This window comes from Hemicordylus capensis, chromosome 5, assembly GCF_027244095.1.
Source record: "Hemicordylus capensis ecotype Gifberg chromosome 5, rHemCap1.1.pri, whole genome shotgun sequence".
NCBI lineage: Eukaryota > Metazoa > Chordata > Lepidosauria > Squamata > Cordylidae > Hemicordylus > Hemicordylus capensis.
Genome location: NC_069661.1, coordinates 232950996 through 233023084, shown reverse-complemented (window position 1 = coordinate 233023084; position 72089 = coordinate 232950996). Strand labels below are relative to the sequence as shown.

At 44.9% G+C, this 72089-nt stretch overlaps 1 long non-coding RNA gene across 2 annotated transcripts; it reads right to left on the bottom strand.

Moving 5' to 3' along the window:
- Nucleotides 1-31268: 31268 nt before the first annotated feature.
- On the bottom strand, nucleotides 31269-43389 carry LOC128325819 (uncharacterized). 2 transcript variants are annotated; one of them, XR_008307653.1, is made up of 4 exons: nucleotides 43251-43389; nucleotides 36337-36480; nucleotides 34382-34427; nucleotides 31269-31553 (listed from the first exon to the last, which is right to left on the bottom strand). It is a non-coding gene; the product is annotated as an uncharacterized LOC128325819 (long non-coding RNA). The 2 variants fall into 2 exon arrangements; XR_008307652.1 differs by lacking the exon at nucleotides 31269-31553 and having other exon boundaries at nucleotides 32897-34427.
- Between the last annotated feature and the right edge of the window lie 28700 nt (nucleotides 43390-72089).

Here is a 72089-nt window from a genome sequence, read left to right as displayed (position 1 = left end):
TAATTCCTTACCTCACTGAAACCTGCTGTTCATATTCCTCTCCTTACCCTACTGGGGCATACCTCTTCTTTCCTTTCTTTTTCTCCCTGATGTGAGCTAGGAACACTCCTGCTGCTGCTGCTGTCTGGCTCAGGGGCATAGTCCAAAATGTGTGCATGTCACAGCTGCTACCTTGGCAGCATGGCCTGAGAATGCTGAGTACCCAGATGGTGTGGGGTACCATATTGTCCTTCACCTCTGGCAGCAAAATGTCTTGGAACTCCCCCTTGACTTTGATTAATGTATTTCATTTATAGGCCACCTATCCAAAAATGGCTCCAGGCAGTTCACAATAAAACAATAAAAGCATGGTTTTATTTTATGTTTTATCTTAACATAAAACTCATTTAAAAACCATTAACTTCAATATTTTTAAAAGTGAAGCTGAAGGAATGGGTCTTTATGGCTCTCTTGAAGGCCTCCAGCGATGATAAGCCTCTCATACCCAGTGGGAGCGCATTCCACACTTTAGGAGCATTTCAGTTGCAAGCAGGCATCTTAAGCTAAGAAACACACACACACACACACACACGCCTCCCCCCCCCAATCAGTGTTCCCTCTAACAGGAATTCCCAGATGTTGTTGACTACAATTCCCAAACACTGCCCCCAATTAAAAATCCCAACATAATATATTTACTACATTAGAATAAATTTGCCTCTCTTTTTCCACTGCCAACCTTTCCCTTGCTGTCACAGTTTAAGAAGAGTTAAAAGGCATTAAGAAGAGTTAAAAGAGTTAAAAGGCATCAAGGAGGGTTCGGTGCACATATCCCCAATGTGTGTATGGAGATCTCCTTGCACTGAAGGCATGTCTTTTGGTACCCTCTCCCAGTTCCCATGCCCTACTGCAAGAGTGCCCAAATCAAATGATCATGTGGCTGGAATCAACCTTGACTCAAAATGAGTGGCTTGGTACATGAGTGGGGTTTGTTCACCTATGTGCAAAGGTTGGGATAGGGTTGGATACCATTTTCTTGATTCTCCTTGATGCCCATTCATTCTTCCTGGATTGTCTATAAAACTTGGTTGCAGAGTCCCTCTGTTCATATTGGTATCTTTGGACTGGGCTAGCAGAGTTCAACTGCACATGGGAAAGTGCTCTGAATCCCATAGCACAGTGGTAGAACATCTACTTTTCATGCAGAAGGCCCCAGGTTCAATCCGTGGCCAGGTAGGGCTGGGAAAAATTCCTGTCTGAAACCTTGGAGAGTTGCTGCCAGTGAGAATAGACAATACTGAGCTAGATGGACCAATGGTTTGACTTGGTATATGACAACTTCTTATATACCCATGTATTTAACAATTCCATCTGATGGCTTATCTCTCTTCCTTCAACAGCTAGATGCAACTCAATCCCTGACACCATTCTGGGAGCTAGGGCAGGAGTGGCTTATGGAGCTAGATCAGGGTTGCTCAGCTTCAGCCCTCCTGCCGATGTTAGTTTACAGCTCCCATAATCCCTGGCTATTGGCCACTGTGCTGGGGATTATGGGAGTTGTAGTCCAAAAACAGCTGGGGGGCCTAAGTTGAGCAGGCCTGAGCTAGATGGACCAGTGGTCTGACTTAGGTTAGGGCAGCTTCATATACTCAAGGCAGGCTGAGGCTGGAGCTTGTGTACAAGAGGATGTCTTTCTCTGGTGCAAGCTGGTCTGTCTGTCTAGGAGAATGAGCAGACAGGAAACAGCAAGGGGGGTTGCCTTTTCATGTTAATGTGCTTGTCTCTCCTTTCCTTCCAGACTTCCCTGCAAGAAAGATTGAAAAGAAAGGAGATTGAACTCACAATGCACCAGTGACAGGGCAGACTTTCTTGTTGTGGTTTGTCTGTCTTTCCTTTCACTTTTCTTCTTGAGAAGCAAGAAAAGCAACAACCTTGGAATTCAAGAATACAAGTCAAATCAAAACTGTTTAAGCCTCACAGTTTAAGATGCCACTGCATGATTAAAATAAACTCATACCTGAAAGGGGCATCATGCCTGTGAGCAATCAAATATCCTGAAGTGCTTCATATATCAGTAAGACTTTGAAGCAACCGGTTTGCATGCTGTAAATGTGGGTGAATCTAGAGAGTTGCTTTCTGAATCTGAGGAGTCAGGAATCCAATTTGTCCATAGAGGCATATAGAAGCCTTCTGAGACATTTCACTTCTCTTATAGAAACTGGTTTGGCTTCCCTTGAAATTTTCTTGAATTTCATTTGTGTGAAATTTTAACATCAGTCCCACTTTTTCAGTTTTGTCAACCTTGAATGGCAATCAGTCTATCAAACTATGAATCAAACTATCATACTTCAGACACATTATGCGAAACTACAGCTCCCTTGAGAAGTTCATAATGCTGGGAAAAGTTGAAGGGAAGAGAAGAAGAGGACGACCAGCAGTAAGGTGGATGGACTCGATTACGACAACAATGAATGCACCTCTTAAGGCCAAGTTGAAGACAGATCATCCTGGAGAGAATAAATCTATGTGGTCACTAAGAGTCAACACCAACTTGATGGCACTTAATCAGTCAATCAAGTAATCAATCAATCATTTAGAGACCTTTTGTTTGCGGGGATTTAGGGTTAGTATATAACCATAACCTGTTTTCTTTAGTTGGAGAATCAAACTTAGGTTTTATGTTGCATGCACAAGTACTTAGCTATGGCTTGAGCTAAGACACATTTATTGATATGTACTCTATGAATAAAAAAGGCACTAATGATGGTGTAATTCCACTTTATATGAGAACATAAAATGTTAATCGGTATATCTTCCTGCAATTGCTATAAAGAGAGTGCAGATGTTCATTTATGAGAGTCAGGCATCTCTACAAGTCACGTTTTTTGCCATTTAGAACAGAATCTGCTGAGAGGAGTTGAAGTTTTAATCCTGGTTTTCAGTACTGGTTAGCAATTCTAACCTTAGTAGCCTGTTACCTACATTCTGATTAATGAGGTGTTACTGACCATCTACACTGTATTTTCACATAAAACTCAATGAATAAGACACCACATGGTGAGAACTTCCCAGGTAGCTGAATATCTTGTTCTAGGTCAGGCCTACACAACTTTGGCCCTACTGCAGATGCTGGACTACAACTCTCATAATCCCTAGCTACTGGCCACTGTAGCTGGGGAGGTTGGAAGTTGTAGATCTAGTTGGGAGTTGGAGGGTCAAAGTTGTGCGGCCCTATTCTAGGTTGAGCTGGAGGGATCCAAGAATAACACAGATATTGGACAGCTCCGAGGGCAAAGGAGTCAGAACCTTGGCCAGAACCAAGCAGGAATCCCAGAACTGGGGGAGACAACATACAAGGGATATTGCCCCAGTGGCTTCTTGGAGCAGACTGTTGGCTTTTATGGCTGCTGCTCAAGCAGAATGAATTCGCCCCATCCCTTTTGTAGGGTACAGTCTGTTCCTTAAAGGGGTCTTGCCCAGTTTCTTAAGCACTGGCTCTGGTGACGCTGGACGGCCTCTTCTAAGACTGTCAGATCAATAGGGGACTCCTGTGAGTCCAAGGAAAAAGGCAGGGCGGTGTTTGTTTTATGGATCATGCTGAGATTTCTGGCTCAGGTCTCCCTTCTTCTGGTATGGAGGTGCCAGCAGCATGGGGTGCCTGGAGCCTGGGTCATAGGGCTCCAGTAACCCCATGCTATTTCAACAAAGAGACACCCTTTAAAGTAGTGGTTCACATGTTTAGCAGGGGATAAGCAACTGGCCCTATCCAGCCCCAGCACAGCATCCCTCCAGTGGTTGTTGCTGACCCCTCAAATGGCTCATGTGCACGTGTGGAGGCCAGCAGAGCAGTGCAAGATGGGGCAGCCTCCCCGCAGAATGCTGGATTGGGCACTGCCAGTTCCCATATGATACCAGGTGCTGGTGGTGGGTGAATTTGCTTTCATTTAAAGTTATATAAATATTTATGGTATTCATATTCCTATATCCCCGACCCCCTGGGGCAGGCTTCACCGGCCATCACTAGCTAGAAGTCCCAACAGCTCCTACAGCCTTCTGTGGAGAGCCCTCTCCCTATCTAATTCCAAATACCTCTTGCTTGCTGTCTCACCCTCACCAGTGCTTGGCTACTCCTTGGTCATTGTGCAGCAGGGAGGCGGAAGCAACACTGGGTCTGAATTCCCTGAATACTGTTGAAACCAGCAGGGCCACAGTACATTCTGATCTCTCTCATTTTAAAAATATACACAAACATATACTTAAAGCTGCGGGTGGCTGTGTCTTAACAACTGTCTTAGGAAAACATCTCAGTCCTTAACATTCAAGAACAAAAAAAGATCCCTGCTGGTTCAAACCACCGTTCTCTCTTGTCCAGCATAATGTTCCCCACAGAGGACAGGCAGATGATTTTAGGAAGTCTACAAACAGGGCGAGAAGCAGGAGCCTCTCAACTGTGTGCCTTCCAGGAAATATTGAGTATTCAATGGCACACTGCCTCTGAAAATTCCATTTAGCTGTCACAGCTAATAGCCATTGTTAGACTTGTTCTTTATGAAGTTCATAAAGACTTGTTCTTTATGAATTTATATAATCTGCTTTTAAAGCCATCTAAACTGGTGGTCATCACCTCAACTTATAGCAGCAAATTCTGTAAAGTAAATTATGCAAAGGAGTACTTTCTTTTGTTAGTCTTGTATCTATTCATTGTCGATCAGTTTCAGTGGAGGACCTTGCATCCTCGTATTATAGGAGAAGGAGGGGAAACCCCCCTCTCTAGTCCCATTTTCCACACCATGCATAGCTTTCAAGCACATATCCAAAGCACTTAAATATAGCTTCAGATCTCTTTCTTTTCAAATCCTTGTGTAAAGCTGACAAATTGATTCGTAGAGCTATGGGTAATTCAGTCCAAGCACCCTAAAGTACCCCAAATATATTGTAGTTGAAATGATTTGGTATCTTCTCCCACTATGTGGTTTGCAGTATTCCTGCCCTTTCTCTCTTTGTAGTGTTAATAAGCTTCAATTGTCAAACTTACATAAACGAGCAGAGATAGTTAAAAAAACACATCTTCCTTAGTGTTGCCAACTTGGCAACTGTCATCCATGGCTTTGCAATTGGATGTCTGACAACTGTTATTGGATTTGACCTATAAAGCCTATAAACAACTTGGGCCATGCATAGTTCAGACTCTCTTTGGTTCTTTCCAGTGCATCATCAGCCCTCTTCTCATGTAATTCCTTCCCCTCATTCACTGAAAATGGAGAGGAGAAGTGTCAGGGAACCCTGCCAGCTGGAGAGGGAGGCAGGCAAAGAGATAGATTCAGTCAGAACAGGGGGTGCCTGGCACCATCACATACCTCGGTTGGCGGCAACACCATGGCCCCTACTTCATCATCATCATCATCATCATCATCATCATCATCATCATACACCCCTCCAGTACAACACTACTCAAGGCAGCTCACAACCGTAAAACAGTAAAAATAATATAAAATTTGACACAACAAACAAAACACAATGTAGAGAAGATGTATACACAAACCATTACAAGGACTGCATTGTCTGCACTGTATAGTTGGCATTTAAATGGTGTAAAGGACTACCTGCTCACGCATGATCCTGTACCAAGAAAGTAAGATTATCAAGTAAACTCATGCTTGGAATAATTTGCAATAAAAAACAATCCTCTTGTTACTTAAACTGCACATCCCTCAAGAAACAGAGTGGGTAACATCCAACCACAGCCACTCTGATTCAAGGACCTTTCCCACTTCCCACCTCTCTACTGAGCCTCCCCCAAAAGCCATGGTTGAGGGCTGCGGGAACAACAGCATCGGACATAGGAAGGGGACTACTGACCTGTGGGAGCTTGGTTTGTCAGGGGAGGACTGTTGCAAGATGCTCACTGCAGGGGAGAGTAGCTCATAAGAGCTTGGGAGCATCTCATGAGACCTTGGGCCACTCTTGTGAGACCTCACTGTGAGACTCCCGAGTCGGTTATTGGGTTGGGCCCGAGATCTTGCAAGAGTAGTCCCTGCTGCCAGTGGCTGCATAAAAATGTGCCAGCTGTGATGATGAGCAGCCGGCATAATGGGTAGGGCCATGGTGGAAGTGGAACCCTTGGCAGCCTGAGCCTTGGCCTCCACCAACAAGGGCCCTTTGAGGTAACAGGCCCAGGGAACATTAGGAAGGACCACGCAGACTCTGAGGCCTGGCTGGATCCTGGCACAGGGGCTAGATAGGTCCTTGACATGGTCAGGTTACATGCTCCAGGGAGGCTACAAAAAGTAGTAGTAGTAGTACCATCTTGCTGGCCCTCCCCTTGGTGACAGGGGGCAAACAAAAGGAAAGTTTGAAGAGCAACTCTTAACTTATATATAGATACTTTGTGGGGGTCATGGAGAAAAATATACTTCAAAGACTGAAGATATGGGTTATTAGGCCTGGAGCAGGGAGAAAGGCACTTTTAGTGGGCAGATATGGGTTATTAGGTTTGGCAGAGGGTTGTCTGGTAAAATGAGGAAGGAATTAACTGAGGGGAACTACTATGAGCAGAGTGGTACTTTGGATCCCAACAAATACAGTGTAAAGTCCTTGTGTCTGGTGAGTGAGGGGGGATCTGGAACATAGTAACATAAGAAGCTGCCTTCTACTGAGCCAGACCATTAGTCCATCTAGCTCAGTATTGTCTACTACACTGGCTGGCAGAGGCTTCTCCAAGGTTGCAGGCAGGGATCTCTCTCAGCCCTATCTTGGAGATGCCAGGGAGGGAACTTGGAACCTTCTGCTTAATAATAATAATAATGCAAGCAAGCAGATGCACTTCCTAGAGCAGCCACATCCCCTAAGAGGAATATTTTACAGTGCTCACAAATGTTGTCTCCCATTCAATTGCAAACCAAGATGGATGTTGCTTAGCAAAGGGAAAAAATCATGCTTGCTACAGCAAGACCAGGCCTCCTCCCTGTTAACTCATAAATAAGGGGGGAATCTGTATCCATGTTTGATGTAGGGGTGTGCATTTTGGAATTTTCTTGTTTCGATTTGTATCCAAATCGAAACACCCCCGTTTTGTTTTGTACCCAAATTTCCTGAATCCGAATCAGCCCTGTTTTGTTTTGTAGCCGAATTTTCCGAATCTGAATCGATTTGGATTTTTAAAAAGGGTCCCAGGGCAAAAAGAGTGGGTGGTGGTAGTATCCAATGGGTGGAAGCTACCACCCAAATTTCAAAGGAATTAGGCAAAGGGCTGATTTTTTGTGAATTTTTAAAGTTTACACATCTTTAAGAATTTTCCCATAGGGAATAATGGGGATTCCAGCAAATGTATCACTTCAAATCAAGGGGAAAGGCATGACCCAGAGCGGAGTGTGGTGGGTGGTAGTGCCCAATGGGGGCAAGGAAACTTCCAGAATTATCTCAAAAGAATTAGGAACACAGGAAACTGACATACATACTGAGTCAGACCATTGGTATATCTAGCTCAGTATTGTCTTCACAGACTGGCAGCGGCTTCTCCAAGGTTGCAGGCAGGAATCTCTCTCAGCCCTATCTTGGAGAAGCCAGGGAGGGAACTTGAAACCTTCTGCTCTTTCCAGAGCAGCTTCATCCCCTGAGGGGAATATCTTGCAGTGCCCACACATCAAGTCTCCCATTCATATGCAACCAGGGCAGATCCTGCTTAGCTATGGAGACAAGTCATGCTCAGCCACAAGACCAGTTCTCCTCTCCATTGGGCAAAGGGCTGATCTTTTGTGAATTGTTGAAGTTTACGTGTCTTTTAAGATTTCTCCCATAGGGAATAATGGAGGTTTCAGCAGCCCCATAATTCCACTTGGGGGGCACTGGGGTTTCCCAGAGCAAGGGGTTGTGTAGTGCACATAGGGTGCCAACCACCTCCATACCCACAAGCCCTTGGGGTACTGGGTTTTGTGTTTCTGAGGTGTTCATTGTAGATTCTCTGGTAGCATATGAGATTTTCAGTGAAAAACAAGAATCCACTCTCATATGCTACCAGAGAATCTACACTCAGAACACCACAGAAACAACAGAACCCAGCACCTCATGGGTTAGCAACCCTCCCCCTGGCCAATGTGGGGTCAGTAAAGAGTGGCAAGAAGTAAAAGAGCCAATGGGGAACAAGGAGGGACTTGTCAGCAGGTCAGCCCATGCTTTAGGTCACCGATCAGAAGGCTGGAAGGGTGGGAAATTCAAAGAGATGTCAAACACAAAATGGAGACTGACTCAGAGATCACCACAAAATGGAGGTCCGAAACAACAAAACGTTTTGTAGCCGAAACAAGGACGTCTTGTTTTGTATACAAAACTTTTGGATCTTGAAAATGGGTGTTTTGTTTTGTCTACAAAACACCCGAAACAGGCTGTTTGGGGTACAAAACATTTTGTATCCGAAACGTTTCGCACATCCCTAGTTTGATGCTGATGTGCCCCCTGGCTTTCTTGAGAAAGGGGATGATCAGGGTTTCTGTTCACACATAATAGATGGGTATAGACCAGTGTTCTCTGTAACAGGGATTCCCAGATGTTGTTGACTACAACTCCCAGCATTCCCAGCTGCAATGGCTTTTGGCTGCAGTTTATGCAAGTTGTAATCAACAACATCTGGGAAGTCCTGTTACAGGGAACAGTGGTATAGAACCTTTCTGAAGAAAGGCAAATGCACAGCTACAACTGGGCAGAGCTAGCAGGAATGTTGGCAACAGAGGGTAAGGTCCCGGTATGTAATCCCTCTTTCCATGTTCACTGATAGTGGGAAGAAATTATGTGATATTAAATGTGATTAAATGTGATTAAATGTGATTGAGCTGGGTCTCACAATCAGTGAGACCTGGTTTTGGACAGTGAGCGGGGAGAGTGGGCTAAGCCCGTTCTCCCTGCACACGAGCAGGGCGGGAGCCCATGGCGGCTGAATCGGCTGCCCACATGATTGCCGGCTCCATGGCAGAGCTGGTGGGGGCTGGGGGGGAGCAGGGGCCAATTGGCCGATTGGCCCCCGTAAGCCAATTGGCCGATTGGCCCCCCGATTGGCCGATTGGCCCCCGGAAGCCCCAGCATGCCCTGTGCGAGTGCGTAGGGCATGCTGGTGAAACCACCGGAGCTGGGAAGCGGCTTTTTGCCTCCCCTCCGGGGGTCTACTCATGAGTAACTGCGGCGCGGAGCCACACCGGGGCTACTCATGATAAAAAAACCTGGGTTTGCGGAACGCTCACTCCACAAACACAGTTTTACGGGAGGGGTACTTAGGCGGGTTAACTGCCTGGGAGCCACCGGGCTCGCCTGCAAGCCTGGTGGCTCCGACGATCAGGCAAAATCAGGCTAGGGGAGCCTAGCCCGATTTTGCCTGATCGTGGAAATAGCCCCATTGTCTTCTTGACTATAGCATTTGTGTACCGACTGTAGACAGGAAAGATGTGCAGTAAGGGGTTCTGGATGGTTGTCAGACAGTGGAATTCTGTCCTTCTAGGAGTTCATCCAAATCTAAACTTGTTTATTTCTCTAAAGGGCAATAAAATGCTCCACTTGGGCTGACATTCAACGTTCAGTATTAAACAGAGTTTAGTAACTTGCATTTAGCTTGAAATGTTATTAAGCACATGTTGCTTTGTCCTTAACTATTATTTCCTGCTCTGAGACTCTGGGAAGGGTTAGGAAGAAACTGAATGTAAAAGAACAAATGCATGCATAAAATGTATTGTATTTCAAGTGACCATTAGACACGGGGACTTTACACTGTATTTGCTGGGATCCAAAGTACCACTCAGTTAGTGATAAAAGGTAAAGTACTGTATGCTGTCGAGTCAGTGTTGACTCCTGGCGCTCACAGAGCCCTGTGGTTGTCTTTGGTAGAATACAGGAGTGGTTTACCATTGCCATCTCCCATGCAGAATGAGATGCCTTTCAGCATCTCCCCCCCAAATCACTGCTGCCCGATATAGGTGTTTCCCATAGTCCGGGAAACATATAACAGTGAAAAAGATATTCTCTCCTGTGATATTGTAATTTCTGTCAACTTGATTTTCCACCACCGTTGGGGGAAAAAACCCAAGGATATTATTTTGTGTTTCTGAACCTTTTGCTCAATCAGTATTCTGGTGGCCATGATGAAACTTTGCCATTGCTTTGACAGATCTGCTGGATATTCACATTGGATAAGGAAATTATTTTTGTTTTGTCATGTTTCCATCAATAAGGAGGCTACATTTTAATAATATCTGCATTATTATTTTTTTAACCAGTTCTGGAAAACCAGCTGCTGTAAGCTCACCACTTCCTGTGAAATCAGCTGCAGAACAAGGCAACGTTTGTTTGAGCAAGCATGATGAAGTGATAGTACAGGTCAAGATTTCTAGCCCCATGATGCAGTGATCTGTGGTGCGATCGTGTGGTGTGAGCATGGTGTTAGGTCAATGAAACCTGGATGATAAACAATAAAAGAATGACATGTATTACCTACAATAAACCCAATGGATTTAAAATGGTATAGTGGTGATGATATATGCATACTCCCCTACTCCAGACAAGATATAAGACCTCTTTTTGTTTGGTAGAGTACCAATTTAGTTTACAGAGCTGCAATACGAACCACTGATACTGGCACAGCTGGTGCGCAAAGTCCTGTGGCAGACATTGAGCTAGTGCTGTGCCTCCGGATGGAGAGCTTATGCCACTGCACGAGGAGGTGGCACCATTTTGCAGAGGCCTTGAAGGTGCCGAGGGAATCCATTCTTAGAGAAAGCTAGATTGCTTTCAAGTGGATTTCCCCAGTGCTGACAGCATACCCTTGGGATCGCCTATCCGGAACAGTTGTCTTTCCAGTTCTGGGTGCTGAGCCCTGCCAGCCACACCCCAGAGCCTGTGAAAGCAGACTCTGAGATCAAAGGTGCACATTTGCTTCATTCACCCCCAGTTCTCAGCCTGCTGCATGGTTGCTGCTGCATTCCACTACATCCACAACGTTAAGTTTAAAGGCAGTCGTGTAGCTCAGGAATTCTCAGTGTTGGGTCCCCAGATGTTATTGGACTTCAACTCCCATAATCCCCAGCCCCAGTGAAGTTTGATTGGGGATTATAGGAGTTGAAGTCCAATAACATCTGGGGACCCAATGTTGAGAATCCCTGGTATAGCTGACTCTTCTTGTTGCTATGGAGCTCCCTGTGGGGTGGGAGGAGGGGGAAATAAGAGAGACAGAACCAGGCTCTCCGCTCACTCTGAGGGGCACCTCTAGGGCTGCCCCAGAAGCCTAGAGGCAGGCACTTGTCCTGGCCTGAGGAGCATAAAGGCCTGGTTGTCACTCACCCTGCTTACTGTCTTTCTGGAGGACAACTCAGCTCGGATGTGGGATGAGGTAGGAAGACAGGCAGAATGCTGATGGTTGTAGCAAGCTGGGCCAGAGTGTCAGGGTGAGCATTCTGGCTAGAACTGTGGAAGCAGCAGCAGAAGCAGGTCCAGAAAGAATATGATTTCTAGGCAGCCTATTCCCTGGCATGAGGACCCTGGCTCTTTAACCAAGAGCCTGGAACTGAAGAAAGAACCCGACCCTGGAACTAATACCCCAGCCCCCCATCTTTCCCAGTCTTGCCCTGAAACCAGAAGCCAGTTCTCCAGCACCCTCCCACCCCTGGTGCAAACTAGAATCTGAAGGCTGGAGGAGTACCAATAATAGGATCCTCGCTGAAGCCAAACGAGAAGGGAGCTCTGAAAGCTTCTGTTCCCTTTCAGGAAGAGAGGCAAACAGAAGGGAAGCAATGGCTCCAAACCCTTTGTAACCCTCAGGCTTAAGTAGCATGCTGTTGGCGTCAAGGCACTGCACCCTGCACGTGGCTTGGCTCATTACCTCCACATGACCTTCACATGACACTGAGGGAGGTTGCCTGTGCAAGTGGGAAGCCTGGCCTGGGAGTCAAGGGACAAAAACTCACCATTAAGCCCAGGATGGGGGCCTGGGAAGGGGGGAGACATCTCCGTCTCTCCCCTGGAAGTCAGGGGACAAAGCCCAAACCTTAAGCCAGGCAAGGAGCCTGAAGCTGGGGTCCAGGCTGGCTTGGCACAGGGGAAGAAGCACGGAGCTTTTACCCAGGAAAGGGGCTTGCCCAAGGGGCAGAGAACCTGGAGGCCAGGTCGACTCTACCTTCTCTTGGTTTCCTAAACATGAAGCCCAGGGAAGGGGCCCGAAGCTAGGGTGAACCACCTCTGTCTGTCTGGAAGCCAAGGGGCAAGCCTTAAGCCTTAAGCCACTAAGAGCGCATGGCAAAGAGGTCACCTAAGTGGTTCTGGGGCTTCTAATGGGGATGGATTTGATTGCCTTACCCAGGAGAGAATTCCACAGTTGTGGATACTGTTTTGGATTCAACCCGGTCTCTGACAGGCTCTCAGAGAAGCATTACCCACACTTTTATGTATACTGGGAGACTTCTAGGAGGATAGGGTTTTTTAAATCGGTGGCAGCTCAGTGCCCTCAGCCACCTGGAGGAAATGATGGAAGCCTGGTTTACCACCCCACCTGGAAGTGGGGCAACCATCTCCCTCTGTCCTCCTGGAGGCCAAACCTTGTACCTTAAGACAGGGAAGCTGCCTGAAGCTGGGGTGCAGGAGGGCTTGGCACAAGGGGAGAAGCATGGAACTTCTACCCAGGAATAGGCGTGTGCATGGAACCAGTGGAGGGGGCGGGGAGAGGAGAGCTAGTCTTGTGATAGCAAGCATGACTTGTCCCCATAGCTAATCAGGGTCTGCCCTGGTTGCATTTGAATGGGAGACCACATGTGATCACTGCAAGATATTCAGAGGGGATGAAGCCACTCTGGGAAGAGCAGAAGGTTTTAAGTTCCCTCCCTGGCTTCTCCAAGATAGGGCTGGGAGAGATTCCTGCCTGCAACCTTGGAGAAGCCGCTGCCCGTCTGTGAAGACAATACTGAGCTAGATAGACCAATGGTCTGACTCAGTATATGGCAGTTTCCTATGGTACCCTTAAGGGTGGGGGAGGGTGCTCTTACCCCTCCCACTGCATTTCCCCCACCGGCGCTGCATGTTAAAAGGGTGTGGTGATGCGGCAGCGTACCTCCCTGCCACCTCGTTGCCTTGTCGGACCGGAAGTGACAGGAAGTATCCAACGTGCGCACAAGCGAGCACGATGTGCACACATGTGCCAGTGGGGGAAACACAGTGGGAGGGGGCAAGAGCACCCTTCCCTGCCCTTGAAGGTATCCCTCGCCGCCTTCGAACTGGCCCAACTGCCATTTGTTCAAACCTGTTCGGAAGCCCGTAAAAGGGCCTCCAAACAGGTTCATGCACATCCCTACCCAGGAAAAGGACTTGGCTGAGGGGCAGAACTTCCATGGTTCTGCTCCTTGCCAAGCCCCTTTCCTGGGTAGAAAACCTGGAGGCCAGGTCTACTTCCACTTGGTTTCTCCCAAATTCTGCCCTGTTTGGCTGCCTGGGCATTTAGGAACCTATCTCCCTCTCTCCCCCATTTTTCCCCTGGCGGTGGGGGAAGCATCTAATGAACAGAAAAGGGCAGTAATCTATAATCCAACTGCAACCATGACAGTTATCTCTGCTGAAATCAGACCCCCACCCCTTTTTGCTGGCAAAATAAATGCTTGTTTACTGGAAGAAACATATGTTCTATTATTCACAGAATGATTCTGCAGTTCCCTGCTGCTTTTCAATTTAATTAATCAGTTTACATAATGAATTCCAAAAGCCATACATTGGATTTGCTTTTTTGAAAAATGTGCAACTGTTTCATTGAATAGCTGAATATACTGAGCACAATCTAGAGAAATATCTGTGAATCTAAATTTCCTTGATATCAAATTGGATTGTTCACACATTCACTGGTTAGGTATCTTGTGGGTGTGGGTGGGGGCAGGTGCGTGGGACCCCTCACCTTCTCTTCATACTGGGTAAAGTATGACATGGGCATTACCCATGTACAGAGATTACACAAATTAAATGTGTGACTACATTGCCCATGTTATTTCAAAGGTGTAGTGGGAGCTGTTTTCTTCTCTGGCCAGTAACCAGGCCTTAAATGAGTGCTTGAATCCCATTAATTTTGATGCGGATTAGATTCTCTGGTAGGCATGTGTGAAATGGCTCTGCTTTGCTATAGGGTCTCCACTGGAGGTTCTGAAGGATCCTCTATTCAATTTGCCCCCCTTCGAAGCAGCCCCTTTGCCTCATACTGAACCCTTTGGCCCCTTGAAGCTTTACTTTGGCCTACTCCTCACCTAAAACTAAACCTCTCTAAAACTACTTACCAGGATCAGCAAGGAACATGAGAATGGGGTCTTCTCAACATGAATATGGAGAGGGGGGATTTTGCAATGAGGCAGGAAAGGGCAGAGACTGGGTCAGAAGAGCAATAGCTCCATCACATGATCAGACGTGCCAAGAACACATCTGCCCTGGCATCACTAAAGGATGTCCTGATGTCCTGTCAGGGCATTCTTTAATTGTGTGAGAGGCATGATAATCTGAATTACCTTCCACTTATGCTACAAAACCCTATTTAAGAAGGGTTCTGTAGAGAATGTAGATGGGAGATTCACATGAATATCCTCTTCACCAGTGTTCCCTCTAAAAGGGTTTCCCAGAAGTTGTTGACTACAACTCCCAGAATCCTCAGCTGCAATGGCTTTTGCTTGGGGATTATGGGAATTGTAGTCAACAACATCTGGGAAAGAATCCCGGTTAGAGGGAACACTGCTCCTCACACTATCAAAGGTCATCACAGGACATCTTTGGGGCATGTCAGGTTGGGTGTGTTCTTGGTAGGGATATGCACGAAACAATTCGGTGCATTCAGTAGAGTCATGCCAAATTGTTTCAGCAGCATGGGGAGCAGGACCTTTAAGGATGAGTAAAAAATCAGGCCCTTACCTGCTCCTCTGCCAACCAGTCACTTTTCCTGTTGCACTGCTGTGCTGCTGAGAAGTCCACACAGGGCTATTGCAACAGGATGCACATGGCCGTTGTGCATGCACATTGGCCCTGTGTATCCCAGCATTGTGCACAGACTGTTGGGTCAGTGCAGCAGCCACACATGGAATTCTGAGCAGCATGGCACTGCAGCAGAGGGGCGGTGGAGGAGCAGGTAAGACTTGCTTTACTTGTCCTTAAAGATCCCACTCACCAATCAGCTGATGCGATTTGGGCACATCCCTAGTTCTCAGTGCATGCACACTCTGATATTACATGCTGGCGGATGCTCATCTGTACAGGTGCATTGTTGATTGCTGCTCTTTGTTGCTGGTTACTGCTCTCACCTCTTACAAAGTTTTGTGAGAGGTGGGAAGGCTGGGTATACCTTGGAAGAGTTATTTTGTGTTGCTCAGTTGGAATATGGGTGTGGCAACCCTCCTCCCTGCTTTTAGCCTCGTTCTGGGCTATGCCAGTCCCCCTTTATGGTGCCATGAAGGAATTTTCCCTTCCATTGTGATTGGCTCTTGGCTGGTTGGATTTTTGCCCTCATTAGAATTCAGGTCTTTATGTGTTAATTATGATTTATATAATCCACTCTTAATGTCACAATTTGGTGGGCAGCACTAGCGGGATGGCTGGAATTTACAGGGCTGGTGGGTGTGACTGGGAAAGGGTTCAGGCGCTCTCCTTAAAGGAAAGCCACTTTGAAACTAGTCTTTGCCAGGGACTTTTGCAAGTCCCTGGTTAAGTTCGCAGAGAGCCTGAGGCACACCCCAGCTGAGAGGTTGAGCTTTGTCTTGGTCACTCCACGTCTCCCTGGGGGTGCTTGCCTGATCCAGAGCTGGCTTCCATCCAGATGTTTCAGGGTTGTGGGGTGGGCAGATGAGGATTCTGAGCCCATCTGCTCACTCACAGGATGGGCTTTAGCTGAGCTAGTTCTGCCATCTAGCTCAGGGATTTTCAGCTTTGGGTCCCCAGATGTTATTGGACTTCAACTCTCATAATCCCCAACCAAAGGCTACTGGGCCTGGGGATTATGGGAGTTGAAGTCCAACAACATTTGGGGACGCAAGGTTGATCTAGCTAACCACATGCAAGCTGTTGTATTCTACACATAGTTGTTCGCTTAACAAAGTTGTGGCCAGGCATTTTACCTATTCCATTTTATCCATAGCTCTGTGTCCTGCTTCTTTCTTCATCTTGGTGCAAATGTTTCCATTCTACGTCTTCATTCCTCACCACAAAGCAGCACGTAGCCTCCTTCTGCAGTTTTACTTTTAAAGATTTCTTTTCTTTTTCCCCTTTTTATTTATTGTTAAATGTATATACCGCCTTTCATTAAAACAATCCCAAGGTGGTTTCCAGGGAATGGTGTGGGTGCTCTTGGGGTTTGTAGACTTTTTTGAGACTACAGCCAGAAAAGTCCCTGCCAGAGACTTGTGGGGGGTGGGTTTAGAATATGACAGTTTTTGACTAGACAGGCAACTTCGTGTGCTTATATGATTGCTCATGACAAGCACAATATTGACAGAAAAACGATGACCACAAAGAAAGTAGTGGTGTGTGTATCAGCCATACTATCCCTGTAGGTGTTAATCAACAAGCATTGGCACCCAAGATTTTGAAAACCAAGTGAGAACTGGTATATCACCTGCACTCTTCACATCTGTAGATAAATTAGCACATAGTTAATGGAAGTTCTAATCAGTTGAGTAATCAAGGAAATCCTCTTGAACTTAAAGAGAAATGAACCCTGTTGTGGAGTTAACAAAAATAAAAAAACAGAATAAAGGTAAGAACAGCCATTTAAGGAACTCAGGTTTCCTTTGTAGTTAAAATGCATCCAGCTGTTAAGAAGCATTAAAGACTTGCAAAAGGAAATTACTCATCACCATCAGTTTTGTGTTGGGTTTGGTTTTTTTGTGAGGGGAGAAGAATGTCAAGAACAAGTCTTCATACTCAGTCAACTTTGAAGATTTGAAGTTGGCTTGACCAAGTCAGTAGAATTTTGGTAATGAGGTTCAGGAACTGGACTTGGGCGGGTTCAGGCATCACACCCGCTGGGAGTTTGTGGTCTCACATACCAATATTTTACTATGTCCCTTTCTTCCTGACTTGCAGCAGGCCATTCGAACTAGGGATGTGCAAAAAATTTCGGGCACAGAACGATCTGTGCCCGAAACGAACAATTTCGGGTGATTCGGGGCTGAACCGAATCACCCCCGATGTCCCCCGAATTTTTTCGGACACGAGCCGAATCACCCAAATTTCGGGCAAAAAAAATTCGGGTGATTCGGTTCATGGTTGATTTTTGGCGATTTTTTAAAGTTTTAGTGACGTTGGGGCAGTTCGGGGGCATATCATGGGATCTGGGCAAAAGGAGTGGGGTGGGGTGGTAGTGCCTAATGGGTGCAGGCTACCATCCCAATTTCAGGGGGATTGGGCAAAGGGCTGATTTTTGGTAAATTTCTGAAAATTTCATGTCTTTGGGGCAGATTGGGGCATATTGGGGCAGAAAGTGGGGCCTGGGGCAGAATAGTGGTGTGGGTTGGTAGTGCCTAATGGGTGCAGGCTACCACCCCAATTTCAGGGGGTTTGGACAAAGGGGTGATTTTTTGAGAATTTTTGAAGTTTTGGTGACTTTGGGGCAGTTTGGGGGCAGAAAGTGGATCTGCCCCAAAAGAGTGGGGTGGGGTGGTAGTGCCTAATGGGTGGAGGCTACCACACCAATTTCAGGGGGATTGGGCAGAGGGCTGATTTTTTGAGAATTTTTGAAGTTTGGGTGTCTTTGGGGCAGATTGGGGGCAGAAAGTGGATCTGCCCCAAAGGAGTGGGGTGGGCTGCTAGATAGTGTCTAATGGGTGGAGGCTACCATCCATCCCCAATTTAAGAGTGATTGGGCAGGGGGTGAATTTTGGTGAATTTATTTTTATGAGGTTTGTCTTCATAAGGTGAAGTGTGCTAAATTGATTACTTCCTCATATTATTCATAGTAAAGGAAAGTGTGAAAAAGTGAAAGTGGGGTCATGAGAGTTGTTTAATTGAAAAAAATCTCATTTGCTATGATAGAATGAAAATTCACACCTCAGAAAAAACTTCTGAGGTGTGAATTCTCATTCTATCATAGCAAATGAGATTTTTTTCAATTAAACTACTCTCATGACCCCACTTTCACTTTTTCACACTTTCCTTTACTATGAATAATATGAGGAAGTAATCAGTTTAGCACACTTCACCTTATGAAGACAAACCTCATAAAAATAAATTCACCATAATTCACCCCTCTGCCCAATCACTCTTAAATTGGGGATGGGTGGTAGCCTCCAGCCATCAGGCACTATCTACCAGCCCACCCCACTCCTTTGGGGCAGATCCACTTTCTGCCCCCAATCTGCCCCAAAGACACCCAAACTTCAAAAATTCTCAAAAAATCAGCCCGCTGCCCAATCCCCCTGAAATTGGTGTGGTAGCCTCCACCCATTAGGCACTACCACCCCACCCCACTCTTTTGGGGCAGATCAACTTTCTGCCCCCAAACTGCCCCAAAGTCACCAAAATTTCAAAAATTCTCAAAAAATCACCCCTTTGTCCAAACCCCCTGAAATTGGGGTGGTAGCCTGCACCCATTAGGCACTACCACCCCACCCCACTATTCTGCCCCAGCCCCCACTTTCTGCCCCAATCTGCCCCAATCTGCCCCAAAGACATGAAATTTTCAGAAATTTACCAAAAATCAGCCCTTTGCCCAATCCCCCTGAAATTGGGGTGGTAGCCTGCACTCATTAGGCGCTACCACCCCACCCCACTCCTTTTGCCCAAATCCCATGCTATGCCCCCGAACTGCCCCAAAGTCACTAAAACTTTAAAAATTCACAAAAAATCAGGACTTTGCCCAATCCCCCTGAAATTGGGGTGGTAGACTCTACCCATTGGGCACTACCACCCCACCCCAAAATTTTGCCCCTGGTCCCCTTTTTACCCCCCGAATCGATTCGGATTCGGATTCAGGTTAAATCCAAATCCGAACCGAATCAAGGGTGATTCGGGTGACCCAGATTCGGGCACAAAACAGAACGGGGGTGATTCGGCTCGGGTCCGAGCCGAATCACCCAAAAATCTGAATTGCACACCCCTAATTCGAACCTACTCTTTTTGGTGATTTTGTAAAAGGATGCATTATTAGCTCTCCTACAAATAGCAATTTAAAAGGGTTGTGGGTATTCCATGTGTCTTGAATCATAAAATCCATATATCATTGAGAAGATCCTAACTCAGTGGTTCCCAACCAGGGTACCTCCAGATGTTGCTGAACTACAACTCCCATCACCCCCAGCCACAATAGATTGTAGCTGAGGATGATGGGAGTTGTAGTTCAGCAACATCTGGAGGAACCACTGTCCTAGCCCATGAATTTGTGAGCATGCTGGAATTTTCCCTAATACCCAAAAGCAGCTATACTTTATGGGTATGAGGGCCCTGAAGTGTGCAGACTTCTCACAGCCCACAGGATTAGTCCCCATTCATTTCAAAAGGATGTGTCAGCTTTGCACATGCAACAAGAAGTGTGTGCAGAGTTGCAAAGTTTTAATGTAACTTTTGCTGGAATGACTGCACAGTAATAATGACTAGGTGAGTGATGCTGCTCATAAATAGAAAATGTGTCAGTCTACTCAGAGGTGTGACACATGCTGCTAATATTAAGATTTAATGCTGTACATTTATCAAAATAACCTCCCTTTACTTCCCTCTGTAAAGAGCAGGATTTCAAGCATGTGTTGGAAATTTCATATGCAAAGTCAAATGGGTAAAAATCAAGTCGTGGCATAGAAACCTTGGTAGAACCAATAGTTCAGGGTGTCAATTTTTGATAATATTGGAATTTTTTTTTAAGTTAGCTGTCTCTAGATAGTATTATTATTATTTATTATTAATAATTATTTATCACTCTTCCTCACTGTTCCCCACTCCTATGGCAGTGAGAGCCCATGGGTAGCAAGCGCTTCATGGGTGCCACTCCAACCCCCTCCTTGCTGTCGCTGCCTCCATTGTCTGTTTGCCTGCCTGCCACCACCTCCTCCTCTGCCTGTTCACCCACGGCTTCCTCTTCTGTCCCTTTTGTCATGTCCTCTGCAATAGCCAATAGCAATATCTGATCTGTCAGTCTCTGATCTAAAATTTAGGCAGTGTTCTTTCTAATTTTTTTCATCTCTGCACGGAATGAGTTTTGTTCTGGGTGGGAGTATCAAGGCAGTGTGCATGAACATGCCTTCAGAATGGGGCCAGACCCGGCCATGCAAATGGCCCATAAGCATGTGTGGCAGCCTCCAAAATGGCCACCATGAGCTCAAAGAGGGCTGGAACAGCACCAAAACAGGCTGAACTGACCTTTGGAAGACTGGGTGGAGGCCACTGGGGGGAGGAGGAACAGCCAGACACACACACACACACACACACACACACACACACACACACACGGAGTCCTTGGCGGCAGTAAGTCCTTTTTTTTTTTAAAATGAATGTCCCTGGCACCCCCAAACCAGGCCTGAATGAGTTCAGATTCAAACTTGGCTAGGCCCTTCATTGAGGGTGCCAAAACCAAACATGCCTGGTTTGGTCTGAGTCTGGTTCATACTCGAACCAAACTGGGCAAACTGGTTTTGTGTACATTCCTAGAACGCTGCTTTTAAGAATTTTCTTATAAAAGAGGTGGGGGTTAACAGGCATGAAGAGTGGCCCTAAACAAGAGATATCAATAACTACAACCTGGCCTCAGTGCTTACAGTGTTCATTTGTTTGCAGCAAAGACAAAAATGTGTCCTCTTTCCAATCCAAGAATTGTAGCTCTACCAGAGATCTGTACCAGATCAGACTGATAGAACTTGAGGCAGCAGGGTGGGGGAAATGAAAGTGAAAGTTTAGGATTCATCTCTTTCCTCCTCAGTGGGAGGAGGGCTGGTCTTCTGGTAACAAACATGACCTGTCCTTTGTCCTCTTTGCTAAGCAGTGTCTGCTCTGGTTTGCATTTGGATGGGTTGAATACATGTGAACGCTATCTGCTGTAAGACATGGGGTCGTAGCTCAGTGGTAGAGCATCTGCTATGTCTGCCAAAGGTCCCAGATTCACTCCCTGGCATCTCCAGATAGGGCTAGGAAAGGTTTTGCCTGAAAGCTTGGAGAGCCGCTGGCAGTCAGCATAGGTCTAGTGTGAACTAGATGGACCAACAGTCTAACTTGGTAGAAGGCAACTTCCTATGTTCCTATTTATTATTTATATTATTTATTTTTTAAGATGTTTATACCATTATTCATAAAAAACATTCCACACCAGTTTACAACATGAAAACAAAACCAGCAATAAACTGATAAACATAAGGGATTAAAAACATTTTAACAGCAACAGAAATGGCAACAGCAACAAAAACCAGGAAGAAGGAAAACCAGCAAAGGCATAGCAGCAATCAGTTTTGGGCTTTTAATTTGCAAAGACCACATAGAGCAAAGTTGGTTGTACTTGCCCTAGGAAGGCCAGCAGGGAAGAGGCAGCATGAGCCTTCCTTAGAAGCAAGTCCCATAGCACTGGGGCTGCTACAGAAAAGGCCCTGTTCCTGGTGAAAGCTAATCTTACCCCTGTTGCAGAGTGTGTTCGAACCATATTTCAATGCAGAACATGCTGATTCAAACGCAAAGAACAGGAGGAACAGGAAGGAGAATAATAGAAACTCCTAGCTAGCCCAACCAATAAATAGGAAACTATAGTGCTCCCTCTTGCTTTATAGTACATTACATGCAAACTATACAGCAGTCTAAGCTGCAGCTGTTGCATAAAATAAAATAAAAACTCTGCACATGAACACACAAAAAGTAACCTGGAGCAGAGCTTGATGAGAAGTTACCAGAAGCTGTTCTATGTATGAATGCTGGTACTTCTAAATCCAGTTTCTGTCATTTGAATTAATATTAGAATATGCATTTTCGTCAGATTCTAGTCGTAAACCAAAACATTGTGGGAAGCAGCCTTTTGTCCTTGCAGAAGCATTTATTAAAAAGGAAGTGTGGAAGTCTCCTGGCTTTTCTTACCAACAGCATTGGAGAAGGGTTAGGCAATCCTGACCCACTCAGCCAAAAAACCTGGCCAAACAAGGCAGGTTTGAGCTTGGCCCTGGAGTGCAATTCAGGCCTAGCCCGAACTAACCACCTCCATCCTACCTTATACAGTTGTTGTAAGGATCACGGAGATAAGCATGGAGCATTTTTGAAAATGCAGCATGTTACTTTGTGAGAAGAACCAGTGCAGTGATCAGGGTGTTGGACTAGGACTGTTGGGAAAGTTGGACCAGCCCTGAGGGGCTGCCCCTTTGTCACTGCCTGCCACTACCACCACCACCACCACCACCCCCGGATGCTTGTGCTGCCACTGCTACCACCCCTGCTGCCCGCCTGCTCTGCTGCCTCCTCCACCTCCACTGTCCAGCTTGCTGCTGCCTCTTCTCTCACTGTTTGCCAGCTCCTCTCTCTCTCTCTGCCTTGGTACATATGGGGCGTGCACTGCTTACATGCACTTCCTGCTTCTGCCACGTGGGCCAAGGAGGAGGAAGTAGGAAGCATTTGCAAGCAGTGCCTGCCAAGAAAAAGGAAGAGAAGGAAAGAGGAGAGGACAGACCAGATATTGCTATTGGCTATTGCAGAGGACATGACAAAAGTGAAGATTGCCCCCTTGTCTCCACTTTCCTCCTCCATCGTGTTTTTGCTGCAGAAGAAGTGTAAGGACATGGTAACAAATAAAACACTATCAGAATCCCTTTTCGTTGCAAATAATATCACACACTCCATACACGTGCAGACACTTTCACACATTCTCTCTCTCTCTCTCTCTCTCTCTCTCTCTCTCTCTCTCTCACACACACACACACACACACACACACACACACACACACACACACACACGTGTACCCCCTGCCTTAGAAATACACATTTTTAACATAAACTTACTGGAGAGAGCTCATCTTTTTTGAAGCTGAAATTAGTCATCTGATCAAGGGCTGCCAGCGAGTTAGGAAAATGGGACAGCGAGAGTGAAGAGCAACTCCCCTCTTCATCCCTCAGGGGCCCAGGGACATTTGTCCTCCCTTGTTCCATGATCACTACGCCCCTGGTTCACACCAAGTAACTTTGTGGCATGTGCTGCTGCCATGAAGAAAGAAGAGAACCATTTAAGAGCCGCTCTTTGACAAGCAATGGATAGCCTCATGGTGAAGCACTGCTTAAATAGTCATGGGCAGCACATGGAGGCAGTTGGGGTAGTGGGGGGGCATTTTGCCACTCCACCAATACACCAATAATCTGATGCTTGAGGTGACCATCTCACCTCACCTCATGGAAGGACTCTCTGTAGTCAAAACTGATGGAACACTCTCCACGGTGAGGATGGTGAGCAGAAATGTGGACCCACCCCCACCCCCGGCGATACAGACCACAGAAAGGGGGCTTTTAGCTTCTGTTTGCTCTAGGAATGGTAACTGAGATGTAGGTAGTCCCAACTTGTTCTCAAAACTAAGACTTGTACCCAAGCTGTTCACAAACGGAGACTTGTAAAAGGTGGATGGATTGGTCACTTGGGAACGAGTTACTCTGAAAAAGCTACTTCTGAGCAGTTGCTTGGTAACCAAATTCTACACACAGGCCCACCGGAAAGGCAATGCTAGTTGTTGGTTGTGATCTATTGCTTATAACTTTATATATTCTCAAAGAGCTTCGGCTGGATTTAAGTGCCTCTGGAGCTGCTTGGGGGCATTTATATAAGAGTATTTTTCCAAGGTAAAATAATGTTTTCAATTATTTGTCTGTGGCGGGGCGAAGGTCTCTTTTGCTAAATTTGTTATGTTTTTAACAAGAAAGCTGCAGTTTTCCTGACTATTCCATGTGCTAGTCACTGTTTTAAAAACCTAAATAAATTCACACAACAGATTGAGCAATGACTTCTAACTTCATCATTCTCTCTTATAACAAACATGGCGGTCTCTGTATAGATCAGTCGTGAAGTGGAATGAAGCCATCTACAGAAAGCTTGTAATGTAACGCCATTCTCAGGGGACTCCAGGCTGCAGACAGATACCAATTCAATATCCTGCTAACTGAACAAAGAGACATCTTTCGAAGTGGTGCTTCTCTTTATATTTAGCAGGGGGAGAACAATTGGCCCTATTCAACCTCAACACAGCATCCTTCCAGGGGCTGTTACTTGTATCTACTTTGTTCACTGAACACTCTGGGACAGGGAACACTATACAGCTGAAACTCGGAAAATTAGAATATTGTGCAAAAATCCATTAATTTCAGTAATGCAAATTAAAAGGTGAAACTGATATATGAGACAGACGCATTACATGCAAAGCGAGATAAGTCAAGCCTTAATTTGTTATAATTGTGATGATCATGGTGTACAGCTCAAATCTGTACAGGGCTGTTTCCAGTAAAGCTGCTCTTTGTAATTGTCTGATGGTGATTTCTGTGGCCCCTATGGTGTTGAGGTGCTCTCCAAGGTCTTTTGGAACTGCACCCAGGGTGCCAATTACCACTGGGATTATTTTGGTCTTTTTCTGCCACAGCCTTTCAATTTCAATTTGTAGATCTTTGTATTTGGTGATTTTTTCTATTTCTTTGTCTTCAATTCTGCTATCTCCTGGTATTGCTATGTCGATTATTTTAACTTGTTTTACTTTCTTCCCGACTACAGTTATATCTGGTGTATTGTGTGGCAGATGTTTGTCTGTTTGTAGTCGGAAGTCCCATAATATTTTTACATCTTCATTTTATTCAACTTTTTCAATTTTATGGTCCCACCAGTTTTTGGCTACAGGTAGCTTGTATGTTTTGCAGATGTTCCAGTGTATCTTCCCTGCTACCTTGTCATGCCTTTGTTTGTAGTCAGTCTGTGCGATCTTTTTACAACAGCTGATTAAGTGGTCCACTGTTTCATCTGCTTCTTTACAAAGGCGGCACTTGCTGCTTGTTGTGGATTTTTTGACTTTTGCTCTTATTGCATTTGTTCTTAGTGCCTGTTCTTGTGCAGCCAGTATTAAACCCTCTGTTTCTTTCTTCAAGTAACCATTCTTAAGCCATTGTCAGGTCTTGGTGATGTCTGATTTTCCACTTATATTGTGCAAATATTGACCATGCAGTGGCTTGTTTTTCCATTTTTCTGCTCGGTTCTTGACTTGTTCTTTCTTGTAGGCCTGCTTTCTTTCATTGATGTTGAATAGTTTCGCGTTCTTGACCATTTGAAGTGCATCTTCTTCACTGTCCTTGATATATTCTTCATGGCCTCTTTTCTCCTCCTCTACTGCTTGATGGACTTGCAGCATTCCTCTTCCACCTGAGCTGTGAGGGAGGTATAGCCTATCTACATCACTGCGGGGGTGCAGAGCATGATTGATGGTCATGATTTTCCTGGTCTTACGATCTAGCATCTCTAGCTCTGCCTGGGTCCAGTCTATTATTCCTGCAGTGTATCTGATAACAGGTATAGCCCAGGTGTTTATGGCTTGTATGGTGTTCCCACCATTGAGTTTGGACTTGAGGATTTTTCTAACTCTCCTGATGTATTCACTTCCAATCTTTCTTTTAACTTCAGCGTGTGCAATGTTATCAGCCTGGAGAATGCCCAGGTATTTGTAAGGTTCTTTCTCTTCCAGGTTCTTGATCTTGCTTCCATTGGGCAGTTCTATTCCTTCTGTTTTTCTTATTTTCCCTCTGTTCATTATTAATGCAGCACACTTGTCTAGTCCAAACTCCATTGCTATTTCACTTCTGAATATACGGACAATGTTTAGCAGTGATTCGATTTCTGACTGGGACTTTCCATACAACTTTAGATCATCCATGTAGAGCAGATGGTTGATTTGACTTGATGTTTTAGATGTTTGGTATCTGAGGCCTGTTTTGTTTAGTATTTGTGAAAGTGGAGTCATGGCGATTACAAACAACAGAGGGGATAGTGAGTCCCCTTGGAAAATGCCTCTTCTAATGCTAACCTGTCCAAGTGTCTCACCATTGATTGTTAACTGTGTACTCCACATGCTCATTGCTTTTTTAATAAATATCTGAATGTTTTTGCTGACACCAGTTGTTTCTAAACATTTTAGTATCCATGTGTGAGGCAATGAATCGAAGGCTTTCTTGTAGTCAATCCATGCAACACTTAGATTGGTTTTTCTTCTCTTGCAATTTTCTAAAATCATTTTGTCAATCATCTGCTGGTCTTTTGTGCAGCTGGTGTTAGGGCAATTTCCTTTCTGTTCAACTGGAAGCTGTTTGTTAGTTAATAAGTGTTGCATTACTTCATCTGCTATTATTCCAGTTAATAATTTGAACATGGTTGGCAGGCAGGTTATAGGTCTATAATTACTTGGAACTGCACCTTTTGCTGGGTCTTTCATGATGAGATGAGTTTTCCCAGTTGTTAGCCATTGTTCAACATCACCTCCTTGCAAAATGTGATTGAACTGTTTTGATAGTTGTTTATGAAGGCTTGTTAGGTGTTTAAGGCAAAAGCCATGCAGTTCATCGTTGCCTGGTGTAGTGATGTGCATGCCCCCGAACCGGTCCGGATGGGCATGGGGCGGGGTTGTAGCTTTAACAGTGGGGGGTAGTACTTACCCCCCCCGCCGCTCTTCCCCCTCTGGCGCTGTGATGTTTGCAAAAGTTTCTGGGGCGGCAGCGTTCCTCCCTGCCGCCCCTGGCCCCGTCGTTAGCCGGCTAGAGCTCAAATACGCTCCACGCATGCACCCATTGTGGCGTGTGTGCGCATTCGCCGTGCACGCGCTCCGCAGACGTCACACATCAACGTGTGACGTCTGCGGAGCGCACGCACGGCAGTGGCGAGTGCGCACGCACGCCACAATGGGCGCATGCGTGGAGCGTATTTGAGTTCTAGCCGGCTAACGACGGGGCCAGGGGCAGCAGGGAGGAACGCTGCCTCCCCAGAAACTTTTGCAAATATCACAGCGCTGGAGGGGGAAGAGCGGCGGGGGGGGGATGTAGGGTAAATACTACCCCCCGCCCTTAAAGCTACAACCCCCCTCCGTGCCGAGCCGCCGGACCGGCTCGGAACCGGACCAGTTCGAAGGCCTCCAGAATGGCCTCCGAACCGGTTCGGGCACACCCTTAGCCTGGTGCAGTCCAATTTTTAATTTTCTTTGCTCTTTCACTTATTAATTCTGGTGTTATTATTAGATCTTGCATTTGTTGGTTATATTTTTTGACCTCTTTCACCCAGCCTGCTTTTATATTATAATCTATTGGATAGTCCCATAATTTCCCCCAGAATTGCACTGTTTCTTCTTTATTTGGTGTTTCTAAGTTTCTTGCATTTTCTCCTTCTATACTTTGGTAGAAATGTCTCTGATTCTACTGGAATTGGAGATTCTGCCTGTGTTGTGTAGTTCTGGCTTTATATCTGCTAATCTTCTTTGACACTGCTGTTATTTGCTGCTTTATTATTTCCAGGACTTCTCTAATTTTCCTTGAATCTAGGTGGTATTTTTGGATCAGATACTGTTTGGTGTTTTCATTCTTCAGCTTCTTGTCTTTCATATCTTTCAATTTACTCGCATCTGATCTAAGCCTGGAGATTTTATTTTCTAACCTAATCTTCTATTTAGGTGAGGTACTGCTTTCTTTTTTTACAGGTCCACTGTTCTTGTATCCGAGCTCTTGTGTTGTTATTGTTGCTGCACTGTACATTAGTTGGTTTGTTTCTTGCAAATTATTGGTTGTTATTTCTGCAAGTGCAGCATTGACATCTTTTAATGCCTGAGCAAGTTGTTTTTTGGCAACTGTTTTTAGAGCTGGGAGTCGAACCCTGGTGGTTGTTTGGTTCTTGTGCTCAGTTATTTTTTGCTTTAGTTCTTGTTGCTTTTCTGTTAAACGGCATTTGGGTTTTTGAGGTGAAGGCAAAGGGGCAGTTGCCTGGTTTTGATTTTGAAACAGTTCAGCAACAGTGGCATCCTCGATTTCCGACACCTCCTCCACCTGCGCTTGAGCAACTTCTTCAGTTGATGGTAATTCTTCTTCCATGTCTTGAGCCTGTGTTGCTCTTTGCAGTTCTTCCAGCTCAATGCCTGTTAATACTTTATTTCTTATTATGAATCTTCTCTGGTCTGCTAGCCTTTGTTCTGTTATTTTTGTATCTGGATGCTTCTCTTTCCAAATTCGGTACATTCTTTTTAAATAACCTCTTCTAGTTGGACTAGACTTGTAATAGCAGATCATTATTTCCTTCTTGGCATTTTTCGTATACTTTTTCCAGTTAAACAACGTTTCTTCCAGTAACATTGCAGTCTCCAGCCCTGGTTGCACAACTGAAGATCCTGAGTCCTGTTGCCCACTTGCCACCAGATGTCTAGGGACTATAGCACCTGGCGCTGTCCTTGTTGACTCGGGCGACAACCAATCCGGTATAGATTTATTAAAGTTACATCTCACCATATTGTTAATGGGAGAGGCACTCTTTGTCTGGCTCTTCTGGTGAGACCTGTCCAGTATGGTTGGACCTCTGGCATAGCTCTCACCTTCCTCAGAGCACACAAGCCCCACAACCATGCCAAGGTAGTGCCTCACTGGGGGATGATGATGATGATGATGATTAAATGATATTATTTTAATAATAATAAATAATAATAAAATAATATTATTTTATTTTATTTTTGTTTACACACTCAGACAGGTGTTATTGACTGGTTTGTTTTTTTCCAGACTTCGAGTCCTATCATTTATTTATTTATTTATTTATTTAAACTACTTTGGGAACATTTTTGTTGAAAAGCAGTATATAAGTAATAATAAATTACTTACTATTTAAAATTTAAAAAGCAGAACAGAACAAAACATGATAAATTTTCCTATCAACCCTTCCAATTAAGAAGACATTAGAAACATTTAATCACCATGGCAGTGGTTTAAACAAGTGGGGGTTCATCTTTGTTCAAAAAAGACGACGGGCCAGTTTGTTATGCACAAAGGGGTTTTGCCTCTTTGCTTTTCTAATCTCCAAATAGCTGCTTCCTGCAGGGATGTCCAAATGGACTGTTACCACCTTGTCATGACTGGACTGCCACCAATCTGTTGTGAATGGACTGCCACACCTCTGGCGTGGTTGGACTGCCATCAACCTGCCATGGGCACCCACAGGACTTAGTAGCTACGAAGGGAGCGGTTAATCAAACCAGTGGGACCCCTTAACCAATGGATTTGTGAAGACAGATAAGAACCAAACTAGAAATGTCTTTTATGAATTTTACTTAAGGAAATAGGTTTGAAGAGGTACAATAGCTATAAGGTCCTGGCAAGCAAAGTACATTTACCTAACTCTAACACAAGTGGGGTGCCTAGCAATGGAAGGGAAAGGGCAAAGAGAGGTGGGGAAGGGGATCAGGTAAATTTAGTGAACAAGGTGCAGGGAAACCTTGAATGCTAGTTCAAAGTTTCTCTTGGCAATTACAAATGCTTAGGTTCGAAGAGGCGATGGGGTGTACGGACATTGAAGCAATGGAGAGGGAGAAGACACATCCTCTGAACCTGCCCTCTGAAAGTTGGGTCTAGAGTCTTCTGGTTTTATACTCTTCCTGGTCCTTGGCTGCTTTTGGGGTCAGTCCTCACATCCATCAAAACCTATAGTTATGACAACTCCCGTTTAATGGCTATTGGAGAGCACATCTCACATAAGAGGCACAAAAGAATGCAGTGACGCTCGCTCTTTATATTCTTTTTTGGGAGGGGGGGTGGTTATATCCCCACTGCAAGTCAGATCTTTAAAGGGAAAAATATTAGTCCAACTACCATATGGGTCTCAGCTGAGTAATTTTGAGGATTTTGGGCCTTTAGAGTTGGTCCAAACCAAATTCTTAAGGACAATCCATGGGATGCCAAGAAGAACTCCCAATGCAGCATTAAGGTTGAAAATGGGGTTAGTACCAATTAAGCACATGTCTGGGTTGCCAAGATCTCTTACTATCAGAAACTAAATCTTGGCCGAGCAGGTCTCGCACCTCTGGTCCTCAATGACCACATTGCATCTGCTTGGACCTTATAGCTATTGCTTGGAAAGCGGGAGTTGAGAAAATTATGGGCTATGTATCCCAATGTTGGTCTCCCTAGGAATGTTAACGGCCAAGGAAATAATTAGGCAGCAGATCTGGGATACAGCGACTCAAGAAGATAGGGCTCAATAGCCACTTCCCCTTTTTAGGTAATGTAGCTCACCCCCCCTAGACTGGCTAATTATTTGTAATTATTAAGTGTATTCTTGCCAAAATGAGAAGAACATTTACCTTGGCATGCTTGAATGCATTTCCCTCAGCTCTTTTAGAGGGTTGCTATATTTTTATTTCTTTTTCTGAACAGGTATGCCCATGTCAGTCAAGAGAGGTTGAGATGGTTGATCATGTGCTGCTCCACTGTTTGTTTTATAGGGATATTCAGTCAGCTCTTTTGCTACCTACCTTATCTAAATTTCCAGGTAGGCCATCAGCCTTTTATGTGTCTCTTCTTTTGGCTGACAGTAATATTAATGTTTCCGTCATGGTGACAAAATTTTGTTACATCACAAGTTGTGTAAAGAAGCAATTGTTAAAATCATGAGTGTGGGTTGCATTATATATTGTTGTATTCTGAACTGTGTTCTGTAGGAAAGTACAGGTAAAAATCATGATTGCTGTAGGTTATTACTTATTGTGTTATATTTCTGTCTGGTCAATGACTGTAATAAAGATTCCATTCCATACTTTTCCTGATCCTTGACTGCTCTTGAGGTCAGTCCTCACATCCATCAAAACTTATAACAACTCTGACACCACCAGTCTGAGCTTGGGTCTTCAGATATTCTTTAGATGGTCTCCTCTCAATGCCAACATACACAGATTCTTATCTTCTGCACCCTGAGACATTCAAAGCAGTTGTTTTCACTTTCTCTTCAACTCAAGTTTGGCCTTAGTGGTTAGACACTGAAGTCTTCTGGGTCTGCAGGGAGAATGGGCTTAGCCCGCTTTCCCTGCAGATGAGCAGCTGCTTGTAGCTGGGCAGCCGGATCAGCCACCCACATGGTTGCCGGCTCCGTCACGGAGCCAGCAGGGGCTGCAGGAATCGGGGGCTGTGTGACCCCCGGAGGTTCCAGGATGCCCCATGCGAGCTCGCAGGGCATCTTGGAGAGACCTTCGAGCCTGGGAGGCTGCTTGCAGCCTCCTGGCCAGGGGTCTACTCGTATGTCACCATGCACCACAATGACACACGAGCAACCAAATGAGGTTAATGGAATGCTCGCTCCATTAACCTCATTTAAGGGGAGGGGGAATTAGGTGGGCTAGTTGCCTTGGGAGCACTACAAGCCTAAGAGCCCGGTGGTTCCCACGATCCCTGGAAAGCGGGCTAAGCTCCACTGCTTTGCAGTGATCGTGAGAATAGCCTCACTATTTTTTAAACAGTCATTACTTATTTTTCCTGGTCCTTTGTTCACAAAATCTTTATCAGTCTTTCAAAATGGAGATTTTGAGGAAGGAGGGGACAGGGGCAAGATTACAGTGATGCTAAATTGCAAATTATGGCATGTTGCAAATATGTCAGGTGTCTTGAAGGGAATACTGTAATACAAATATAAGTACAAGGTTACAGAATTAAAAGCTCATTATTTCTTAGTGTATGGGTAAGGCTAATACATAAAAGTCGCTAACAAGATATCTGGGACCCTGCTAATCTAGTACTCTCATCACAATTCCTCCCAGCAAGACTATTAATAAATCAGCATGTTCTATGTCTGGTGTCCTTGATATAGTTTTCTGTTTCACAGCGGCTGATATACACATTCCTGCATTCACATTTAGCATGAATAGTAGAAATTTTGAATAGCAGAAATGATGGAAATAAAACAGCAAAATCTTGCAAAAGCTGGGGTACAACATAATACAGTGGCAGTTTAGCCATGAAGACTGGGGCATGCATAAGAGGTTCAGATGATACCTTGTCTACTGGCATGTGCGACAACAATACGTACATGTCATGAGCACCGTAGGAGAGCTGTTTCCTGTTTCTTTAACTGATTGATTCCTTATCAGCCTTGCCTAGCCAAAATTTAGTTGCTGAGATCAGATTCTTGTCCAGTAAACTGCCCACTGCATGAGAGATGGGACACGCTCCAGAAATAAAGTTTAAGAGTTTATTTGTATCTCACCACTCCAAAACAATCTTATGATTGGCTTGTTTTGTGACAACCCCCTATTACAGTCCATCCTTTCATGCCTACACATTCTCTGTGATTAGTCCATCTCTTGTCTGGTTCTGATAAATTCCATCCCTTCTCATATTCCCTCCTCCCCTCTACTGCACATATCTCTGGTTGTCTTGTTTACTTCCTTATTACAGAATATGAACTGAGCACACAACATGTTTTTCCTTTGACATTACATCTGTTCTTTGTGGTTTTTCCAACCAACCTGTGTGTTTTACCCAACTCTTCATCTACTCTCCATCTGTGGAGAGGTCTTAAAATCACCTCTTGTGCTTAAAGCTTATGAAGCACCCATGCTAACTAATTATGCTTGCTGTACACTTGCTAGTTCTGAATACATACTGACTATTGATTAAGCTGCCATATATTTTCTACAGTGTGCACATCCCCTCTCTGGTGCACCTTTCCCTAACTGTATGGGAGGCAGTTCACCTGAACTACTGTATATTTAAACTAGTGTTTGTAGCAAGTATAGAAGAGTTATTAGGACAAGCTAACCCCTCACATGATTAGGGGAAGGCTCCCAGGTGCATTGAGAGATGGGAGGGACATATATATCCATGTCCTTATCATGGATGATAAAATCATGGCTTTTTATCACGGATGATAAAATCATGGCTTTTTATCACGGATGATAAAATCATGGCTTTTTATCATGGATGATAAAATATGCTCCAGACCTCTCCAATGAGGGGGTTAATATCCTTTCCACTCTCAACAAGGGGGGAAAAAACAGGACAGCAGACAGCACAAGAAAGCAGGGGTAACACCTGCCACCCATGTACTGCTCAGATCTGGGCTTTTCTGCTCAGCTTCCTGAGCATACAGTCCCAATCTGGCTCTAATACAGTATGGAGGATTTATAGCCCATATCCACAATGTAAGCTACATTTCTACCCCTCTCTTCCTTTAGAGATCTCAGGGTAGTGTGCAAGGCTCCTTTCCCCACAATGATTCTATATATTCCTTCAATCCTCCTGATAGGTAGGTTAGGCCAAGAAAGGGTAACTGATCAAAGGTCGCCCCATGAACTTCATGGCAGAGTAAAGACTACAGAGTAGGGATGTGTATCACATCGGATTTTGAATCAAATTTTTAGATTTGATTTGAATTCAAATCAAATCAAAATTTTGAGAATTCATTTCAAGTTCAAATTGATTTTGAAAATTTGTTTTGAATTTTAATCGATTCAAGCCTGTTTGGGCACCTTTTTCACCAGTCAGGGCCCCAAAATGGTTTTAAAAATGTGCCAAACAGCCCTCAAATCAAATTCAAATCAAAAATTTAAAAATTCTAATCTAATTGCCCTTTTAATGAGTGATTTGATTCAAATTTGAATCACTCAAATCACCCAGTTTTGAGCTGAATTGATTCAAATTCGAATGCACATCCTTACCACAGAGTTTTCCTACTGCACACACTGGCTCTCAGCCGACTGCTAAGATTGAGTCTGCCTTTAGTTTCCCCCACCACTCCCCCGCAATGATCATTTTGGAGGAGAGCTGAGGCTGAGCCCCCTGAATCCTTCCATGCATGTGCTCTACCTCTGAGATGTTGCCCATCCTTGTGTGTCAGAGACATGCAATCATGTATCTATTACCAATCATTTGGACATACACAATTTAAATCATGAAGAATTTGCAAGCAGGCTGATCAGTTTTGGAGATTGTTCTCTCTCACGCTAGAATTGTATCTTCCCCAGGGCAATCCCACTTTGTCAGCAGGAATTTAAAAAAAATAATAATAAATAAATTTGGGAATGTGTAGAGTTATGCACTTAGTTATGCAAATTAAGATGCACTAGACATCCAAGAAATCAATTCTACTAAAAATGTTCAGCTGTAGAAAACAAGTCATAGGATGCCTGGAGTAATGCACTTGGAAAGAGAAACACAGAATAATAAAGTAAGTGCTAGAGAATACTCCTTAAGGAACTCTAAGATGGCAGTAGGCACCTGCAGACTATGATTCAGCTGGTTATTTCAAATTAAACACATGGAATATAGCTCTCATCAAACACTGCAATTTTCTGTTCACAGGTTTCCTACTTCCTTGGCTCTATATTCTGTCCCCACCAATAGTTTAGAGATCTTTCATTGGTTTGGCCCTGTGCGAATGTTTTTCTTCAGTCTAAAAAAACCTTGTTTACTCCTGAGACCCACTTAATATGCTATAGTTTCTTACCTGGAGATGAAAAATATGCAACAGCTTCTTACTTGGAGATGAAACTCTGTGTAAGAAATAGGGCAGATTTACATGACCATCAGCTGGTCTGGATGTGGGGAAAATGTTGAGAATAAGTTGAGAAGCAAGAATGCATACCCCTGGTGAGTGTGACAGCTGAACTCATCCAAGCCCAGTTCTCGCACTTTCCACCTGACATTCTCATGAGATTCTCTGCCCAACTTCCAAATCTTTGTACTAAAGTTGGATGAATATCAGGTGAAGAGTCTTGGGAAGATTCAGACATCACACCCACCTGGAGCACATGTGCTCACTGCCCAACATTACCCTGACATTTTCCCCACTTCTAGACCAGCTGACTAGGGATGTGCAAGACCGGTCCGGTGGTCCGTGGTCCGATGGTTTGGTCCGGAGGTTTGTGGGTTCGTGATCGAACCAACCCCCCGGTCCCGTTGGACCAGAACCGGACCGCTGGGTCCAGTCCGGCAGGTCTGCGAACTTTTTTTAAAAAAAAATTAAATGTGAAAGGAACTACCTGTAGCCCCTTCAGGGGGCTTGCTGTAGCCGTGTGTGTGTGGGTGTTTCTGCGTGGGTTCCCTCTCCCCTGCCGGCCTTCCTCATCACTGCTGAAGCTGGGTAAACATAGCCTTTATGGTCCTTTCGGGCCTCCGTAGAAGTGAGCGGCCACCATTTTGGCAGCTGCCGCGCAAGCACAAATGCCCTCTGTGAGGTAGTTCCTTCAACATTTTAATTTTAAAAAATAAAGTTTGTGGACCAGTCTGGGACCGGACCGGGGGGCTGGGGTGAGGTTCGATGGGGGCCGGGCTGAACCGGCCTGGTTCCGTTCGAGGCCGGTCCGGCCTCAAACCGCAGCGGGCCAGACGGTTCCGTGCACACCCTTACAGCTGACAACCCTCCTCTAGCGACAAAACCCGTTCAATTAATACTCAAGGATTGTGGACTTGATTTTTCTGGATTATTTTATCGAATGATTAAAATGTTTTACATATGTTTGTAACTGGAGTCTTTTTACTGAAGATGCGGGATATCAATGCAGCAGCAAGAACAACAGTGTGTTTTCCTGCCACAAAAAAGTACAGATTAGACAGCTGCCACCCAGATCCATGTACTCATGATGGTAAATCATAAGAACTCTACATGCCATATGATACTCATCACTAGGAGTCGAAATCGACTTGACGGCACACTTTACCTTTACTTTAGGAACTCAGAGCAATGAGCTCATCACCTTAGAAAGCAGTTGTAAAAGAAGGAACCACGGAAACTCTCCCTATAGATATGTGCAAGGTGGCTTGCATCAATTTTTTTTAAAAAAGTATTGTAACTAATGAATTGTTATAAACAGTAAACAAAAATATCTAGATGTATAAATATTACTTTAGATACAGATTAGGAAAGTTATTCCCTTCTGTTGGTTCATTATCTACTGAGGCTATTCTCACGATTGCCCAAAAGTGGGCTAAGGGAGCCTAGCCTGCTTTGGGGCAATCGTGGCAGCTAACCGCCCTAAATACCCCTCCCCTAAGACTAGGTTAATGGAGCGAATGCTCCGTTAACCTCCTTTTTTTGCTCGTGTGTTGCCACGGTGCACGGCAACACATGAGGAGACACCTGGCTGGGAGGCTGAAAGCAGCCTCTTGGGCTCGGGGGTCTCTCCAGCATGCCCCGCGCACTCGCGTAGGGCATCCTGGAATTTCTAGGGGCCATGCGGCCCCTGATACCCACAGCCCCCGCCAGCTCCATCACAGAGCCAGCAGTCATGTGGGCGGCTGATCCGGCCACCCAGGGCTACAATAATGATAATTTGTGGGGAGAGCAGGCTAAGCTCACTCTCCCCCAAAAAACCCTTCCACCGAGTCCCACTGATCGTGAGACTCGCCTCATTGTATGCTTCTGGTTTTTTTAGGTGCCAGCTTAGCAAACACATTACTTACCAATATCCCTTTTGTTGGATGCTTTGTGTTATTGACTTAATGCTCGTGAACATTAAAGGGGAGAAAATAAGAAAATGAAGAGCCATCCACGCCATTGTTTATCTGAAGTCCAATTTGTCTAGTCTGCTGTGCCTTTCTCTGTGACTGAAACACATAAACACAAAGGGGAAAAAATAAAATATGTAAGCAACATGCCCTTCAGACTGAGGAAGCAGGGGCATAAAAAGATAAATTATAGCAACAGCTAATGACTATAATAGTTCTCAGACTTTAACAAAAAGATCCATGCTTAATGCTTTGTAATTCTCGAATGAAAGCATTTGTGGCATTGCAGTGCCATAATTAAACAGCAAAACAAAAACCTTTAATCATAGTTGAACTTAACTAAAAACACCAATGGGGGGCGGGCGGGGGAGGCTGGATGGGTTTGGAGAAAATGTAAGAGCTGTATGGAGGGATGAAGGAAATGAAAGAACTTGCTCTGTCGGGTGTGAATAACAGCTGAAGGGGCAATTGATGCTACCATTTTAAGACCAGGACCCAGCTGGTCTTGAGGTAGTGAGCATGAATTGTGCCCTTTCCCAAGCAAGGTTCACCTTGCTTTGCATTTGGATGGGTGGCTGCACATGAGCACTGTTGAGCATAAGATATTTCCCTTAGGGAATGAGGCTGTGGCTCAGAGGTAGGGCATCTGTTTTGAATGCAGAAGCTTGCAGGTTTAATCCCTGACGTGACATCTCCAGATAGGGCTGGAAAAGACCGGGTGAGAGGAAAGTTCCCCCTTTTGCTCCCTAAAGATCACTGGCAGTGGGATGGGGTGTGGTGGCGGCGGTGGCGGCAGCTGGCTTCAGGGAGGGTGACGAGAGGCTGCGGGCAATACTGTGGCATTTCGAACAGGTGGGCCTCACACTGAATGAAAAATGTGAATTTGGGAATACAAGCCTTAAGTATGTAGGACATGCCATTAGTGACAAGGGAATCCAGCCCGATGCAGATAAGGTTACTGAACTTGTAAATCTCCCAGAGCCTCTGGGTGTTGTGGCAGTGCCTCAGTATTTTGGCCATAGCAAATTATCTTGGAATTCTTTTCTACCAAATCTTGCACAAGTCATGAAGCTCTATGGGAACTTATCTAGAGATGCTTTGTGGACCTGGGATTATGCACACACTGCGGTGGTAAAACAACTGTTGCTTTCTTCTCCAGTTTTGGTACAGTGTTCTGCAAAGTACCCGACAATTGTGGCTGTGGATGCTTCCTCATAAGGCTTGGGAACTATGCTCCAGTCACACTCATTTCTTGATGTCTTACTGACATGGAGCGGTGCTATGCTCAGGTGGAAAAGGAAGTGTTAGTTGTTACTTGGGTCTGTGAACATTTTAGTTCTTATTTGGTGGGATTAAAATCCACTATACCAGTGGTTCCCAAACTGGGAGCCTCCAGATGTTGCTGAACTACAACTCCCATCAGCCCCAGGTACAATTTATTGTGGTTGGGGCTGATGGGAGTTGTAGTTCAGCAACATCTGGAGGCTCCTAGTTTGGGAGCCACTGCACTATACACGTTGATTACAAACCTTTAGTGACCCTACTTGGCTCAAAATCCCTGGATGACCTTCCTGCAAGGATTCTAAGATTTCGCCTTCGCCTACTGAGATATTTTTTTCGGCATTGAGTATGTACTAGGAAAGTCACTTGTACCAGCAAATGCACTTTCCAGGGCCCCTGTTCCTCTACTGCAGACAAAGGAAGAACAAACTTTGGCAACAGAAGTGAAAGTTTATGTTGACTTCATTCAAGCTCCTCTTCCAGCAACAAAAGAGTGACTCTAGCGAATTCACATGGCACAATGCTATGTTGCCACATGTCAGATGGTAATTCACCTCTGTCAACAATGATGGGGTGCCTGGAAATGACTTCCATTGGTGGTGAGACCTTATTGGCCAGACCAAAATGACCTAGACCTCATAAATGGTTTGCTCATGAAAGGGCAGCATATTGTCATCCCCAAAGAACTTCAGAGGGATATACTAAATAAAATTTACAAAGGCTTTCAGGGCATTTCTAAGTGCAAAGTGAGAGCACAGCAGGGTGCTTGGTGGCCTGGACTGAGTATGCAAATAAAAATGTTAGTGGACAATTGTGGGACCTGTATTAAAACAAGAAAACAAAGCCCTGAACTTTTAATTGTGAAAAGCTACCCCAGAGACCTTGGCAGCAAGTAGCTACAGATTTGATTGTCTGATAAGAGAATACATATATGTTATTGTTGTTGATTATTTTTCCAGGTATATTGACCTTGCCTTGCTTACTCACTTTTCATCCCCACAGGCCATACAAAAACTGAAAGCTGTTTTTGCTAGACATGGAGATGCTTATTTTGTACAATGGGCCTCAGAATGTTTCTTGCAAATGCATAGTGTTTGCAGAGAAGTATGGCTTTGAGCATTGTACAAGTAGCCCCCATTACCCTCAAAGCAATGGGGAAATTGAACATGCAGTGCAAACTTTGAAATGGTTGTTGAAAAGGGGGGATGATCCATATTTAGTACTGTTGGTGTATCGATCCACTCCCTCTGCTTTGGGATCTTTACCAGCAGAACATCTCATGGGCTGAGGATGCCCTTACCAATGGCACACTCCAAGCTTCAACTCCAGTGGCCAGATCTGAAAGGCTATCAGTGATGCTACACAGAGAAGAAGCAGTGGCAGCCACATAATTTCAGTGTTCAGCACAGGGTTAAACCATTATCAATGTTGATTCCTGGGGACACAGAGTTTGGATGCAAAGTTCCCAGGCATTTGGGACTGTGAAGGGGGAAGCTACAACTAGATCTTAAATTGTGAATACACCCTGAGGTAGTATCAGTTGGAACTGTGTTCATTTTCAGAACCTTTCACCTTCAGATGGAGATAAATGGCCACAACAGCCATCTCTAGTCCAACTAGTAGTCAGAGAGAGAGAGAGAGAGAGCTGGGTGGTGGGGCTGATCAGGAAAACAGAATGTAAATACAAATCCGACCAGGGAGATATGTCAGACCTCCCCAGAGACTTAATCTGTGATAGACACAAATGCTGGGAAAATGGTTGGAGAACATTTTCTTTCATCAAATGATAATTTTAAATTAAAAGGGTACTCTTTGGGTTTAAGTTGAAAACTGTTTGAGATCTATAAAGATGGAAGAAGAGGAGATGTGGCATAATAGTATATAGCACTTAAAGGGTTAAAGGGTTATCATGTTAAGAGGTGGAGTTAAATAAAGGAAGGGCTCCTTTCCTGGGAGGCTTCTTCTCCCCAGGGGACGTCTTCTTCAGTCTGTGTTCTTCTAAAATAGCGGCTGGTCTTTCCTTGGAAACACTACAAAGAGGGCAATAGTCTCATACTCCCTTCTTGTGTTCATTGTACACAGGGAAATTCCTTGAGAAGGGAGTTATTGTGCTTATATCTCATTATTTTTGTGCCATTTTAATTTCCTCTCATTATCAGACAACTTGGCCTATTAGGCAGCACAGCAGCACAGGCCTATGTCAAATGTATGAAGACTACATTAATTAATCTGGAATACAAACCACAGTGAACCTGTGAGTTCTTTTCTCTGCCTCTAAGCAATAGGACAGTTGTTGTTGGTGGTGTGTGCGTGTAGTATAGTTTGCCAAGAACACACCAGTACATCTCACTGCATTTCTGGTGAGCCTTAAATATGTGACTCTTGTTCTGTAGGAAACATCCGATTGTTGGTTGATGTTTGTTGTGTGGCAACAGCTTGACTTCTTTATTCTGGAGCAGCAGGTGCCAAGTTAGTTAACACTTGTGCAGTGGAACAAGACAAAACAAAACCCTCCCAGGACTTGAGCTGGCTGAGGCTTTTTGCGAGCTTGGTGAAAAAACCCCAATAAATAAAAAATTATGTTTCTTCACAGTCCCTTTTCTATATTCACATTTGTTAAGGCAGCAGCTGGAGTTGTCCTTGGAAGGCTTGTTCATTCTCTGGCTCTTGTGGGTTTAACCACTTCCCAATAGTGGCATGCTCTGGGAGTAGTTTAATCAGGAAGAAATACGACTCTTCCTTTTGTGTGAGGGAAGGAGAAAAATCAAACGTAGCAGCACCGTCAATATTAAATATGCAAGCATGAAATAATAATTGCACAGACCATTAATTTGGTAATAGGAGACATTCTAATCACAGTTAAGTGCTCAAATTACAGCAAATTATCCATGTTTCTGTTGATATTCTCTTGGAATAAAAACCCTCCCAAACAGAAGAGTGAAAAGCTACAGACGAGTGTTTCTTCTAAGGAAACAATGAAGCAATAGTTGAGAGGAAAAGTTCAGATAAACATCTCAACTGAGATATGCCCTCCAAATTTCAAATTCAGATTCTCCAGATTTGCTTGCTCTAATTCAAATGTTTACAAATGATTGTTCCAATCGAGCTAGGGGCTGGATATCTGTGTGTAGAGAAGGAGACTTTTGTGTGTTTATTCTCAACCCAATTCAACCGTGGGCCTGGCACACAATCAGCTTTTTGGAAAGGTGAGTGGATGACTGAATTCACCTCTTCCTCCAAGTTCAGCTTCTCTGCCAAACAGCTGATTAGGGGGATTTCAGTTGTTTGAAAAGGTTTACATATACACAGCCCTGACTGCTTCATAAGTACTTTGTTAAATCAGAGCAGATTCAACCCCCACCCCCCATTTGGTCACCCCAAGGCAACTCTGAAGGAAGACGTTCTTGAGCACCCATCCTGCTCTGGCACAGATGCTGACATCTTGACTAACAAAGCACTTGCATAATGAGCAAAGTTGCACTACAAATCGGAAATTTCAGAATTGTGCTCTTGTGCAACCATTAAAATGAGGTATGTTGTAGTTTGCATAAATGTTGTGCAAGCACAAGCATTCTTGCGGTAAAGCAGGGCTGCACAATTTCAGCCCTCCTGCAGATGTTGGACTACAGTTCCTATTAGTCCTCACTATTGGCCACCCTGTCTGGGGATAATGGGAGCTGTAGTCCAAAAACAGCTGGAGGGCTGAAGTTGTGCTGTAGGACTGTGCACATCGGTAAAACTGGGATGCCAATGTTGGAAATACCTTAAAAAACAACAAACTCCCCAATCGGCTTCAAATTAAAAATTCAGAATCTTCTCAATCTGCCCTACCTTGCTCCCCCATATCAAAGCCCTATGGCAAGCCGATCCCTAAATATCCAAGGGGGGATAGCCACAAAAAGGAAATCAGATTATACCTCCATTGCTAAGCAGGCAAAGGCTGAGCTGGGCTGGGCAAAGGGTCTGCACAGAGCTGTGGTGGGCAAGGGAAGCCAGCACTGGCCACTCTGCACCAACTCCCCTGTAAGCTAATGGATGATCAGAATGTTACATTTTGTGATGCAGGAGGAACCACTTCTATATGGTCTGGTTGCATGTGACTATACCGAAGAAGCATCACATGGGCAAGCAGGGTGACAAAATTACTTTCAATTACAATTAGGATCAAGGTGCTCAGAAGTGGAGCCAGGTTGGCAGTGGCCTGTGTGTGGCTGCTGCCGCTGCCCCCTGGCCCCGCCCCCCATGTCTGACATGATTCACCCAGCTAGCCTTGCCTCTGTGTCTGACGTCAGACACAGGGGCGTGGTCTCCCTTCCAAATGAGGCTGCACGGCCCCGTTTGGAAAGGAGATCAGCCTGCACTGCTTTGAGCAGCGCAGGCCGGAACGACTCTCCCTGCCTTAAAGGCAGATTCTTGAAGGTAGGCAGCGCGGGCTGATCTTTCTCCTAAATGGGGCCGTGCGGCCCTGTTTGGAAGGGAGATCGATCGGCCCCGCTGTGTTGGCAGCGGGACCAGGAGTGGCCCTCCCTGCCTTTCAGGCAGGGAGAGTTGCTCCGGCCATGCTGCCAACGCAGCACAGGCCTATTTTGGCTCCAAACGGGGCTGTGCGGCCCCATTTTGGACCAAAATAACGCCCCCGTCTCTGACGTCAGACACGGGGGGCGTGTCTGGGGCCACACTCACAGCCCCTGATTGGGTGTGGCCTGGCTTCTTTGAACCCGTTCACCCAATGGTGGCTCCGCCCCTGAAGATGCTAATTCCATATCACTCCCATGTCCAAGGAACTTCAAATTATTGGATTTCGCAGACTAGAAATCTTAGGCACTATCTAGCTAAAGGTGAGCACATTTGGATATGTCAATAGGAAAGTTAATCACAAACTTAAATTTCTTCATTGGGATCAACAAGAAATGACCCCCCCCCCGGATTGTGCTGTTTGTGTTTAAGATATTTCTAACAAAGAATTAATAGCTACAAGCATGTTTTCCATTTGAAACATAGGCAAATAGCATGGAAACACTGGGTTGGAGCCAAAGGTTCCCTTCCTCAGGAGAAGTGGAAGGGAAAATGGAAATCTTCCATTGAAGATAGGACTGACTGGGGTAGAACACTTGCTTTGCATGCAGAAGGTCCCAGGTTCAGTCTCTGGCATCTCCAGGTATGCCTGCAAAGGACTCCTGCCAGAAACCTTGGAGAGCCACTGCCAGTCAGTGTAGTAGATCATATTGAGATAGATGGACCAATGGTCTGACTTGGTATAAGGCAGCTTCCTGTCTTTCTATTGGATGATGACTGCTTCCATCAGATAAAGCTTCTTCTGACAAAGCAAGGGGATCTTTGGATTCAACCCAGTTTTTGTTTGTAAAAAGTGGCTTAGAGACCATTATAAATAATTTAAGATGATTAAAAATAAGCCACTAAGTACATCAGTTCTTATAAAGAGAGACACAGTGGCTGGTATATTTTTTAGCAGCCCACAATTTAATTGGAAGAACTTCTATACGTATAAGTAGCAATGAATACAGGTTTCCTATAGAAAGGCATAAAATGCTTTTAAATTGGAAATAAGCATAATAAATCACACTTACTATTCATTTATATGAGTATATCTGCTTCCCCCGTACATATTTTCTGGAGCTGTCCTATATTTGTATAATTCTGCAGGCTCTGATTTTTCTCTCTCCAGACTGGCATCTCCCATGTCTGCTATCAGTGAATTTTGCCTGAAGAAGAACAGCAGGGCTCCTGTATTGCTCATGAGGCTACTAGGACAATATTTGTGAACTTGTTAGCAAACTGTCATATTATATTTGTCATTCTAATGTGTCAGTACACATTAATTATATCTCCAAAGAGAGTACATTTTGCTCATCCCATTGTAAGAACTTCCAATTTTCACTTCTTTGTGGAAAGAAGGAAGAAAAAACTATGTTCATTAGATTCATTTCATTATGCTTCGTACTGTTGTCTAGAATGAATGCACTGTAATAGCAATTACAGTAAATTATGTTTGTTGGCCATTTAGTAGGAGAGGAACACAGAGGCTATAAAAGCATTACTGTGGGCTAGGCAACGGGTAGTCAACACAGGGCATTTTATGCCAAGCGAGATACAAAGAGGTGTCAGAGGAACCAAATCTGTTCTCCGTTTCAGCATCATGTGGTGCTGAAATGGACAAGAGCAACTTTGTGAAAGGACTATAAAGCTCACAATCCAAGGCATGTGTGCAGTCTAATATCACTCCTATGAATGTTTGCATAGAGGTAAGTCTCATCGAGGCTTACTGCACAGGACTGATTGATTTCAATGGGGTTAGGAACATATGAGGACACTTTAGACTGACCCAGACCAATGTTCCATTTAGCCAAGAATGGGGCCGTAGCTCAATGGCAGAGCATCTGCTTTGCATGCAGAACATCTCAGGTTCAATCCCTAGAATCTCCAGGAAGGACTGGGAACTGAAACTCTGGAGAGCTATGGTCAAAGTAGATAAGATTGAACTAGTTGGACCAAGGGGATGGGGCTGCACTCAGTGATAGAGCACCTGCTCATCATGCAGAAGGTCCCAGGTTCAATCCCTGATTTCTCCATATAAGGCTGGGAACGTTTTCTGCCTGGAAACTTGGAGAGCCACTACCAGTTAGTGTAGGTAATATTGACCTAGGTGATCAGTGGTCTGACTCAGTAGAAGACTTCCTATGTTCCAGTGTACTAGGATTGTCTGCTAGGGATGTGAGAACCGGTTCTAATTAGAACTGGTTTCCACTCGAACTGGCTTGAGTGATTCGAGTTCCACTCGAGTGATTCAAGTTCCACTCGAACTGGCTTGAGTGATTCGGCTTCAAACCGGACTGGACCTGTCTTGGTCCGAGGTTGGACAGAGCCTCCTGGGCTGGTTCGGGCCTGGATCGAGGGCGGGGGGTGTTTGTCCATGTTCAGTTTTTTGAAAATGACTTACCGCCCAGGAAAGGCAGCGGTGGCCTTTGGGGGGTGCTGCAGCAGCTGTGGGTGGATTTCTGGCATCTCTCCGTTGTAGATATAGTAGAACTGGAAAGAGTGCAGAAGAGGGCTACCAAGATGATGAGGGTCCTGGAGCTCCTTCCTTATGAGGCTAGACTACAGCATCTGGGGCTCTCTACCTTGGAAAAGAGGTGACTAAGGGGAGACATGACCGAGGTGCATAAATTTATGCAAGGAGTAGAGAGAGTGGACAGAGATACATTTTTCTCCCTCTCTCACAACACTAGAACCAGGGGGCACCCCATGAAACTGAAAGGTGGGAAATTTAGGACCAACAAGAGGAAGTACTTTATCACTCAGTGCATAATTAATCTATGGAATTCTTTGCCATGGGGTGTGGTGATGGCCGCCAGCTTGGATGACTTTAAAAGGGGCTTATACAAATTCATGGTGGGCAGGTCTATCAATGGCTACTAGTCTGGTGGCTGTGGGCCACCTCCAGCCTGTGGGCTTCTCAGAGGCATCTGGTGGGCCAATGTATGAAACAGGATGCTGTACTAGATAGGCCTTGGGCCTGATCCAGCAGGGCTGTTCCTATATTCTTATATCCCCCAGCCGCCTCCCCGCAGTCTCCCATGGGCTAGCCTGGCCCATTTCAGGACCATTTCAGCCTTCTGTGAGTGCAGAAAAGCCATTTACAAGATGACCCAGACATTCAAATGACCCATATGCATGTATGGTGGCCTAAAAAATGGCCACTGCATGCTCACAGAGGGCCGAAATGGCCCTGAAATGGGCCACCTGTGAAACACTAGGGGCAGGTGGTGGGGAGGATAGAAAGATGCCCAAGACCACTGCACTGGCCAACAAAGCACCCGCCCCCCATCCCCAAAAGGCCATCACTGCTAGGGATGTGCAAAAAATTTCGGGCACAGAATGATCAGTGCCCGAAACAAACAATTTTGGGTGATTTGGGGCCGAACCGAATCACCCCGATGTCCCCCGATATTTTTCGGGCACGAGCCGAATCACCCGAATTTCGGGCATGAAAAATTCGGGTGATTGGGTTCACGGTTGATTTTTGGCGATTTTTTAAAGTTTTAGTGACTTTGGGGCAGTTCGGGGGCATAGCATGGGATCTGGGCAAAAGTAGTTGGGTGGGGTGGTAGTGCCTAATGGGTGCAGGCTACCACCCCAATTTCAGGGGGATTGGGCAAAGGGCTGATTTTTGCTAAATTTCTGAATATTTCATGTCTTTGGGGCAGATTGGGGCATATTGGGGCATAAAGTGGGGCCTGGGGCAGAATAGTGGGGTGGGGTGGTAGTGCCTAATGGGTGGAGGCTACCACCCCAATTTCAGGGGGTTTGGACAAAGGGCTGATTTTTTGAGAATTTTTGAAGTTTTAGTGACTTTGGGGCAGTTTGGGGGCAGAAAGTGGATCTGCCCCAAAATAGTGGGGTGGGGTGGTAGTGCCTAATGGGTGGAGGCTACCACCCCCATTTCAGGGGGATTGGGCAGAGGGCTGATTTTTTGAGAATTTTTGAAGTTTGGGTGTCTTTGGGGCAGATTGGGGGCAGAAAGTGGATCTGCCCCAAAGGAGTGGGGTGGGCTGGTAGATAGTGCCTAATGGGTGGAGGCTACCACCCCCATTTCAGGGGGATTGGGCAGAGGGCTGATTTTTTGAGAATTTTTGAAGTTTGGGTGTCTTTGGGGCAGATTGGGGGCAGAAAGTGGATCTGCCCCAAAGGAGTGGGGTGGGCTGGTAGATAGTGCCTAATGGGTGGAGGCTACCACCCATCCCCAATTTAAGAGTGATTGGGCAGAGGGGTGAATTATGGTGAATTTATTTGTATGAGGTTTGTCTTCATAAGGTGAAGTGTGCTAAATTGATTACTTCCTCATATTATTCATAGTAAAGGAAAGTGTGAAAAAGTGAATGTGGGGTCATGAGAGTTGTTTAATTGAAAAAAATCTCATTTGCTATGATAGAATGAGAATTCACACCTCAGAAAAAACTTCTAAATCCGAATCCAAACCGAATCAAGGGTGATTCGGGTGACCCAGATTCGGGCACAAAACAGAACAGGGGTGATTCGGTTCGGGTCCGAGCCGAATCACCCAAAATCCCGAATTGCACACCCCTAATCACTGCACTCACTGGGCGGTATATCATTTTTTAAAAAACTGAAAATGGAACACACACACACCCGCCCTAAAACTGGGCCCTGTCCACTACTAATTTGAACCAAACTGGACCCGTGTTTGAGGGTCGCAAAACCAAACATGCCCAATTCAGTTTGAATCTGGTTTGGAACTGAACCGGGCAAACCGTTTTTGGCATATCCCTATTGTCTCCTCTGACTGGCAGGAGTTCTCCAACATGTCCAACCGGGGTGTCTTTCCCATCTGAGCCTTTAGGCAGAGATTAAATCTGTGACCTTCTGCATGCAGTGTTCTGCTGCCACAGAGCTATAGTCCCTCCTCAAACATACTTTGTAGACACTTTGAGGAAAGTAGCACAACAGACTATAACATGAAAAAAAGGGAGAACTGGCCTCGCACATACAAGAAAATGGTAATGTTAACTACCTGCTAACTTGGCAAAAAGGCACCTTTCAACTTAGTGATTATTTACCAAGTAGATAAATCTTTATTTAGCAGGGGGAGAGTACCTGGCCCTATCCACCCCCAGCACAGTACCTCTAGTGACTATTGCTGGTGTCTATGTTATGTTTCTTTTACATTGTGAGCCCTTTGGGGACAGGGATCCATCTTATTTGTTTGTTGTTCCTCTGTGTAAACCACCCTGAGCCATTTTTCGAAGGGCAGTATAGAAATCAAATAATAATAATAATAATAATAATAGTCGAATCAGAGACGTTTCTACCAAAGCATAGAAGGAGAAACTGCAAGAAACCTAGAAACACCAAATAAAGAAGAAACAGTGCAATTCTGGGGGAAATTCTGGGACAATCCAATAGATTATAATAAAAAAGCAGGCTGGATGAAAGAGGTCGAAAAATGTAACCAACAAATGCAAGATTTAATAATAACACCAGAATTAATAAGTGAAAGAGCAAAGAAAATTAAAAATGGACTGCACCAGGCAACGATTAACTGCATGGCATTTGGCTTAAACACCTAACAAGCCTTCATAAACAACTATCAAAACAGTTCAATCACATTTTGCAAGGAGGTGATGTTGAACAATGGCTAACAACTGGGAAAACCCATATCATAATGAAAGACCCAACAAAAGGTGCAGTTCCAAGTAAATATAGACCGATAACCAGCCTGCCAACCATGTTCAAATTATTAACTGGAATAATAGCAGATGAAGTAATGCAACACTTATTAGCTAACAAACAGCTTCCAGTAGAACAGAAAGGAAATTGTCCGAACACCAGAGGCACAAAAGACCAGCTGCTGAATGACAAAATGATTTTAGAAAACTGCAAGAGAAGAAAAACCAATCTAAGTGTTGCATGGATTGACTACAAGAAAGCCTTCGACTCATTGCCTCACACATGGATACTAAAATGTTTAGAAACAACTGGTGTCAGCAAAAACATTCAGATATTTATTTAAAAAGCCATGAGCATGTGGAGTACACAGTTAACAATCAATGGCGAGACACTTGGACAGGTTAGCATTAGAAGAGGCATTTTCCAAGGGGTTAAAGAAAGAGCATTACAAATACTTGGGCATACTCCAGGCTGATAACATTGCACACACTGAAGTTAAAAGAAAAATTGGAAGTGAATACATCAGGAGAGTTAGAAAAATCCTAAAGTACAAACTCAATGGTGGAAACACCATACAAGCCATAAACACCTGGGCTATACCTGTTATCAGATACACTGCAGGAATAATAGACTGGACCCAGGCAGAGCTAGAGATGCTAGATCGTAAGACCACGAAAATCATGACCATCAATCATGCTCTGCACCCCCGCAGTGATGTCAATAGGCTATACCTCCCTCGCAGCTCAGGTGGAAGAGGAATGCTGCAAGTCCATCAAACAATCCATCAAACAATAGAGGAGGAGAAAAGAGGCCTTGAAGAATATATTAAGGACAGTGAAGAAGATGCACTTAAAATGGTCAATAATGTGAAACTATTCAACACCAATGAAACAAAGCAGGCCTACAAGAAAGAACAAGTCAAGAACCGAGCAGAAAAATGGAGAAATAAGCCCCTGCATGGTCAATAGTTGCACAATATACGTGGAAAATCAGACATCACCAAGACCTGGCAATGGCTTAAGAATGGCAACTTGAAGAAAGAAAGAGAGGGTTTAATACTGGCTGCACAAGAACAGGCACTAAGAACAAATGCAATAAGAGCAAAAGTCAAAAAGTCAACAACAAACAGCAAGTGCCGCCTTTGTAAAGAAGCAGATGAAACCGTGGACCACCTAATCAGCTGTTGTAAAAAGATCACACAGACTGACTACAAACAAAGGCATGACAAGGTAGCAGGGATGATACACTGGAACATCTGCAAAAAATACAAGCTACCTGTAGCCAAACATTGGTGGGACTATAAAATTGAAAAAGTTGTAGAAAATGAAGATGCAAAAATATTATGGGACTTCCGACTACAAACAGACGAACATCTGCCACACAATACACCAGATATAACTGTAGTCGAGAAGAAAGAAAAACAAGACAAAATAATCAATATAGCAATAACAGGGGACAGCAGAATAGAAGAAAAAGAAATAGAAAAAATCACCAAATACAAAGATCTACAAATTGAAATTGAAAGGCTGTGGCAGAAGAAGACCCAAATAATCCCAGTGGTCATTGGCACCCTGGGTACAGTTCCAAAAGACCTTGAAGAGCACCTCAACACCATAGGGGTCACAGAAATCACCATCAGCCAATATCAAAAGCAGCTTTACTGGGAACAGCCTATATTCTGCAACGATATGTGTCTATAACAACAGCAACAACATTGACAATAAAATTCAGTCAGCCTAGGTCCTTGGGAAGGACTCGATGTCTGGATAAAACAAACTAGTCAATATCACCTGTCTGTGTAAACAATAATAATAATACATGTAAATAATAATACATGTAAAGGACCTCCGGCTGTCAGTCAAGAGGCAAAGGAGGTGTGGAGAGCCTGGCATCTGTCCACATCTGTCCACATCTGGCTGTCCACTTCAGAGGATGGTGACTGAAATGTTAATCCTCTATCCCTCACTAGGGATGTGCGAATAACTGTTCGGGGTCAAACCGAACCACCCCCTGTTCGGTCCGACTCTGGATCGAACCCCCTCGGGGGTTCTCCTTTTAAAAATTTAAATATTTTTAATGACACTTACCCCCTCCAGGACAGTTGTTCGAAGCAGCAGTGGGGGTGGGTGGGTTTCCACATAGGTTGCCCTTCCCCCTGCCAGCATCTCTGATGACATAATTTGGCTGTCCAGCCACTCCTTAGCCACTCATCGCCCTTTCCTCTATGACGCGGCAGCCATTTTGGAGGCTGCCGCACCTGTGTAATGGGCCTCTGCATGGCCTGGGATGGCATAAGTAAGGTTGGTGGGGGGTGGGGAGAGGGCGATTCTCCCTGACCTGCCCCCACCGCCTCACACAACTCCCCTGGAGGGGGTAAGTGTAATAAATTTTTTATTTTTTTTAAAAATGTGAACCCCCCTGGACTGGACCAAAACGGGGCAAAGGGTTGAGGGGTTGCCAGACCGAACTAGTCTGGTCTGGTTTGGGTCCAGTTTGGACTCAAACCGAACCAGACTAGCCGGTTCCTTGCACACCCCTACCTCTCACCTGCTCCTTATAGTGAAATGCATTGCTATATATTGGTATAATGTATTCATAAATTGTTCAGAATTAATTCTAGGATGGTTTGCATTTACGGTAAATATCCATTTTATATGCCATTGGTAAAGATGACGGGCTGAGCTTCAATATCCCACAGCCATCAGAGCGCATTTTACAATAAGGGCCAGTTATTTTTAATAAAAAGGAAATCATTATAATCTTGCCTCATCATGCCTGGAGTGAATCGCAAACCTAGCACAAGCCACTGCACTGAAAGGTTAATGAGCCCTTTGTGGGCATGCATTTTTTATTACCCTTTGTGCTTTGGAAGCCAGCATCTTATATACAATATTTTATTCATTAATTATCAAATGCTTATACATATGAAATATTGATAGCATTCTAAACCGGGTGCAGCTCTCACTTCTGCAGCTGCATCCAAATATTAATGAGATACTTACACATGTATTCTGTAAAAATTGTTAGTTATTATTCTGTCACTCTTTTTAATGCTAAACCACTGGTATTTTCTCTCTAATCCAGACATCTCTAATCCAGGGTTTCTTAACCTTGGGCCCCCATATGTTGATGGACTACAACTCCCAGAATCCCCAGCCATGTCCATTGTGGCTGGGGATTCTGGGAGTTGTAGTCAATCAAAATCTGGGGGCCCAAGGTTAAGAAACCCTGCTCTAATCTATTCACTCAGACGTGGAGTGCCTTCATACATACCTTGTAACTGTGTGTCCATTGAACCCGCAGTTTCCCTCCAAGACCCCACTCCCAGATGATAACTATCTGCAGTCTGGGAGATTGCAATGTTGGCAGAACTGGCTGTGCAGGCTTCCTCCAACCCATGACGGAAAGCCGTGCCAGTTAATTGAAAGGCAATTAACTGGGGAGGAGTTTCCTCCTTTAACTCCAGTTTGGGTGTGTTGCCCAAACTGGATGATACACTGAAGCCTCCAGACCTCAGTTTGGTAAGTGTACCTTACTTCAAACCAAGGGTTCATCAGGAGGTTTGAGGCAGAATCAGATCTGTGGTTGAGTCCTGCAACCATGGTTCTATTATTCAAACATCACGGGACAATCTGAGGTGGTTTTACTTTAGGTTCTGTGTGATCTCTGAAGGCAGCCATGGTAGTGCTTTTTGACCCTTAGGAAAATAGCAACATAGGAAGCTGCCATATATATACTTAGTCAGACCATTGGTCCACCTAGCTCAGTATTGTCTTCACAGACTGGCAGCGGCTTCTCCAAGGTTGCAGGCAAGGATCTCTCTCAGCCCTATCTTGGAGAAGCCAGGGAGGGAACTTGAAACCTTCTGCTCTTCCCAGAGCGGCTTCATCCCCTGAGGGGAATATCTTGCAGTGCTCACACATCAAGTCTCCCATTCAGATGCAACCAGGGCAGACCCTGCTTAGCTATGGGGACAAGTCATGCTTGCTACCACAAGACCAGCTCTTGTGGTAGAAGAAGGCCCGTCCCTGAGTAGCCACCAGACAAGCCAGTGGCAAATGCAGACAGACCTCTCCTGATGATCTCAATGGGTGGTGGGGTTCATAATGAAGAAGACGTTCTCTTAAATACCCAGGGCCCAAGCTGTTTAGGGCTTTATAGGTTATAATTAACACCTTGTATTTTGCCCAGAAACATATCGGCACATGGCCCTTACACTGAAATATTTTTTGGCTAAGTGGTCCCCACCTAAGAAATAGTGAAGATTAATAGTGTAGCCTGACTGTTGATGGAGTCAATGGGCACTAATGGACCACTTGGCTGCAGCTTCTTAAAGTTGCCTCTAGGAGACCTCTACCAACCCATCTCCTTCAGCAACTGCAGCTATCTTTTAAAAGCAGCAGTGTCATGACAGCTGATACCATTGGCTGACATCCAGATGAATGTCTTTTTTGACTGGGGAGGGAAGGACACACCATGGTGATACCATACTGCTGAGGAGCTGCTAGCGGAAGAGGAGTGCTTGTTGCAGTGGCTGGTTGGCAATGCTCCAGGGCTCCTCCGAGGTGATGACCTGCTCTGGCTACTCTGGCTATCATTGGTATTGAGGATCCAGGCTGGGGCAGGCTCCGCCTCCAATATTATTTACTCTGGGTCAGACTCTAGATGACCCCAACAAGTGTGTGTCCAGTCCTGGGGATGTGGAGTCCGTGAATATGTGGGAGGAGAAAGCAGATCTGGCAAGAGAAGAGACCTGGTAAGAGACTTGCAGTAATGGGCATGACTCATGATCGGCATTCCTCACTGCACCCATATCCTTAGCTGAAATCCAGGAAGCAATTAAAAAAATTAAATCTGGAAAGGCCCCATGCGAGGATGGGTACCCACCTGATTGGTACAAAACATTCTCTGATAATCTAGCCCCACTGTTGGCAAAGGTGGCTACAGAAACTGCAGACACACACGAATTGCTGAAGACCATGTACGAGGCAACTGTGTCCCTCATACCAAAGCCACAAAGGGAATCCTTATCAATGTGAAAACTATAGACCAATATCATTACTGAATGCTGATGTCAAAATCTTTGCCACAATTCTGGCAACCCGTCTCAGTAGCTGTATATCCACTATTATACATTTAGGACAAGTTGACTTTATACCTAAGCAACAGGGGGCAGACAACATACAATTGGTGCACAATCTTATTCACATCACATCTTGGAGGAGCAAACAGGCCCTCCTGCTGTCCCTTGATGCAAAGAAGGCCTTTGATAAAGTACAAAGGGATTTCCTCCTAGCAACCCTTGAGAAATTCAAGTTTCCAACCAACCTCCTAAACTGGGTATGCACTATTGATAAAAAGCCTACAGCTAGGATTAATACTAACGGCCAATGGACAGGACCCATTTCTCTAAAGTGTGGGGTTCGTCAGGGCTGTCCCTTATCCCCACTGCTCTTTGACCTGGCCCTCAAACCCCTGGCCTGCACAGTGAGGCAAGATGTAGGTATTAAGAGGATGGAGGTAGATGGACAAGAACATAAAATTATGCTATATGCTGATGACACCCTCCTGTTCCTGGCCAAACCACAGGAGTCCGTCCCTAAACTCATGGAATTGCTACACCAGTTTGGGAACCTATCAGGATACAACATTAACTGGTGCAAATCCGAGGCTGTGTTCATTGGGACATTACCTCTTTCTAACTGAACAATGCCCTGCCCCTTTACATGGAAAACAGACTCCCTGAGATACCTAGGAATTTTGATTACTAAAAAACCTAATCAGGTAGTTATGATTCTTTTAGATAAAAATACTTAAACAGATTAAGAATGATTTCCTCTGCTGGGCTGACCTTCCGCTAAGTTTGTGGGGCAAGATAAAAGTTATAAAGAGAAATGTTATGCCCAGATGTATTTATACCTTAAGAGGGCTTCCATTGCGTATCCCTCAAAGATACTTTAGAGAAATTGACAGAGCAGTGAGGAGGTTTCTCTGAGGAAATAACAGGCCTTGAATTGCTTATAATAAACTCCAGCTACCTACAGACAAAGGGGGCTTCAACCTAGTGAACCTCAGATTGTATCATAACATGTTTTTAATTGCACAATCTAAACACTGGTGAATTAGCACAGAAGGGGAAAGGCCAGGATGGGCTCAGGTGGAGTTAGCGGAACTGAAACCCTTAGAGGGCTGGGAAGCGCTGGGCTTGAGATATCTTAAGCACCCTCATCACCAACCCCCTACAATACTAGCAGCCTGACATGCCTGGAAGGAACTGGCAAGACAACTAAATTTTAATCCTTATGCCCACACGGCTATGACACTGTGTGAGAACCTGCATGTGTTGATAGGCAAACAACCAATCTTATGGAAGCACTGGGCAGAAAAAGGTATAAGCCGGTTATCACAGCTGATAACTGAACATGACAATTACAAACCCTTCGCACTCTTGCAAGAGGAGTTCCATTTACCACTGGCAAGTGCATGGCAGTATAAGCAACTGAAACATAGCCTTTCTGTTCAATTTGGTCCAGACGCCCAGGTGGCCCCAGCAACTCCAGTTATATTAGTGCAGGCCATTAAGATGTCTTTTGTCCCAAAACTAAATAACTACCTTTATCCCTGTGTGCACAGGGACATGGACCTGGGATTAGAGCTACTCAGGGACAAATGGAACCTGGAACTTACCGATGAAGTATCTCCAGCACAATGGCAAAATATTTTAGGTAGTGTTAAATGGAGCTCATTGGATCTTAAATTGAGCCTAATCCAACAGATGATTATTCTTAGGGCCTATTGGACCCCTCTATGCCTTAAGCAATTAAACTTGACCTCAGATAGTAACTGTTGGAGATACAGTAATCCGCATGTCAATTTAACACACCTGTTCTGGGACTGCTCCATAGTGCAAGGCTTCTGGAAGGAGGTCATTATGCGAATCAACTTGGTGTTGGGCTCATCCCTTGCATTGAAAGATCTGCATGTAGCGTTGGGGTTTATCCCATCTGACTGGGGCTTAAAATCCAGTTCTAAACAATGCCTATGGCAGAGCTTGCTGATAGCCAAGAGGTTAATATTGAGGCAGTGGAAATCTCCCAATCCCCCTAGGTGTGAAGACTGGGTACAGGACCTGCTGGAGCTGGCTGTGCATGAAAAATGGGCTCTTTTAAAAGTAAATAAATTAGTCAGAAATCTGAGATAACTTCCTTGAACTATTCTAAGAACAGAAATCCCTCTGATCTACTCACATCAGTTAGTGCAATGGTGAGTGTTCCTTCGCCTTCCCCCCCTCCTCTTCTGATTTCTTCCCTCCTCTTTCTCTCTCCTTCTCTCCTCCCTTCCCTCTTCTCTCCCGGTCCCCCACAACCAGTGCCGAGGAGGGAAGGGTGGGCTGGGTCCGGGAGCAGGGTGGGGGAGATCTGAGAAAGGTGTTGTAAAAATACAAAATGTCAAAAGACATTAAATTTTTAAAAAAAGCAAAAGTAAAAATTAACAAATTGCCAGGGCCAGATGGCATCCACCAAAGAGTTCTGAAGGAACTCAAATGTGAAATTGCTGATCTCCTAGCAAAAATATGTAAACTGACCCTACTATCAGGCCCAACTACTCTACTATCAGGACTGGAAAGTAGCTAATCTAACTCCGGTTTCAAAAAGGGATAGAGTGGGAGATATGGGGAACTACAGGCTGGTTAGCTTAATTTAGGTGACTGATAAATTGATGGAAAACATACTTAAGGAAAAGATTATTAAAGATATAGAAGAAAAGGCCTTGCTGAAGGAGAACCAACATGGCTTCTGCAAGGGCAAGTCTTGCCTCACTAACCTTTGGAGTTCTTTGCAAGTGTGGATAAAGGTGACCCGGTTGACATTGTATCCTTGGACTTCCAAAAAGCTTTTGACAAAGTTCCTCACCAAAGGCTCTTGAGTAAACTTAGCAGTCATAGGATAAAGGGACAGGATCATGTGTGGATTGGTAACTGGTTGAAGGACAGGAAACAGAGGGTAGGAATAAATGGTCAGTTTTCACAATGAAGGGAAGTAAGAAGTGGGGTCCCCCAGGGATCTCTATTGTGATCAGTGATCATAAATGATCTAGATGACACTAAATGTGTTGCAAATAACACTAAACTATTTAGAGTAGTGGAATGCAAAACAGATTGTGAGGAGCTCCAAATGGATCTCTCCAAATTGGGTGAGTGGGCAACAAGATGACAAATTCCATTCAATGTATGCAAGTGTAAAGTGATACATATTGTGGCAAAAAAACAACAACACCCAAGTTCACATATACACTGAAGGGGTCTGAGCTGTCAGTGACTGACCAGAGAGGGATCTTGCGGTCATGATGGACAGCTTGTCGAAAGTGTCAACTCAATGTGCAGCAGCTGTGAAAAAGGCCAATTCCATGCTAGGGGTCATTAGGAAGGGGATTGAAAATAAAACTGCTAATATTATAATGCTCTTATACAAAACTATGGTGCGGCCACACCTGAAGTACTGCGTACAATTCTGGTCACCACATCTAAAAAAAAGACATTGTTGAACTGGAAAAGGTGCAGAAGAGGACAACCAAGATGATAAGGGGCCTCTTATGAGGCAAGACTACAATACTTGGGGCTTGTTGAAAGTGTTGACTCAGTGTGCAGCAGCAGTGAAAAAAGCAAATGTCATACTAGGGATCATTAGGAAGGGGATTGGAAATAAAAATGCTATATTATAATGCCCTTATATTAATCTATGGTGCAGCCACATTTGGAGAACTGGGTATAGCTCTGGTCACTGTTCCTTTAGTAGGATATTGTAGAACTGGAAAAGGTGCAGAAGAGGGCCACCAAGATGATCAGTCGGCCTGGAGCACCTTCCATATGAGGCAAGGCTACATCATCTGAAGGATTTTAGTTTGAAAAAGAGGCAACTCTGGGGAGACATGATAGAGGTGTGTAACATTATGCATAAAATGGAGAGAGTGGACAGAGAGAAATCCACCCCCTCACAACACCAGGGGTCATCCCATGAAAATGAAGGCCAGGAAATTTAGGACCGACAAAAGGAAGTACTTTTTCACACCACATGGAATTCATATATGGAATTCTATGCCACAGGATGTGTGATAGCCACTGGCTTGGATAACTTTAAAAGCGGCTTAGACAAATTCATGGAGGACAAGTCTATCAGTGGCTATGAATCTTGTGCCTATACCTCAGAGGCAGGTTTCAGGGGAGCAACAGTAAGAGATTGGGCATGGACTCACCTCTTGCCTGTGGGCTTCTCAGAAGCATCTGGTGATTCACTGTGAGAAACAGGATTCTGGACTAGATAGGCCTTGGGCCTAACCCAGCAGAGTTGTTTTTGTGTTCGAAGTTACTGACTACCTGTGAGCACTGTCTGTTGTAAGATCTTACTGGTAGAGCATCTGCTTGCATGCAGAAAATCCCAGGTTGACTTCCTGGCACCTCCAGGCAGGGCTGGGAGAGACTCCAGCCTGCAACCTTGGAGACCCACTGCCAGGACAAAGGGAGGCTGGCAGCGGCCTGTGTTTGGCTGTCGCCATGGCTGCCTGGCCCCGCCCCCCACATCTGACATCAGACACAGGGGGCCAGCTAGCCATGTCCCTGCATCTGACATCAGACGTTGGGGCGTGGTCTCCCTCCCACTGACTGGCAGTGACCAGGGGCGGAGCCACCATTGAGCATTAAGGAGAGCCACTCCAATGCAGCGAGGCCAATCTCCCTCCCAAACGGCCCCATGCGGCCCCATTTGGGAGGGAGATCGGCCCACGCAGCATTGGGCAGCAAGGGCTGGAGTGAATCTCCCTGCCTTTAACGGCAAGGAGAGCCAATCCAGCCCCGCTGCCAATGCAGCGGGGCCGATCTCCCTGCCAAATGGGGCTGCACGGCCCCGTTGTGGAGGGAGATTAGCCCTGCTGCATTGGCAGCGAGGCCAGGAGTGGCTCTCCCTGCCACTCAGTGGTGGCTCCACCCCGATCACTGCCAGTCAGTGTAAACAGTCAGTGTTTGGATGGACCAGTGGTCTGACTGATGGACCAATACTAATGGACCAATGGTCTGAATTGTGATAAGGCAGTTTCCTATGTTCCTGGTGCACGGGACACATAGGAATCAGGATGCCAGAGACAAGAAAAAGGACAGGATTACAAATTAAGAATTCAGTACTACTACTGGCAGCTCTCTTATTTAGTAAACTACCACTGTAACCCGTAGAGTGAAGCACCTGTGTTCTACTGCTAGTCTGCCAAGTTTGAGACCTCTGGTGCCTTACAAGAACAACTGTTTATGCAGCCTTCAGACTACAAAATGCTGAAGCAATATGGTGGTGAATGAAACATGTAAGCACAAAGACATCTGGAGCCTGGATATAACACAAACAGTAAACAAAGTGAAGGACAAAAAGGACAGGTTGAAATTCAAATTGGCAGATGAATTTACCACAGAAACCCACTCCTGAGGTTCAACGGAAAATTTCACTGTTATGTATCCTGAACCTTCAGGGACTAGATGAATCTATCCAAATAAATATGCAAAGGATTTTGAAAAACTTTAGGAGATACTAGATTTTTCTAGCATGAATACTAAGGAGGAAAAATAACATATGAAGTCTTTTTTAAAAGCCTGGTAGAAATGGCATGTTCATTGTATAGATTTGCCTGCTTCACATTCTTTTTCCTTTTCTAAAAAATAAATTTTAAAGTGTCTCTTTATGTCTCTCCTCTGACCTTCAATGGACTCAACTAACTCTTACCATTCATCAAGAGCAGTTCAAACTGCATAGAGCATATTTATTAAGTTAAGCACAGCTGTCCTCTTTTAAGCCACAAAATTAGTTTAAACACATTATAATGAGATCAAAAACCAGTAAATGATGCTTGCACTCTGCAAACAAAGATATAGATTCCCAGATGCCATTTGAATTTTTTCTGCAAAGCTTCAAATATATTAATGAGCATTGGAAATTATTTTATAGCTGTTTCCCTCATAAATACAAAGTAATCTTATATAGATTTAACTAAAGGTTTATTCAGAAACAACTCAATTTTCTCCTTCTTTCCCTCCCTTTTCCTTCCTGAGTCCACCCCCTACATTCTCTACAGGATCCCCACTGGGACAAAATTCTAAACAACAAAACATAAAAGATTACTAGATAGAAGAGAATGGAAATTCCAAAACCAACCTTCCATTCCATATGCGCTCTTGTATTTTTTCTTCTTCCATATATTGGATCTGTCAGGATACCAGCTGCCATGACTGAACCAACAGCTGGGCATGGGTTGTACAGGGAAACTTCTGTCCATGGCTAATGGCCTCTTTGACCTGATAGTTTATGAACCTGCAGGTCCTGAGTTCCAGTCCTTCCTTGCTTCTGTGCCATCTGTAGCCAGGATGAGAGGAAAAAGAGACATTTCTCCTTCCTATGTCTTATATGTAACAGTTTGAAATTTCAAGCTGCATCTGTCAAATTCCTGAAAATGTGCAGGTGAGCAAAGCTGTAATGTTGGATAACAGAAGTGGTTTCTGAACTTGCAGGGGCCACTCTGTAACGGGCAGGGAAACAAACTATAACTTGTCTATGTCTTCTGAGTAGCTAAAGGATTGGGTTAGAAACTTGAGGTTTCTTAACCTCATTATCCCAGAGTTTTGGTGCTGAGGCAAGCTTTTCTTAAAGGTAATGCTCTATGATGGATTACACCATACATTTTCTGTATCTGTTCAAATTTCAATACCAGGATAAGCTTTTCTGATGGGCAATGAATATTTTCATCTGTTACTCTGTCAGAATTCAGTACCAAGGTACATTTTCCCCATTGGTACTGTTTTCTGATGGACTAGACTGTATTTTTCATCACTCTGTCAGAATTTAGCATGTTGCACTTTTCTGATTGGTAACATTATAGAATGCAATGCAGCATAATTTCTATTGTCTGCCAAATTTCAACATTTTTCAGTACCCAACAGAAAAGCTTGCCCCAGTACTAAAGTCTGACAGGGTACTGATAACTGACAGGGTACTGAAAACTTATGGTAGAGTTTTCATCACAAAACAGTACCTATCAGAAAAATTTCCCCTGGTACTGGACTCTGAGAGGGTACTGAAAGGTTTGTTGTTTGTCCCCGAAAGGGTTAGAACTTGCAAGGGTTAGCTAACTCCAGTGTTTGTTGTTTGTCCCTGCAAGGGTTAGAATTGGCAAGGGTTAGCTAACTCCAGCGTTTGTCCCTGCAAGGGTTAGAATTTGCAAGGGTTAGTTAACTCCAGTGTTTGTCCCTGCAAGGGTTAGAATTTGCAAGGGTTAGTTAACTCCAGTGTTTGTTGATTGTCCCTGCCTGGAGGGGGTGTGTGGAGTCATCTAGGGCTGGGGGAGGCCCCACATTCCTTTGACTCACATCCTGTGTCAGTTGGAAGACTACTCTCTACATCAGTGGTTTAGGGCCAAGAGCATAGCAAACAGGAATAGCAAACAGGACATAGGAGTTTTGAAAGAGTTTAGCGGGAAGTGTGCGGGAGAGCCTGGAACAAGCCCCAGTGATCACAAGGAGACTGGTGGAGAAGTGAATGTAAGTACAAACCCCTTCCTCATATTCTTGGGTAAGGCTGCTTGGACAGTAAATACCTGACCATTACAGCTGAGACCTATCCTTCTAATACGCTATCTCTAAATACTGTAAACAGCCAACAAAAACAGTATGAAGATAGAAGGCCAGCAGAGGAGGGGGCACTTCCCAGTATATTGCACAGAGTGCCACATGTATGACTATTTGCCCATGGGCAAAAGTCATGGTTGTGTGCTCGGTGCAAGGAGCTCCTGGCTCTCAGGGAGCAAGTTCATTCCCTTGAGACCAAGGTGGCAGATCTGGAGAAGCTCAGAGAGACAGAGAGGCATGTGGACGAGACCTTCAGGGATGTGATAGAGACATTCCACTCCAGGGTTGATAGCTCCTCTGCTGTCAGGGAGAATGAGGGTCTCAGGCAAGGAGGACATTGGTCTGAGGAAGAGGGAAATGCTCCTTTAGAAGGGACCCCTTCCATGGATGATGAGCCCATATCCTCTTGCACAGGGGATATTCCTCTGGGGCGTGGGGGCCTCCTTGTAGTGGGTGATTCGATCATTTAGAGGTATAGAGAGATAGGTTTGTGACTCGCATGGTGACCGCATGGTGACTTGCCTGCCTGATGCGAAGGTTATCACACAGCATCTAGATAGGCTCTTAGGCAGTGCTGGGGAGGAGACAGCAGTCGTGGTGCATGTCGGCACCAACGATGTGGGGGAAATGTAGTCAGGATGTCCTGGAAACCAAATTTAGGCTGATAGGTAGCATACTGAGGTCCAGGACCCACAAGGTAGCATTCTCAGAAATGCTACCTGTTCCACGCACAGGTACAGTGAGACAGGCAGAGTTGAGGGGTTTCAATGAATGGATGAGACGTTGGTGCTGGGAGGAGGGGTTTAGATTTGTTAGGCACTGGGATACATTTTGGGGTAAGCAAGGCCTGTACAAAAGGGAAGGGCTGCACTTGAACCAAGATGGAACCAGACTGCTGGTGCTTAAAATCAAAAAGGTTGCAGAGCAGCTTTTAAAATGATGCCTGGGGAACAGCCGATGGGAGCTGGGTAGTATCCCTTTCGGCAAAAGCCATCCTTTAAAGTGTGAGGGTGCAAAGGATTCAGATAAAACAAAAGGAGAAAGAGCAGCACCGCATAAAGAGCAGACAGGAGACTGTGCCAGCTGGTCAAAGAGTCAAAAGAAAGACAGCATACATCAGGTGAGAGATTCAGTGTATAGGTGCTTATATGCCAATGCCAGAAGCCTCTGAGCCAAAATGGGTGAGCTGGAGTGCTTGGTGGCTAACGTAGAAATGGTTATAGTGGGCATGACAGAAACATGGTGGAGCAGTGAGAACCAGTGGGACACTGTTATCCCTGGATATAAACTCTATAGAAAGGAGGGGCACCTTAGAGGTGGAGTCAGGCGCGTAACAATGATAGGGCAAGGGGAGACAGTTGTCTGGGGGCCCCACTGCCTGGAGGGGCACCCCAGAGGCACCTCATGTGACTCCCCATTGCCCCCTGCCCAGCCCCATAGCCTCTCAGCCACTTGCCCTCTTCGCCGTCTCTCCTGCTTGTTCTGCTGGCCGCAATCGAAGCAGCAGGCAAGCTGCAAAGAGCTCCTTTTCTCCCGCCTCTCAGCTGATCGGCGGGTGGGCGGGGCTTCCACGGAGGCCTCCGTGTAGGCCGCAGTGAAGCCTGAACTCCAGTAGGGCCCAAGCAAGCCAGGAAGGAGGAGGCAGCCAGAGTGTTCTCTGCAGCAGAAGACCCCTTGCTGCCCTGCTCAACCCAGACCAGCATTTGCCAGGTAGAGTGTGAACTCCTTTTTATGGTTACCTTTCCCCCCCCCCCATATATAGGGATCTGCTTGCCATAGGGCTTGGATATGGGGGGGGGAGGGACTGAGAAGTCTCTGAATATTTATTTTGAAACAGCTTGGAAAATTTGCTGACTTTAAAAAAACTATCTAAAAAGTCCTATAAGTGGCTTGTTTCATGGCAGAAAATTGCAAAAACTTCTGGAACAGTATTTTATTAATTTTATTCATTCATTCATTCATTTATAAATGCACTTATGTTCAAGTTGTTTTGCAACCCAGAAGGTCTGAGTGAGAACTGTGAAGCATGTGTGGTGCTTTTATTTTATTTTTCTTGTGTGTGAACTGCTCCCCAATAACTTGCAGGGACTTCAGGGTAAATCTGGCCAACATGTGAATGCAGCACCTCCATTCCAGAGGAGATGTGTCTTAAAGGGCTTTAAAAGCCTCCTGTGAAAAACCTCCTGCAATCAAACTTGACTGAATTTGTTCAGAATTCTGAGAAAACAAACATAGGCTCACCCTGCATGGTTGAAAGTCTCCTTTGCTAATCTGCAGCGAGGGGCCCATTTTAATAATTAGTGTTTCTAGTGTGTTCTAGGCATTAAAAGTAATACAAATGTATAGTACTCAATGTATATCACTATATATTGTGACGTGTGTGTGTATTCAGTGAAATGTATTTGCAGGCAGCATACTTATTTTGGAATATCAGACTTAAATCCTTGGGGGCCTGGGGTGTGCGGAGGCCCTGGACTTGGGGGGGGGGGCATTTTAAAATCTTGTCTCTGGGCCCACTCCAACCTTGCTACGCCCCTGGGTGGAGTAGCACTGTATGTTAAAGAAGGCATAGAATCTAACAAGCTAGAAAACCTGGGTGGACTGGAGTCCTCCGCAGAAACCCTGTGGGTGACTATACAAGGCCAGAAAGGGAACATGATACTGGGGACGTGCGATCGCCCTCCTGATCAAAACTCTGACAGTGACTGGGAGTTGCAGCAGGAAATCAGGGAGGCGTCAAGGAGAGGCAGGGCTGTAATCTTGGGTGACTTCAATTACCCACACATAGATTGGGTAAATTCACAGTCAGGTCATGACAAAGAGGTCAAATTTCTAGTTACGCTAAATGACTGTGCCCTAGAACAGTTGGTCTTGGAACCGACCAGAGAGAAGGCAACCTTGGACTTAATTCTGAGTGGCACCCAAGATCTGGTGCAGGATGTCAGTGTCATTGAACTTTTGGGGAACACTGACCATAGTGCAATCCAATTCAGCATACATGTGGGGAAAGAATCACCAAGGAAGTCTAACACAGACATTTTGAATTTCAGAAGAGGAAATTTCTCTAAAATGAGTATGGTGAAAAGGAAGCTGAAAGGGAAAATCAGGAGAGTCACTTCACTCCAGAGTGCATGGAGTTTACTCAAAACCACAGTACTAGAAGCTCAGTTAGATTGTATACCCCAAAAGAGGAAAGGTACCACTAAGTCCAGGAAGATGCTAGTATGGCTAACAGGTACTGTCAAAGAAGCCATAAAAGGGAAGAAGACTTCCTTCCAAAATTGGAAAGCCTGTCCAAATGAAGAGAACACAACCTCTGGCAAAAGAAATGCAAGGCAACAATAAGGGAGGAGAAAAGAGAGTTTGAGGAACATTTAGCTAAAAGCATCAAGGGGAATAACAAACACTTCTTTAAATACATCAGAAGCAGTAAACCTGCCAGGGAGGCAGTTGGACCATTAGACAATGAGGGAGTGAAGGGGATTATTAAGGAGGATATGGAGGTTGCAGAGAAGCTGAATGAGTTCTTTGCGTCTGTCTTCACGGCAGAGGATACTGAGCATATACCTGTTCCTGAACCAGGCTTTTCAGGAATGGCGGCTAAAGAACTGAGCCAGACAGAAGTGATGATGTTCTAAACTGTCTGGAAAAACTGAAAACTAACAAATCACCAGGGTCGGATGGCATCCATCCAAGAGTCCTCAAAGAACTCAAATGTGAAAATGTTGACCTCCTTGCTAAAATATATAACTTATCCCTGAAATCAGGTTCTGTACCAGAGGACTGGAGAGTAGCAAATGTAACACCGATTTTCAAGAAGGTATCCAGGGGTGATCCGGGAAATTACAGGCCGGTTAGCCTAACATCCGTTCCAGGCAAATTGATGGAAAACATCTTCAAGGATAAAGTTGTAAAGCACATAGAAGAACAGGCCCTGTTGGGAGTGAACCAGCATGTGTTCCGCAAAGGTAAATCTTGCCTAACCAACCTTTTAGAGTTCTTTGAGAGTGTCAACAAGTGTGTGGATCAAGGTGATCCAGTTGACATAATATACCTGGACTTCCAAAAAGCTTTTGACAAAGTTCCTCATCAATGACTCCTGAGGAAACTTAGCGGTCATGGGATAAGGGGACAAGTACATGTGTGGATTGCTAACTGGTTGAAAGACAGGAAACAGAGGGTAGGTATAAATGGAGAGTTTTCACAATGGAGGGAAGTAAGAAGTGGGGTCCCCCGGAGATCTGTACTGGGACGGGTGCTTTTTAATTTATTCATAAATGATCTAGAAGCAGGGGTAAGCAGCAAGATGGCCAAATTTGCAGATGATACCAAACTCTTTCAGGTAGTGAAATCCATAACTGATTGTGAAGAGCTCCAAAAGGATCTCTCCAAGCTGGGTGAGTGGGTGACGAAGTGGCAAATGAGGTTCAATACTGGCAAGTGTAAAGTGATGCACATTGGGACGAAGAACCCCAACTTCAAGTATACGTTGATGGGATCTGAGCTGTCGGTGACTGACCAGGAGAGGGATCTTGTTGTCATGGTGGACAGCTCGTTGAAAGTGTCGACTCAATGTGCAGCAGCTGTTAAAAAGGCCAATTCCATGCTAGGGATCATTAGGAAGGGGACTGAAAATAAAACTGCTAATATAATGCCCTTATACAAAACTATGGTGCGGCCACACCTGGAGTACTGCGTACAATTCTGGTCACCACATCTAAAAAAGGACATTGTAGAACTGGAAAAGGTGCAGAAGAGGGCAACCAAGATGATCAAGGGCCTAGAGCACCTTTCTTATGAGGCTAGGCTACAACATCTGGGGCTATTTAGTTTAGAAAAAAGACGACTGCGGGGAGACATGATAGAGGTCTATAAAATCATGCATGGGGTGGAGAAAGTGGATAGAGAGAAATTCTTCTCCCTCTCCCATAACACTAGAATCAGGGGTCATCCCATGAAATTGATTGCCAGGAAATCTAGGACCAGCAAATGGACGTACATTTTCACACAACGCATAATCAACTTGTGGAATTCTCTGCCATGAGATGTGGTGACAGCCAACAAACTGGATGGCTTTAAGAGGGGTTTGGAGAACTTTGTGGAGGAGAAGTCTATTGACGGCTACTAGTCGGAGGTAAGAAAAGCTTACCTCAGTACTGGAATCTGACAAGCTACTGAAAACATACAAACTAGTCCATTACAAAATAGTATCCATCAGAAAGGCTTGCCCCAGTACCAAGCTCTGAGGGGATTCTGAGGAATGACAGTCCAGTCCATGTAAAAAGGATACCCATCAGAAAAGTTTTCCTCAGTACTGGAATCTGAGAGGGTACTGAAAACGTATGGTCTAGTCCATCAGAAAACAAGGCCTAGTCCATGAAAAAGTATGGTCTAGTCCATTAGAAAACAAGAAAACCTTGCCCCAGTAATAAAATTGACAGGGTACTGAAAACATATGTTCTTGTCTATAAGAAAACAGTACTGGAAGAAGAAATCCGATGGGGCTAAGAACATATTATGTTCTTGTCCAGTCTGACAGTTAAGAAAAAATTATGCTTTACCAAATCTTTTCCTCCAAAACACAGTGAGGCAGGTCTCACAATCAGTGAGACCCGCTTTGAAAGGGTTTGCGGGGAGAGCGGGCTAAGCCCACTCTCCCCGCAGACGATCAGCATGCCCTGCCTGGGCGGCTGGATCAGTCGCCCACATGATCGCTGGCTCCGTCACGGAGCCGGCGGGGGCTTGGGAGTTTGGGGGTTGTGCGGTTCCAGCATGCCCTGTGCGAGCGTGCAGAGCATGCTGGAAAGGCCCCCAAGCTGGGAGGCTGCTTTTAAGCCTCCTTGTTGGGGGTCTCCTTGTGAGTTGCCACGGTGCAGAGCCACGCCACGGCAGCACACGATCCATTAATCCCGATTAGCGGAGTGCTCGCTCTACTAACCTGGGCTAAGGGGAGGGTTTCTCAAGCAGGTTAGCTGCTTGTAAACCACCGGGCTTGCCTGTGAGCCCAGTGGTTTACACAAGCAGCAAAAATTGGGCTAGGCTCTCCTAGCCCGATTTTTGCTGCTTGTGAGAATAGCCTCAGTGTACTGATCTATGTGTTTCTTGCCTTTCACCTTTTTACCTAGCAAGGGTATTAAATGTTATTAATGTAATCCAACACATAATGGAGAGCAGAAATCCCATTTATTTCATGGGGGCCTGACCGTGAGCTGGACTGAGTCCAGCTTCTTTATTATAAAATTGTTCTCTGCAAAAATAATAATCTCAAAGCCACAGTATGCCAATTCCTTTACTGGGAGCAACTCAAAATCACAAAGTCATGTAAAGGGTTTGGAGCTCGTGACTTCTGTTCATGGTTTTATGACTTTGTGTCATTTTAGTTCCTCCTAACAAATATATTTTTGTACTAGGATTAAAAAAATATATAGATGATTGCGACTATCTATTATTTTTCTGTTCTAAGTTATTTCTGTTCTAAGACGATTGTGATTTTTATGCTCTAAAAGTACATTTCTACCTCATTTATTGCCACATCTATTTCATGAACAATTATGTTTTTCACACTAATCAAGCCTTTTAGCACAAAGGTGCTGGTTTCTGAGCCTCCCTATCAAGGTACATTTCAGTATTTACCTTCTAATTAACTGGCACAGAAGAGTTGCAATGGTCAGGGTGCTGAGTCTAATTGAGTTCCCGCTGTTCTCTAGAAAGTGGTGCTGAAATGTCAGAGGAAGCTGGCTTACCGTGTCAATACACCAAAGTTCTTGAAGGTTTGGGGAGACCTAAGCGAAATAGCTATAGGAATCAATTGCGGCGCTGAACCAAAAGGCCATGGCTGAGGCTGGAGCCCTCTTTGGACATTCAGCACTCACACAGCACCAAAAGTGGGGAGGAAGTCCCGCCTTGGCATTGTCATTCACCCCCTGCAGCCAGCCACTCATGCACACTGCTTCATTTGTCTGAAGGGGGAAGTGCTGTAACCGTAATGGCTGGTACTTCTGTGAGCCAGGGTTCCACTCACAAAAGCACCAGCCATCATGGTTACAGCATTTTCCCCTTCAGACAAATGGAGCTGTAATCGGTCAACTGGAGAGGGTGAGTGATAGTGCTGGAGTGGGACTTCCTTCCTGCTTTTGGCGCTGAAGGTATAACCAGGATGCTTGGCTTAAGCCAGTGAACCTGGTATTTAAAAGAAAAAAGGGGAGGGAGACAGGAGTAGGAGGGGCCATACCCAAACAAATACATTTTTGGGATACTCAGTGGGGCACAGAGTGGCAAAAATGTGGACAGCAGATGAGAGAGACCAATGGTCGTTCAGGAGAAGAGATGCTGAGGCGGGTCTCATGATCAAGAAGACCCGCCTCCATAGGGTTTGCAGGGAGAGTGGGCTAAGCTCTCTGTTACGGAGCTGGCGGTGGCTGGGAGGATTGGGGGCCATGCGGCCCCTGGAAGCTCCAATATGCCCTGTGTGAGTGTGCAGGGCATACTGGAGAGACCCCCGAGCTGGGAGGCTGCTTTTAAGCCTCCCGGTCAGGGGTCTACTCATGAGTTGCTGCGGAACAGAGTCGTGCCGCAGCAACCCACAATTAGGAAAAAATGGGTTTGCAGAGTGTTCGTTACGCAAACCCAGTTTAAGGGGAGGGGTAGTTTGGCAGGTTAACTGCCTGGAAACCACCGGGCTCACCTGCGAGCCCAGTGGCTCCCACGATCAGGCAAAATTGGGCTAGGCTCCCCTAGTCCGATTTTGCCTGATCGTAGTAATAGTCCCATTGTCTTATGGCCGCTACCCTCATAAACACAGAGCAATTTTAATCAGAAACAACTTCATTTTTCTCCTCCTCATCCCCTCCTTTTTCTTTCTTAAATCTACAATTCAATTCATAATTGAATTGATCTAAAATTTGGTGACAAATTCTTGAAGGTGATCTCTTGTCACACACACTTCTCCTAATTCTGGGGTTCTCTGGCAAAGGAGCTGTTAATGAGGCCAAAACTGGAGGCGAGATCAAATCCCTCTACATTTCCTCTCTTGAGAGCAGACTCCCTCCCCACTTTTCTCATGATATGCATGTTTAGGAACATAGGAAGCGGCCTTATACTGAGTCATCTAGCTCAGTATGGTTTGCCCAGACTGGCAGCAGCTTCTCCAAGGTTTCAGGCAGAAGTCTCTCTCAGTCGTATCTTGGAGATTCCAGAGAAGGAACTTGGAACCTAGATAAGCAGCACAGAGTGGCCCCATCCCCTAAGGGGAATTTCTTACAGTGCTCACGTGTAGTCTTTCATTTAAATGCAACCAGGGTGGACCCTGCTTAGCAAAGGGGACAATTCATGTTTGCTAGCTCTCCTCCCTTGAAAGTCTCAAACTATTAGGGGTGTGCAATTTGGGTTTTCGGGTGATTCGGCTCGGACCCGAACCAAATCACCCCTGTTCTGTTTTGTGCCCGAATCTGGGTCACCCGAATCACCCTTGATTCGGTTCGGGTTCGGATTTAATCTGAATCCAAATCCGAATCGATTCAGGGGGGTAAAAAGGGGCCCAGGGGCAAAATTTTGGGGTGGGGTGGTAGTGCCAAATGGGTAGAGTCTACCACCCCAATTTCAGGGGGATTGGGCAAAGTCCTGATTTTTGGTGAATTTTTAAAGTTTTAGTGACTTTGGGGCAGTTTGGGGGCATAGAATGGGATCCGGGCAAAAGGAGTGGGGTGGGGTGGTAGTGCCTAATGGGTGCAGGCTACCACCCCAATTTCAGGGGGATTGGGCAAAGGGCTGATTTTTGGTAAATTTCTGAAACTTTCATGTCTTTGGGGCAGATTGGGGCATATTGGGGCAGAAAGTGGGGCCTGGGGCAGAATAGTGGGGTGGGGTGGTAGTGTCTAATGGGTGGAGGCTACCACCCCAATTTCAGGGGTATTGGGCAGAGGGCTGATTTTTTGAGAATTTTTGAAGTTTGGGTGTCTTTGGGGCAGATTGGGGGCAGAAAGTGGATCTGCCCCAAAGGAGTGGGGTGGGCTGGTAGATAGTGTCTAATGGGTGGAGGCTACCACCCATGCCCAATTTAAGAGTGATTGGGCAGGGGGTGAATTTTGGTGAATTTATTTTTATGAGGTTTGTCTTCATAAGGTGAAGTGTGCTAAATTGATTACTTCCTCATATTATTCATAGTAAAGGAAAGTGTGAAAACGTGAAAGTGGGGTCATGAGAGCTGTTTAATTGAAAAAAATCTCATTTGCTATGATAGAATGAGAATTCACACCTCAGAAAAAACTTCCCTGGCTATTGGCCACTGTGTCTGGGGATTATGGGAGTTGTAGTCTAAAAACATCTGAGGGGCCTAAGCTGAGCAGGCCTGATTTAGACCAAACAGCCTGGATTGCATGAAGTTGGATTTGACGTACCAAAGAGAGTGATTTGGCACACTGAAGAGCATTTTCCACCCTCCTAGCCATCTCTAGAACTTTCCAAGGAAAGTTTCCACGCCAGCAGCAGTTTTTCACACATTTTGGAGCAGTTTGTTTTCATAACAATCTGATCCCTGATCATTTCATCAGTAAAGTTGGCAAACTCACAGGTTACACTTTAGGCACACAATGCTGTGACACATTGAGCAATAGTTTCACCAGGCAGTTGGGATCTAGAATAGAACTTGTAATGTTCAGCAATCACATTCAAAGTAGGGTTGAAATGATAATCTTAAGGCTTGAAGCGCAGCTTTATAAGAATTGGCATCCCTTTCCAAGTTGGCAGGAACGGGCAAATGAATATATATTATTTGGCCTTCAGGGCTCAAGCAGTGAAGCAATAGAGCCTTCTGCTTTGCTGGAGTAAAAGCAGGGGTCTTTATAGTGAGGAGGTAATAGCAGAAATAGGACCTCCATTGTTTCCAGGCAGGAGCAGGTTTTCCTGGGGTGGACAAGAAAAAAAGGCGGTTGTGGTGGTAGATTGTGAGCCCTTTGGGGACAGGGATCCATCTTATTTGTTATTTCTCTGTGTAAACCGCACTGAGCTATTTTTGAGAAGGGCAGTATAGAAATCAAATGAATGAATGAATGAATGTGGTGGTATTTAAGCCATGCTGCACTGGGCATCCAGTGAACAGCAGAGTCCAGGTTCAATAAGGGGAAAGTACCTTCAGGGGTTGTGCAAGTCAGGAAGCTCAACGAACAATCACCATCACATATCGAATGTAGCAGTTCAGGGATGTAGGCCCAGTAATGCCGTGAAAGGAAGATGCAGGAACTTGCTCAAGCTTCGCAGGCTCACACTCAGCTGGTTCAAAATCTCATCGCCAAATGTTTTATAGCTGCTTCCCTCGTGAACTCAAAGCACTCTTATGTTTGTTTAACTAAGCTTTATTCAGAAACCACTCAATTTCCCCCGCTTCTCGTTATCCCTCCTTTATCTTTCTGACCCTATCCCCCATACTCTCTACAGGATCCGCAAAGGAACAAACTTCTAATTAACAAAACATACAGGACTGCTGGATAGAATACAACAGAAGAGATACAAGGAGAATGGAAAAGAAGAAAGGAAAGAGAGAGAAGGAGGAAATGAGAGAGAAGGAAAAGAAGGTGCAGAAAGGGATGGGGTGGGGGGACAACACATGGAGAAAATAGAACAGAGTGCAGCGAGCATCTGGGCCCCATCACAACAACATATCACCTTGTGACAAGTGACGCGTCCTCATGCCATCAATCATGTTTCCTAAGTCAAGTATTTTAAACTAACTGTGGAAAACTTGGTTTCAATGTACATTTTCCTGACCATTTCCCTATTGCCTCTTATTAATGCTTTGCATGTTTGTTTGTTTTTCCAAATTTAATAACTTGATTAGCAAACCTATTTATTATTTTTGCTATTATTTGTATTTATTTTGTTGTATAGGTTGGTATTTAGTTTGGTATAGAGGTTTGTATTTAGTTTGTTGTATAGGACAGGACAGGTGAAGTCCTGTCCTTACTACTATTACCACTAGTACCAATATTAGCCCCCTGCTAACTGAACAAAGAGGCACCATTTTAAAGTGGTGATTTTCTTTATTCTGCAGGGAGAGAGCAACTGGCCCTATCCATCCCCAGCACAGCATCCCCTCAGTGGCTGTTGCTGGTGCCAACCTTATGTTTCTTTTTTGGATTGTGAGCCCTTTGGGGACAGGGAGCCATTTTTTAAATTTATTTATATTGATGTAAACCACTTTGGGAACTTTGATTGAAAAGCGATATATAAATATTAGTAGTATTCATATGAATATCTATATACCGTTCTTCAACCACTTTTCTTGCTGTCCTTAGGAAAGAGTAGATCAATCCCAACAGTGGTATAGCTTACCTTCCAAAGAAGCAAATTTGCCAGATCTGATTTCCATTATCCTTTGAAGATGTCAGAGGGTAGGGAAAGATGAAGCCAGAGCAGAAGTTTCTTTTAGAAGGATTCAGCAATTAAGAACATATGACATTCAAAACTACACAGAACAGCTCATTATTGTGCTCTGTTATTATCGTTTTAATTAGACCGCATCTGAAGCTGCTATCTCTGAATGGAAATTAGTCTGGAAAATTGATTTTTTTAA